This window comes from Malus sylvestris, chromosome 11 (assembly GCF_916048215.2).
Source record: "Malus sylvestris chromosome 11, drMalSylv7.2, whole genome shotgun sequence".
NCBI lineage: Eukaryota > Viridiplantae > Streptophyta > Magnoliopsida > Rosales > Rosaceae > Malus > Malus sylvestris.
The window spans coordinates 10,886,100-10,958,188 of record NC_062270.1 but is presented as its reverse complement, the minus strand read 5'-3'; the positions used below and the strand labels follow the sequence as shown (position 1 = coordinate 10,958,188).

Genomic DNA, 72,089 nt, shown 5'->3' with positions numbered 1-72,089 from the left:
TATACCAAAGTGGGATTGGCTGAAGTGTTCACTTTACAGTCATTTTCATACACACAGCTTGCAGATGCAAAGATGCAACACTAAAAGGATGAGTTCGAAAGTGGCAGTTTTGGAGCTGTTTGCAAAAAAATTGTGTTTTGTTACGGTTAAGAGACTAGATAAAGTTGTTTCGAAGGAGCGAGGGAATTCAAGGATGAAATCGGTACAGTTGGAGGAACTCATCACAAAAATTTGGTTTCTGTTTCGAGGGATCCCCAAAGCTTATTGTTTATGTATAAATGAACAATATGCTCACTTGCAGATCTTCTTTTTAAGGTTGCAGCCATTCCTCGACTGAGGGTACTGTACGAATTGGAGCACACTTTTGTTGGAAAATTGGAACATAAAAAATGTTGAATTATAAGTCTATAGCTGATTAGTATTAGTGAAATAAGATGAATTTACTTGTGTATTCACTTGAGCATATTTGCCAAGTGTGAGGTTAAAAGTTGTAAGGCTAAAATAGCCAAATGTAGTGATCCTATAATTTGGTTAAATGTGTGGCTGAGATTAAGTGTGAGATCATGAAATGCACGTGTGTGTGCATTGTTTGACATAGAAAGAAATATATTCCTCTCTGCACCTTTCATTGCAAGAGAGAGAGAACATTCATTCACTCTTCCGTTGTTTTTGCATCCTTCTATTCTCCATCTACTTCCCATATCGAATATCTCAGATAAATTCAAATACTGCTAACATGGTATCAGAGCCCACGGTTGCGGGCCCGTGCAAGCCAACGAGCTTGTCACCACCCGGAAGGAAACAAGTCTGAGCTCTTAATATAGAGACGACCACTGAGTTCCATTGAAAACAAGTGGGCCCAACGTGAGCCGACCTCTGAGTTTCAATTACCGATGTGGATCTCCACGTGTGAACCACTAAATGAGGTTACACGTGAGGGGGAGTGTTAAACTGTTCCACATTGGTGGGGTGAAGAAAACCAAAGGGGTTTAAATAGTATTACCCCACTCTAACTAACACCGAGGCATTTTGTGATAAAACCCCACACCTGATGGATTGGGTAGGTGGTTAAGTTGGGGACAATATCGGTGTCGTTAGAGTGGGGCGGGCCCGACGATCCAAAAATTCCAACAAAAAATACCCTGTCTGTTTAGATCTGATTTGTTCTAAATGTTAGATATAGTGTGTGTAAGGTGGTTAAGTTGGTTAGGATTCTATGAACTAAGATTGTGACAAGTGTCAACATCTTGTGAGCTTTGTATTAGCTTAGTAGTTAAGCAATGTAACTAGATATATACACATTTGTATACGTGTAATTAGGTATTATTCTCAATACAATACAGAAAATACTTTCTCTCTCTACAACTACATTTCCCTGCCTCTGCAAGATAGCTCTTTCTTCTTCTATTTACATGGTATCTTTCGCCTGAAAAGCTTCGGCTTGAAGGTTTCTTGATCTTGGTTCTTCTGCTTCCACTTCCTACTGCGATTCACAGTTGATCTTTCTTTCTTGGGATCGTGATTGCTCTCTATTTCTCTATATTGAGTGCATCTTCTTCTTTGCACACCAAGTATTTGTTCTAATTTCTCAGAAAAAATTTCATATGGGTTTCTTCTCTCGAGCTTTTGCAATGGTGACTTATCCTCAGTTGCAGATTCTTTAATCTCTTATAACGTCTCTCATATCAACATTCTTTTCTTCTGTGACTGTCAAACTTGATGATTCTAATTATTTGACTTGGAATTTTTAGATCGATTTGCTTCTTGAAGGTCATGGTCTTATGGGTTTTGTGGATGGGTCCCATCTCTGCCCTTCTTGATTTATTGTGACTACTTCTGGGGACTCTACTGTTTCTTTGAGTGATGCAATATCTACAATAGAAAGTGATGAGTTCAAGATTTGGAAAATGCACAATCAGACATTGATGCAATTGCTCACAACCACTTTATCCCTTTCTGCTGTTTCTTGTGCCATTGGCATTACTAGTGCTCGTGATATGTGGTTGTGTCTCAAAGAACAATTTTCAATTGTTACTCGAGCTACGATTTTTCAGATGAAATCTGAGTTGCAAAACATCAAGAAAGGTACTGATTCGATTTCCCTATACTTGTAACCAATTAAAGAAGCTCATGACTATCTGTTTGCTGCTGGAGTTCAATTTGATGATGATAATATTGTTATCTTAACCCTGAATGGACTCATATCTAAGTATAATACTATGCGATCCATTATTCGAGGCCGTGAGAATGTTATCTCCATAAAAGATCTCAGATCTCAGTTACTTGCTAAGGAAGCAGTGCTTGAAAATGTTCTTATTACTCCCTTCTTATCTACCATGGTTGCTTGAAATAATGGTAGTCACTCCAAGTCTTATGATGATTCTTCCAAAGCTGAGGATTCTTCAAATTGTAATTCCTATGGGGGGGTTCTTCTCAGTCTCATTTTTACTCTTCTGGGTTCAAGCCAAATTATAGTAAGAAATAAAATAAGGGTAAATTTTAGAACAATTATCACTCTCATTTTGGCAGTTTCAAGTCTAACTTTGGGAACTATACTGTGAATCAAGCTCCTGACATTCTTGGTACTTCTCCACCAAGGCAACAAGGATTTTCCAATACATCATGTCAAATTTGTGGCAAGTTTGGACACTTGGTTACTACCTGCAGATTTAGGAATTCTGATAGTGCAGTCTCTAAGGGTTGTCAAATTTGTGGGAAGAAGAATCATAGTGCCAAATATTGTCACTTAAGGAATTCCAATATGTCTCATAAGTTCTGACAGCTATGCATGTTTCAACATTACAATCTCATGAACCATGTGCTTCTCCTCAACAATTGTGGCTTACCGATTCAGGAGCCTCTTCCCAAATGACTGCTAATTTGTCTAATTTGTAATTGGCTTCCCCATATCCTACTAATGAAACAATTCAGACTGCGAGTGGTGTAGGTTTATCGATATCCCATATTAGTTCCTCCACTCTTCATACTTCATTCAAACATTTGCAACTTAATTCAGTTCTTTATGTTCCTCGTCTATCTCAGAACCTTTTGTCTGTGCATAGACTATGTTTGGACAATAATTATTGGTTGATATAAGATGCTTTCTGTTTTTGGATCTAGGACAAAATCACATGGAGGATTCTCTTTCAAGGCAAATGCAGTAATGAATTGTACCCAATACCACTTTTAGCTAGGACCAATGATGTCACTTCCGAGGCTCCAACTGTATATATTGGACATCATGTATCTTCTAGTCTCTGGCATACTAGATTAGGTCACCCTTCTAATTCTGTGGTGTCTTTCATGTTAAAGAAATGTAATGTGTCTGTGTTACCTAATTCATTGTCTGTGATGTTTCATACATGTCTGGAAGGCAAATTTTGTAAACTGCCATTTGTCAACTCTGTGTCTAAGTCATTACATCCCTTTCAAGTCATTCACAGTGATGTATGAGGTTCATCTCCTTGTAATTCCATAGATGGTTTTAGGTACTATGTGACATTCATTGATGAATGCACAAGACTTTGTTAGCTATTTCCCATTATCAATAAAAGTGATGTTTTCTCTACTTTTGTTGGTTTCTATAATTATGTTTCCAATCATTTTGCTACTTCCATCAAAACATTACAGAGTCATGGTGGAGGTGAATACCTTAGTAAATCATTTCAATAGTTTCTGTTAGATAAAAGGATTAAACACCAATTTTCCTGCCCTTATACACCTGAGCAAAATGGTTTAGCCAAAATGAAGCATAGACATATCATTGAAACAACTATAACTCTTTTTCAAATAGCTTGTTTACACCAACTTTTTGGTCTTTTGTATCCCAAACTGCTGTGTATCTTATTAATCGAATACCTTTATCTACACTTCACAACAAATCTCCCTTTGAACTACTATTTGATGATGTTCCAGATTTACAACATCTATGAGTTTTTGGTTGCTCAGTATTCCCTTTATTAAAACCTTATAACAATACCAAATTACAACCCAAGACAACCAAATGTATTTTCCTAGGCTATGCTTCCAAATACAAGGGTTTCATTTGTTATGACATAATTCATACAAAGTTCTACATTTCCAAACATGTGGTGTTTGATGAGTCTAAATTTCTATATCCCACTCTATCTGTTAAAAGTTTTGTCACCATACATTCTACTCATACTTCTGTTGTACTTCCACCACCTTTATCCATATTAGTTAATGACAACCATATAGTGTCAACCACCTTCTATGCCAACTACACAGTCTGATACTATGTCATCCAATTCTGATCAACAAAGCGGTATTCCCAGTTCATTACAATCCATTACTGCATCAACAAATCAACAATCTTCTTCTGTATTCCTTCTAAGATTCCAATTGGGACATGTTCTAAGACCTTTAGTGAGTCCATCTTTGCCATTCCTAGTGCTATTAATGTTGAACTGCAGAATGAGTTTCAACCTGATAGCTTGCAAGTTATTCTCCCTATTCCTCATATGAATACTCACTCTATGCAAACAAGGGCTAAGAGTGGTATTTCAAAATAAGAAAGCTTTTCTTTCAGTGGTTTAATAGGGTGAACAAGTGGATCTTTCGTAAGTTGAACTTGTTACTTACAAGTCTACTCTCAAGTCTCCTTTATGGTTTTCTGCGATGGAAAAAGAATTGAATGCTCTGAAAACTTAAAACACCTGGTCTCTAGTTCCATTGCCTAGCACCAAGAACTTGGTAGGGTGCAAATGTGTGTTTAAGATTAAGAAGCATGTTGATGGATCAATTTTTAGGTATAAAGCACGACTTATAGCTAAAGGGTTCGATCAAGAAAAGGGTATTGACTATGGAGAAACCTTTAGCCCAGTTGTTAAACCTACAACTGTGAGGTTCGTTTTGGCTTTAATAGCTAATTTTGGATGGTCATTATGTCAACTTGATGTGAGGAATGCCTTTCTACATGGCATTATTCAGAAGGAAGTGTATATGTCACAACCACCTGGATTTAGTGATCCTCACAATCCTACACATGTTTGCAGATTACATAAGTCCTTGTATGGTTAAAAACAAGCTCCAAGGGCATGGAATGACAGATTTACATCTTTTCTTCCTTCTCTGGGGTTTCTTTCAAATATTCTGATCCATCACTATTTGTCAAACATACTGGAAAGTCTGTGGTCATCCTTCTTCTTTATGTGGATGATATTATCATCATAGGGAGTGATCCAGATTCATTACTGCAGTGATTGGAGCTTTGACCAAAGAATTCGATATTAAAGATTTAGGTTCCCTTCATTACTTTCTTGGGATCCAAATCACACAGAATTCCAGTGGAATGTTTCTTTCTCAATCGAAATATGTGACAGATTTGTTGGTTAAGGCATACATAGTTCATTCCAAATAGTGCTCCACCATTTGCTTACCTTATAATAGATTGTTAAACGATGATGAACATCCTTTTAATAATCCATCTCTATATAGAAGTATTATGGGCGTTCTTCAATATCTGACATTTACCAGACTTAATATATCTTTCTTAGTTCATCAGGTTTGTCAGTTTATGCACTGTCTTATGGAATCTCATTATGCTGTTGTAAAAAGGATTCTCAAGTATTTAAAAGGAACTACTGAGTTTGGCATTCAGTTTAGCAAATGTGAGTTAGATCTTCATGCACTTAGTGATGCAGATTGGGCTAGTGATCCTAATGACAGAAGATCTACAACAGGTTTAGTTGTGTATTTAGGGCCAAATCCTATTTCTTGGTCTTCCAAGAAACAAAATACAGTTTCTAGATCATTTATAGAAGCTGAATATTAAGCCCTCTCAAGTATCTCTGCAAAAATTGATTGGATCAAACAACTTCTTCAGTTTATGCAAATAGATGTGCCTTGTCCAACAACACTGTTTTGTGATAATCTAGCTGCCATAGCCCTTGCTTACAATCCAGTAATGCATCAGCGAACAAAACATATTGAGGTTGATGTTCATTTTGTCCGAGAGAGAGTTGCCAAGAAGTTTCTGCAAGTGATTTTTGTTTTTTCAAATGAACAATTTGCTGACATTCTTACAAAGGGACTATCTTCTCCTTTGTTTCGAACACATTGCTACAATCTCAGACTTGGCAGCCTTACTTTGAGATTGAGGGAGGATGTTAGATATAGTGTGTGTAAGGTGGTTAAGTTGGTTAAGTTGGTTAGGATTCTATGAACTAAGATTGTGACAAGTGTCAACATCTTGTGAGCTTTGTATCAGCTTAGTAGTTAAGCAATGTAACTAGATATATACACATTTGTATAAGTGTAAATTATTCTCAATACAATACAGAAAATACTTTCTCTCTCTACAATTACATTTTCCTTCCTCTGCAAGGTAGCTCTTTCTTCTTCTGTTTACACTAAACAAGTGGATCCCAAATTTTTGGACATCAGAAAATAATTCTTTACCAAAAGGTTACCTAACGGAAGAGTTAATAATGGTGTAACAATTCGTAACTTTAATAGTCTTATTTTTCTATTCTTAAAACTACATGAATTAATGCATTTCAAACATCAAACCTTTAAAGTGCAATGTGCAATTTTCCCTATAATTAATTAGAATAGTTGGTACATCTTGAAGCTAAATACATAACCTAAGTGTAAAACATCATTTAGCACTTCTCAAAGTATCACTTTGGTGTTCCACCTCCAAAATCACAATCTAGTCAACAGAAAATCTATTAGGGTGTGAGCCTCTTACAATTTAGTAGTTAGTGGGGAAAGTGAATTGCTCGTATGGCCAATTATCACATTAAAATTTGATAACCCTAAATAATATATAGTATTACCTTTTGTTGTCTACTTATTTTCATCGATTGTGTGTATTACAAATTAATAAATACGACGTGTAGGTATTATCTACTGTGATGATGATGAATGTATGAACACATTCCCCTTCTATTCTCATTAATCCATACATATATAAGAAACCATGCCTACATGTTCTATATATACACAGGATATGAACATTGCACTTGGCCAACGCAGTTAAAAGATAAAAGAGACTGCTTAATACTACAGTTTTAGCAAATTATGGGTCTTTGATTAAATATACAACCAGTGGCGGAGCCAGGAATCTTACCACAAGGGGTCGTAGTGTAAAAGTCCAAAAAAAAATTTAGGATGGAAATGGTAAAGTTAATGCTTTACTTAAATTGATTCTGTGTAAAAAGGTTGACTGTTGCCTTTATCAGTCGACCTATTCTATTTATCAATCGACCCATTCTATTTATCAGTCGACCCAATTACTTCAGTTGGCTTATGTATTGAGCCTTATATATCAGAAATATCTTAATGAAAAGATAAGATCTCTGTTTTAAGAAAAAGCATCAGCCCTCTGTTTCCAAAGCTCTCTGCACTCTGTTTCTTTGATTTTCAATCTTTATCATTTTATTCAAGTTTTATTAATGATGAAAAATTGTCTAAATACCAACAGGAAAAACATGTTGAAAATGAAATCATAGGACTTTCATTTATAATTCATAACGGAAACAATATTACAAGCCATAATTGTCTACGACGAGGTTTCATATTTTGAAAACGAAGCATTATAGCTTCATTTTCAATACAAGCAAAAATATCTCTCTCAATATAAACAAGCAAGCTATCACTCAACCATTGATCTCCCATTTTGTTCCTAAGTGGACCCTTAACAATATTCATGACAGAAAATGCTCTCTCCACTGAAGCAGTTGCAACTGGTAAAACTAAAGACAATGTAATGAGCAAATATACATAATTGAATACTTGATGCATCCTTGTCTCCACCATTTTTTTTGGAAGATCACCAATCCCTTCCAATTGAGAGAAATCACTACTGGAACGCACATAATGAATATAAATCTCAAGTTGATCTTCAAGTGCCAAACGATCCTCATCCGAAAAGTCTTGAGGATAAAATTGAGCAAGATGAAGTAATTTTGGTTTATCAAAAGCTACAAATGAATCTTTCGGACTCAAACATGCCAAACAAATAAGCAACTCGGTATTTACCTCATTAAAGCGATCCTCTAACTCCGTAATTTGCTCATCAATGACATAAATAAAGAGCTCCACATGATAATGATGACGATTTGTCTTTATTGGAGCATTACGCCTTGACCTTCCTGGAAGTATAAATGCCTCTTCCATGTTAGGAACATCAATATAATGTTTTTCACAAAAAGAAGATACTTCATCAATCAATGCATCAAACCCATTATTCCTCATCCAATGTAGCTTTTCCTTGCATGATTTCACTAAAGCCATTGCATTCACAATTTCTTGATCTTTCCTTTGCAATGCTTGTGACAAATCATTTGTGAGTCCTAATATGACTTTCATCAAGAAAAGGTGAAACACAAACTCAAAAGTACGTATATTTCTCATTAACTTATTTGCATCACCCGCACTGTCATTGGGATTATCATCAATAACCATTTGAAGCACATGAACCACGGATGAAAACATGGAAATGATGCTAATCAAGGTACCATAGTGTGAGTTCCATCGTGTGTCACCGGCACGTTTGAGACTTGTTTCTTGATTTAAGCCTCGCCCCGTTATAAGACAATCATTTTCAAAAGCTATCACAAGCTCTTCTTGAAGTTGCTCTCTAAGTAAATCACGCCGCTTACAAGATGCTCCAACATGATTAACCACACTATTAGCCGTTGCAAAAAAAGAGGCAATGTCTATATTCTTCTTTGCTACGGCAACAAGAGCTAGTTGAAGTTGATGAGCAAAGCAATGAACATAATATGCACAAGGTTGTTCTCTCAATATCTTTGTTTTAAGGCCATTCAACTCACCTCTCATATTGCTAGCACCATCATAACCTTGTCCTCGTAGCTTGGAAATGCTCAAATCGTTGCGAGAAAATAATGTGTCAATAGCATCCTTTAGTGAACTTGAAGTAGTGTTGGTAACATGTTGGATACCCACAAATCTTTCAATTACATGCCCGTTGTCATCCACATAACGCAACACTATAGCCATTTGCTCTTTCACTGACACATCATGTGCTTCATCCACCAATATTGAAAAGAATCTATCTTTTAGATCATCCATGATAGCATCAAGTGTTTCAAGGGCACATGAATTCACAATTTCTTTTTGAATGCTAGGAGCTACTAATCTAAGATTCCCCGGAGCATTTTCCATCACAACTTCTCTAACTTTATCATTATTATCTACAAGGAATTGCAATAGCTCCAAGTAATTTCCCCTATTGCTTGAAGTGGCACTTTCATCATGACCATGAAAAGGAAGACCTTGTCGCAATAAAAACTTAGTGCACTTGATTGATGCATTCAAGCATGTGCGATAAGCCTTACGAGCTTGGTCGGAGTGTTTGCTCACTGCCGTTTCAATATGTGTAGCTTGATTCATCAAATTTGTAGTAGCTTCTCTAGCCTTATTATGAACACTCCTAACCGGTCCAACATGCATCTTAAATCTTTCTCTCCCTTTCTTCCAAGTCTTAAATCTATCTCCAGTGAAAGCTTCACTACCCACTTGTGCAAAATTGGTTTTAAAGAGATAGCAATAGAGACAAAATGCCGCATCTTTAGATATACTATACTCCAACCAATCAAACTCATCAAACCATTGGGGAATGAAGCGTCGATTAATTCCCGACATATTAGTTATTGGGAAATTATGACCTCTAGGTTGACAAGGTCCTTTTTGTAGATATGATCTTCGGACCTCATCTCTCATATTAGCATCATAATCTATTATTCGAGTTCTCAATCCAGGATCCGTTTCAAGATTACCCAAAACACTATCTAACTGACTTTGTCTTGAACTTGGAGTTCTTGAACTACCAACAGTATTTGAACTATCAACATTATTCGAACTACCCGAACCCGATGATGACTTTCTCTTAAAAAACCGTTCCATAATAATTCTACATATACAAAATATTCAAAATAAATACTCACAATATAAACAAACCATCAACATAATCAAAATAAATATGAATTGGATTTCAATTAAATTAAATATCTCATCTTGCATTCTACATATACAAAATAATGAAAATAAAAACTCACAATATAAACAAACCATCAATATAATCAAAATAAATATGAATTTAATTTCAATTAAATTAAATATATTCTACATATACAAAATATTCAAAATAAATACTCACAATATAAACAAACCATCAACATAATCAAAATAAGTATGAATTGGATTTCAATTAAATTAAATATCTCATCTTGCATTCTACATATACAAAATAATGAAAATAAAAACTCACAATAATACAATATAAACAAACCATCAATATATTCTACATATACAAAATATTCAAAATAAATACTCACAATATAAACAAACCACCAATATAATCAAAATAAATATGAATTAGGTTTCAATTAAATTAAATATATCATACATAAGGTTTAGAACTTACTTCAATTGTGAAATTTCACAATAACAATGAGCAAATACAAAGAGCAAAGCTGGTGGCACCACCACCACAGTGACGACGACGACAACACAAAGGCACCTTAATGGCGGCAGCAAGGGAGGAGATGGAGTTGAGGGTTTGGGGGGGATTGAGTTTGGAACTTAGGGTTGGAGGAGGAGAAAACAAAAGAAATTTGGGGGTTTTGGAATGAAGGGCTTCGGTTCTGTGAGAAATAGGCTGAAAAGGACACGGTAGGTTTTTTTTTTTTGTTCAGACCTGGCCCAAAACGACGTCGTTTTGGCCATGTCATTTAAAAAAATTTCCTGGGCCAAAACGACGTCGTTTTGCCCAGGTTGTTTTAAAAAAAAAAAAAAAAGGCGCGCCTTCGTCTTCGTCTTCAAGCCCAGCCGAGGATTTCCCTTCCTTCTTTCAGACCTTTCGTCGAACACTTGGTGTGCAGCCAAGGGGGTCGCACCAGCAGTTCCAAGGGGTCGCACCAGCAGCTCCAAGGGGTCTCTAAGGTTGTTTCCATGGCTTCCAAGGGGTCGTGCGACCCCATTGACCCCACTGTGGATCCGCCACTGTATACAACTTCAAGAACCACTCAAAGTTGGTATATTTTTGGCCACTCACTCCATCTCTTCCTTGCCCACGCACATGCTATACATAAGGACACTCAGATTGTAAAACCAAGTGGAAATATCACAAACTAAACATAGAATTATTGAAAAAAAAAAAAAAAGATGAAAAACAAGTTAAGTACTGCCAATCATGTTGAATATTATCAAACAGACTTATAGTCTTATAATAAGTGAGCAAAATTCAAGCTAAGGTATGATAATTAGCCTTGATACACTGTTATAATAACAATGTAGGGTTTGTTTACACAGCTAGTCTTTCAGCAGATGTTCCATCCTTAATCTAAAAAGAAGGTACGAATTTCAGTCCCGTTAATAATCCTTTCGCTTTTTATTTTTAGCTTTCATTTTGTAACCTTGGACATATATAAAGTGAAGATAAATGAAAGAAATGAGGATAAAATGGGAAGAAAAAGTAAAAACAGTTTCTCATAGGAAAAAAATAATATTAACTAACAGAGAAACAAGCACAACCAAGTCCAATACAATCATAATTATAGGTACACCTGTAAACCGGTCGGGTTTATTGGGTTTGGGTTGGGTTCAACCCGACCCGTTAAGCTAACGGGTCACCCGTTAACAATTATTATTATTTTTTTTGCATAAAGTTTATTTTTTGTTATTAAAACTTTACTAAAATTACTAAAATATCCTCAACTAACGGGTGATAACGAGTGTTAACGGGTTCTAACGAGTTTAACGGGTTGATCCAAAGTGACCCGTTATTTAATGGGTTCACCTGTTAATGACCCGACCCGTTAAGCATCCACCCAAATACAAATATTAATAGGTTGGGTTGAGTCAGGTTAACGGGTTGGGTCCAAAATGTCAGGCCTAATTATAGGGCACTCCTAGCACAACATGGAAGTTGATTAGTGGATTATTACTTAAACGTTGATGAACGTGCTCATTTCCTATTGATGACACATCATTTAGTTTGCAAATTTAATCTTCCTAGCATTAGTCTTTCCCCGTACATTCGCATTTGCTTCTCCCTCTTCTCCTTTAACAAAAATAACATGAAAACTAACGCAAAAACTTAACAAGTTCACCAAACAGGTCTGAAATTTCAAAATTTCATTTTTTTTTTCTGTATAATTCATTGCCTCCTGAAATTAGATGAATTAAAGATAAAAGCATATGGATTAATGTCCAATTAAACTGGAGTCGGAGTAACTCACCTTCCTGAAACCTAATTATTCTCCTTGGGCTTTTTCACCTGAGGAGGGATAGTCGCATCAGAACGCTCACGATCTTTTTCCACGGAAGCCATTTCCGCTTTATACCTTTCAAATAAAAGTTTCTTTAGCGAAATTCCGCATTTGTACCCGACCGCAGGCTGGCTCACTACTGGCTCACTAATCTCTGGTGAACGATCGCGAACTCGACTTTCCCTCCCTCTTTTATCAGTCTTTACCCACCTGAACGAGAAAGTTTCTGCATTAATTGTACCTGATGGCTTCAGTCTCATCGTGTCTTTGGCCAAACCAACACCATTATCATCATCATTCGTACATTCAAATGAAGACGAAGGAGGAGGAGGAAGAGGTTGTGGTGGTGGTGGTGGACAAGTACGCTGCATGATTTCGTTCACGGAACAGTACTTATTAGGATGCTTAAACTTGTACCTTTTTCTGTTGTTGCTGATGGGAAGAAGAGGTTGGCGAGAGTGATCATTTTCTTCTGAAGGTACGCCATTGTTATCGTCCCCGCTGCTGGAGTCATGAACGCGTTCATTCAATTGGAGGGACTTGTTTCTCGCATGGCAGTTCTTCATGAGGAAAATGAAAATCCACCGGTGAAGGAGAGAGAGAAAGAATTCCGTTTTCTGCTGTGGTTGGGAATTTGGGGGAATTAGGATTTCATTTGATTTTGTTGGGGTGTCTGATGACGTGGCAAAGTGGTTATGCACTGTGTCTTGTTTTTTATAATTAATACGTTGGAACTTTACCATTAATGATGGGTTATTTAGAAATTTTCTTATTAGAAAAGTAATAATCATGCACCATTTGACCAAAAACGCATAATTTTTCTCCTTACACTCTTTTATGTTATTAACCATAAGATTAAATAAATTAAATGAAAACAATGATCAGGATTAAATAAAGAAAAATTAATGAAATGATTGACTTTTAATGTAAAAATATGGTTTTTCGTTAAAGTGAACCATACTGGAAGTTTTTCGTTAAAGTAAATAGTACTGGGAGCTTTTCGTTAAAGTTCCCATTAAATAACTGTGTATGTGAGGAAAATAATGTTATGTGTTTAACATTGGTGTTTTTATTATTGGTTTTTTTTTTATTAACACTCCACTTAATGTTGAATACTTCTACACTAAAATTTAATGATAAATAACTTATATACCTTAATATGTAATGATGCTTTCAATCTCATAAGGTTTCAAAAAAAAAAAAAATTGAATACACATAAGTCACTTTTAATATGTATATTCTGAGATTCTTTATCTTTCTCAACTCTGCAAACCACTCTCACATTTCATTGTAGAACAAAAACGTAACTATGAAACAACAAACACGTTGATTGAAAAAAAATATTTTTGACGATAAGCAAGCAAGAGCACCTACTACTTTCTCAGCGCCATTACTATGAGCTAGCAGAAGTAATACTTCTTTACGAAAATGCACCCTGCATAACAAAACATGGGGCAACCCCTACAGAAAAAAGAACATCTGTTAATAGGATTATTTGTTCAATAGCTTGCAGACTTGCAGTATAAATGCAGAGAGTGCAGAAACACATGCAAAGAGGATCAAACAATTGTTGGCATCACATTGTCTAGATAATATTAAGTTGATGTATGACGATAGTGTGTTTAGGACAATATGAAGCGATAGAGAAATAGAAGAGATCTGGACTCACTCCGGGCTTTGACATCAGACCAAATGTGCATTGGAATCACTTTGAATGTATAAAAAAAATGTAAGGTGTATGTTGAGAGTTTGGAGTGTGATTGTGTTATGAGAAAATATGTGGGGTGTATTAAAATAAATTTTAATTGAAAAAGCAAATGTGAAATGTATTCAGACCAAATGGCACGCTCACTGTACCTGAACAACTGGCCTATCCATATTTGCGTTTATTTTGATGTTTATGGTGAGGGCTTGAGGAGCAATACAGTTGTAGTACATGGTCATATAAATTGGAGCGGATTAGGATCCTCTCCTCAGCCCAAGGAGATGATCATTCTGATCAAGAAATGTGAACCGTTAGATTTTATCTAATGATTATAATTATTATAACTTTAAAAAGATTTTCTTTTTTGTAGTCATTAAATAAAAATTCAATGGCCCACACACATTTTTCATCTAACAACCCACACATTTTGATTAGGAGGATCCTCACCTTGGCTCAGGATTCAAATCCAGTTGGAGTAATCTTGTGGTAGTACAAAGTCATGTATATGCGCAGCATCACGTCACATCCCATCAATCGCATTCATAGTGCTATGCCGTTTTGGAGAAACCAAAAATGGCATATGGCAACCTAAAGATTTAATTTAGAAAAACGAACCTGATTCCTCAGATCCCAATAATCTGATATTAAGGATCAAATGATTCGAACCATTGAAATTTGATTCAATGATTACAAACAGGAAACTCCTCTAAAAATTATAATAATTGTAGCCAGTGGATCAAATTTTAACGGTCCGAATCATTTAATCCTTGATATCAGATTCTTGGGATTCAAATATGATCTGGGTTCTAGAAAAACAACGTAACTAGCTCTCGTTTACTGGTACTTGTTTTCTTTTGGGAACTTTAACAAAAAAACTCTCGGTACTGTTTACTTTAACGAAAAATCATATTTTTACACTAAAAAGTCAATCCTGGTATTATTTATTTTACATTTTATATTATTTTTATTGTTAAAAATTAAAATTTTCAAACTCTTTTAATTTGTTTCTCTTTTTTTTTGTTTTTTTTTGTTTTTGGAAGAACAAACCAAGGCCGAAGCCGAAAACACCAGGAGAGCCAACGAATGGCGAACACCAAACAGGCACAAAGAGAGAGAAAAACAATGGAAGGGGATACAAAGTAACAAACACTGCAACCAGGTTGAGTGTCACCCCAACCATCGCCACAACAAATCAAGGCGGACAAGGAAGGCCATCTTTATTCAGAACATGCACCAATGAAGATGGGGTCTGTCAACCCAAACCCGATCACTCATCTCCGGACAGCCAACCTTTTTCTTTTCTGTTTGAAATGGCAAGCCCGAGCCCCAACAAAAAGGAAAAAAACTGGTACTTTCTTTTTCAATGTCAAAAGGATGTGAAGTTTGAATCTCCGCAGAGCATAGTGAAACTTGGGAGGGTAATGTTCCAGTACCATAGCAAGTACCCTATCAGCCTTTTGTCACATTACGCGAACGGTGGCGCCTTTTAAGCTGAATTTCCATCGAGTACCGGATGCCAGTAGATGAATGGGTGCTTGGGAGGGTTATCCGAAATGGTAAAGGTTGTTTAACTTTAAACTCAAGGCTGCTATTTATGGCCATTTTACATGGGAATCTTTCAGGTCAAGGCACAGAGCTAGTTGATTGCTTTAACTGTATGGTTTTGTAACTTGTTGTCATGAAGCATTATCTCTATTTTTTTTTCTCATTTAAATCCCAAATTATACGGATATTGATATGAAAGACTCATCTCCCAATAAAATTACGGTCTGATAATATTCATCTCTACTTGTAATTTATAGGTATAAGGTCACAAGTTTGACTCTCATAAATATCAAGTTCAGTACCTAATTATGGTTGATTAATTGAAGTGTTCAGCCCCAGATCCCCTTTGTCATTATCCTTATATCAAAAGACAAAAAAGAATAACATCTTGTAAATAAAAAAGGTTTTTTTTTTGAAACAAAAATAAAAAAAAGTATTTTAATTGTAGAAAATATAATTTCTACATAATAGAAGGATAAATGTAGTATAAACTTAAGGTTAATTGTATTGCACGTACACAACCAAAACATTGAACATATTGCTCAAAACGGAGTTGGTGCCGGTTGAGTTTGTATAAATACAGGTACTGGAGCAAAAAATAATCACAAGGCGATACGTGGATTTTGGATAAAAGAGGACAAAAATATCCTTGAGGCATATCGGAATTCCTACACGCAAGCAACATGCAATCATCCTTCAACCAAGTCAAAAATGCCCAAAGAGGGTAACAATTCAAAATTCATCTCATCAAATCCCTTTTACAAGGTAATTCTCAAAACCTATCTCATTCCATATATTTTTACCTCTTTTTCCCTCTAGCTAATCAATTAAGCTATAAATTACATAACCTCTCAAAAACATTCCTTTTATTATGTTAATTAGCCAATTAATATATTTATTCCTAATCAATATATTAATTGCTAATTAACCACAATTTACACCCAAAAAATACCTAAATGGCCAGTACCTATTCTCCTAATAGGGCCGACCACATCCCTATATATAGCTCACCGTTCTCTCCCAAAAGGGACCTCTGACACTCTTGCAAAACTCCAAAAACTCTCTAAACACTCTTTCTCTCTAAATTCATCGTGGGCGCGTGAGGCTTTTGGCCTTGACCCTAAGGTGTTAATTGTTTTATAGGTGCAATTTTGTCCAAGAAGAAGAAAGTAGAAATTTGCATCCACAAATTGGTGCTGTCATTGAGAGAATAAATCCACACTCGTAGAAGACTCTCGCATAAAAAAGGTTTTTCTCTATTTTCTAGTCTACTTGTATTTTTTCGTACGTTCTTATTATTAGAATTTTTTATTTGCAAAGATTCTTTGTTAAAACGTAAAAGAAGAATACAATGGCTAGAAATTTAGAAAATTCCACGAGTGAAAATTCCAATATCCAAGGAATGGGACCACGGTGATCCACGAGGCTAAATGCGATAATAAGTGGAGCGGCACCACCACCATAAGTTTCCACCATGGGAACCACCGCGATGGCTACTGAGGTAGCCACCCATGGCGAGGTCCATGGTGCCTTCATCACGGCCTAAGCCGTGCCATCCAAGGCTCACGGCACCAAGGCCACGGCCCAAGCTTCGCACCCATGTGCATCACACTCCGAGCAGCCTGCTCCCGCCAAGCAGCCCACTCTCATGGCCCAGCCTGCTCCAGTTGAGTAGCCCACTCTCGTGGCCCAGCATGCTCCTGCCGAGCAGTCCACTCTCGTGACACAGCCTGCTCTAGTCGAGCAGCCCACTCCCGTGACCCATCTTGCTCCCTTGGCCTTCCAAGCAGCCCAAATCGATCCAAGATTAGTTTAACCATCCCGGTTTCAAATTTTCGAACCGAAGATCAAACTGGGAGCATTTTCACCACATTTTTCTTCAAATTTGACATTTCGCAACTCAAATCTCGCGCCCGAAGTCTACCACACTTCCACTGCTCAAAAAGACGCATTCCTTCCAAGCTATTCCAACCTAAATGGAGAACAACACTTGTCTCAACAAGTCATAAAGTTGACAAGCGCCCTCGCACAGCAGACGACCTTGGTGAACCAGCTCTTGCAACGCACCGAGATGCAACGTGCCCTAGACGAGGTGTTTCGAAGTAGGACAATGGCAAACAAAGAACCTCTCCAGTAATGTCCTGGTAAACAGCCACGAACCGAGCGTTCAAGCAGTGTACACTCTCGATTGGGCCTTCGAGATAGTGTATACTCCCGTCTTAGAGTGCAGAGGAGTGTGCACTCTCGACTAGGCCTACAGACGAGCATACATTCACGATTGGGGTCATACTCCGATAGTCAACATGAGCAACCTTCCAGGCGAAATGTCCATTCATAGCTAATCCCGCAAGGATTATCCTCCACCTTACATCGAAGTAGGCAACATATCGAACGGAGAGAAGCAGTCACTCAATTCGACTCAAGTTCAACCAACAGCCTGCGAAGAACTCACTCACCTGCTGGGAACGCGCTACATGCACCGCATCCGCACCATAGACGAGCCAAACACATGGAAGAACAGCCTAGACCAGCACGGTTAGGGGTAACCGAGAGCTCCATTACCTCAACAAAGGCAAATTCGGGAAGAAGTAGAGAGACTCTTGACCAAGCGATTTCGTAATTTCCAACGTAACGAGGCCACCGACGAGGCATTACTACGGAACATGACCAACATAAGCAGGTCACCCTTCACGAACGAGATCGAGCAGGTAGAGCCTTCACGCGAGTTCAGTATGCTACATTTCACATATTTCAAAAGGGATGAGGACCCAGAGAAACACTTAAAGCACTACCGAAGCACAATGATCCTCTGTCAAAACAATGACAGTCTCATGTGCAAGATATTCGCCACCACTTTACAAGGCGAGGTGCAAAATTGATTTTACACCCTGCTGCTACAATCCATCCGGAGTTTTGATGAACTTTCCTTGATTTTCACCAAAGAATATTCATCATATTGCTCGATCAAGAAGAAGTTCGACCATTTGTTCAATGTCAAGAAGAACCCAAAGGAGTCGCTTCACAACTATGTGAAGAGGTTCAAAGCAGATAAGGCAAGGATAGTCGGATGCAAATAGCTAGAGTAGCCTTCCAAAAAGGGCTTCCAGCAAACCATCCGCTATTCTAAATTTTGATCATGAAAGAAGATCTAACTCTGGCAGACTCTTTCGCTCTAGCAGAAAAACATGCACTTTGGGACGAGACTCGCTGATGCACATTCAAAGACTTGAAGAAGTACCGGACATCACCTCCTTACTATCTAAACTTGAAGCAGCGGAAGACTCATTTGCATGTTTGACAATATCTGAAGTAGCAATAAGCTCTACCATCATACGAGAAAAGCTAGGAGCCCAACTACCCTGTATTCCACAGTTCAAAAGCTCTTATCGATGCTACCAGAAATTCAAAAGCTAACTTTGGCGATAATTGTTGCAATCTGGAAGCTTAAGTTTTACCTCTAAACACACACAGTCATCCTCAATGACGCACTATTTCGCCCAATCCAGATGTGCGACGATAAAGGTGTAAACCCTGGCAGATGCAAAGTTTTCTGACGAACGCAACAACTCGGCCCAAAAGACGACGCATACATAGACGTACTAGCCGGCCTAGGCTCTGCCCTAGATCACCAACTTAAAACGCTCTATTTTGGTGGAATATATTGACAATCCAAGCATAGAGACGGAGCCAACTGCCGAAGTGTCACATGTTAGTGTAACTCCCAATTGGCAAAGTTCTATTATGGACTACCTGGTCAACAACACATTCCCCACGAAAAGATTGGAGTCTAGAAAGCTCCAAATAAAGGCAACACGCTACTACATGTGGAACAACATTCTCATCCGAAGATCCCACACCGGACCACATCTCCATTGCCTAGTGCCTTCCGACGACTTAAAGGTTCTAAGCTCAATCCACGAATGCGTTCGTGGAAATCACTCCGGAGGTCAAACCTTAGCACAAAAGGCTCTTAATGCAGGTTACTGCTGGCCTACCATGCACTGACATGCTAAGGACTTAGTACAAAAGTACGACCGTTGCCAACGCTACAAGCCGGTACCATCACCGCCTGCCAGTAAGCTACACTTGCAGACGAATCCTTGGCTGTTCATGCAATGGGCAATCGACCTGGTATGACCTATGCCGTCTGCTACTAGAGGCAAAGGCATGATGATCGTGGCAAACAATTACTTCACCAAATGGATATAAGTAGAGCCCAAGACGACCACAACTCAGACAGACATAGAGCACTTCATATGGAGGAACATCATTTTCCGATTTGGCATACCTCAGTCCATCATCAATGACAATGACCTGCAATTTGTGGGCCAAGATGTGGCGAAGTTCTTCCAAAAATATGGCATCAAACAACACATGTCCATGCCAAGGTATCCTCAGGGCAATAAGCAGGATGAAGCATCCAACAAGATGATTCTCGACTACCTCAAGAAATCCATCACCAACAAGAAGGGAAAATGGCCAAACGAACTCCCCGGATGTCTGTGGGCATATCGCACCACCAAAAGACGAGCAACTGATTAGACTTCTTTCTCTTTGTTATTTGGCTCAAAAGCAATCATTCATCCCAATGTCATCAAGCCAAGTATCACCACTCTACTTCCAAGCATTGAGTAGAACAGTAAGGAGATGGCCACAAGCTTAGATCTGGCAGAGGAGAAGCGCGAGCAGACCATCACCCGCATTGCAGCCTACTAGTAGCAGCTCCTCTCCAGCTACAACAAATGGGCCAAGATCCTGCAATTCTAGCCCGAAGATCTAGTCCTAAAAAAAGCCTTCATCGCTGCCCCCAAAGAAGGCTAAAAAAAAATGGATCCTATATGGGAAGGTTCACACAAGATCAGTAGAGTAGGCGGAAAGAGTAATTACACCCTCGCCACCATGAAACGACAAAAAGATCGAAAAGCAGTGGAATGCCTACAATCTGAGGAAGTACCATGTGTGACATCCCGCTACATTAAAGCCCGAAGACTCAAGCAGCTTGACGGGTACCACATCATAAGCTGAGGATTATCCAGTTGTTATGCAGTTCATACCTTACAGCTAAGTTCTCATTCGTTTCACTCATTTTTCAATGAGGAATGCAGAAGTAATCACAACTTGGCTCGGCTGCATGCTTACAAAAACTGATCACTCCTGCACTTCAAAAGAATATCGCGCCCTTCTTAGAGACTCATCGCAGGAATTGCGCCCCTCGAGGGACCTACCATATTCTCCAGTGCGAGAGGGTAAACCAATTCCCTGACACCCATATGGGTCAGCTCTTCAAGATGGGAAGATAAACTCTACACTTCGAATATCTAGACGTGCATGAGCTTAGCTGCCCTAGTATAACTAAATGCACGATGGCTTGTGTCAGGATTCCTAGAAGTAGCCATAATTGGTCTTTTTCAACGCTTAGCTAATTGAAGGATTTTGGGTTTCTTGGCCTAATCTATAGGGAACCAGGCCCTAGAGACGAATGGGGCACATTACGCAGTACGCCCTACAGACGGCTGCCCAGGAACCCTAAAGCTACTACTGAGTGCACTAAGGTAGCCTACGGTTTCCGGAAGACTGCCTACGGCTTGCCCTTCGAGCAGTAAAGCCGCGCTAGACTTATACAACCGCACATTCTTGTGAAAGGTTAAACAAGCTAGCGCGCATATACAAAGTTTTATCCACTGCTAACATGCTACGTAGTCGATAAGCTTCACCTCTGCCAAGCACGGAACAACCTACACCAAGTCCTAAAGTGTTGTGATACTTGCTACGCAACCTACGAAATTCGAGAAAGCCAAGGTTAACAGCCTAGTGGTTACGCGGACTTGTCTACTTCTGTAAGTAAGGCATCCGACTGTTAACCCTATGGCTAACAACTTTGCAAAGTTCTACACCAACACCTACGACTGAATAGGCAACGCGAGCTTGTCTGCTTATAAAAAAGTAGCATGCCTGCCACTGGTCTATCAAGTCTAAAGGTTAGGGCATGAACAAAAGAAGCGAAGATGAAAAAAAGCGAAAGAAGCATGTTTATAAACAATTAGTAAAGGCCGAAGGAGTTCAAGCAAAACAAGAGCTACGAGGAAAAATAAATAAAATACTAAAGGCTACCTAGAAGATTACAGCAGCTTGGACATCCCACGACTACTCGATCGCCACACCTTCAGCAGTCATGATGCTTTTAGCAGCTGCATCATCCGACTCTTTTCCCCCGGCTGCCCCAGCCTGGGCACTAACTTCTCCAACTACTTCACCAATGGAAGCTTCAAAAGTAAAAGCAAGCAAGTCTTCCGAAGAAATAGATAAGGTCTCGAAACCTTAAGCCCATCATTCTCACCCTTCAGCTGCTTATTCTTCTTAAGCAGACCAACACGGACGCGCTGCAGCTCATCCACTTCCTTCTTCAAACTTTCATTGATCTTCAATACACCTTGAAGTTCCAACACTTAGGGTTCAAGCCTATCAACGATTCTCTTAAAGTGGATCACTTGATTATAAGCAGTAATCAACTTTTCATCCTTTGCATAAGTAGCGAAATGAAGCTCAGAAAATGCAAACTTAAAATATTGAATCTGAGGTATGTAACATCAAATCTCCTTTTCTGCACTTTCATACTTAACTTGGATCGCATCAAGCCTAGTCTTCAAGTCAACGATCTTGTGCCGTGAGGTCTCAAGTTGCAGAGAAGTGGGGGCAGAAATATTAGACCACTTCAAAGCAATAAACTCAGAATCCAGCCTCTTAATCTCTTTGGCTGAGGAATAAGCTTCAGCTGCCATAGTCTTCGCCACCTCCTTGGCAGCCTTGATATATATGCATCATAGCAAGCAGAGCATTCCTTATATATTGGGTCGTATGCTTTGCAAAGGAACTTGGGCAAACAACCTTTCTACAGCCATTAACAAACTTGGCATAAGCGTCGATGTCTTCAAACAGATCTAGTTTCAAAAGCACACAGATCTCACCAGAAGCAGGCTTAATAGATTTCTCACAGCTGCCTACGCAGTCTCTTCCTTCCTAACAGGCGAATTAGTCTTAGTAGCAAAGAGAAAGGGCCTTGGCGCCACTTTAGTAGCAGAGTCCACCTTATCGCTATTCATAGTAGCAAGCCTATCCAAAGGTGAACCGGACTTAGCTCCTAATAGACATCTTGGTACAGGCTTCGGCACTGAGAGTATGACAAGACTTTTACGCTGAGCAATCCTATCAACAATTGTACTAGTCATTTTCGACATGGCAGACGCCACAGGCTCAGATCTAGCAGCCTCATTTTTTCTTCCCATTGGAAAAAGTTATGTCAATCACAAGCATCTCGGTAGCAGGCAGACCCTCATGAGCGGCGGAAGAAGTCTTCAGTTTTTCTCAACTGGCATCTCTTGAGCAGGCAGGGAAGATCTCTTCTTTTCACCGTCATTCATAGTAGGTTCCACGACAGCGATCAGACGAGCCAATGCATCCGCCTTGATCCTCTTTACCTCATCTTTCAAGAGCAATCCACATTTCTCCCAACGAAAAGAACTAAGCCAGTAACGCCATTCACGGTACTCAGCAGGGGAGCTCAACCTAGCATTCCAACAGGCAGGAGGCCTGTATGCCCAACATTCTAGTAGCCCATGAAGCCCGCAACTTTTTCATTTCTCTCAAATCACCATCTTGGCCCGCGTCAAGACCAAGAGCCCAAAGGACATAAACCATGCGACTCGTTTAGCATTGCGCCTTAGTGCCTCAATCCGCAACCCCAGCCGCGCAAGTTGCTCTTGGCTCTAGCCAAGCCAAGCAACCCAAGCAGTGGTCCCTTCCACAACACCTCATTAGCCCATGCTAAGCCGACTCCTGGCCCTTGCCAGCTGATGTGCCGCACCACCTCGACGGCTACCCCGTAACAGCACTATTCAAGAAGAAGGTAAGGAAAATTAAATTTTTCTTACCTCGGTGCGGCGTGGAGAAGACGAAGAAAACAACGAAAGACGATCCTTTGCACGGGCAAGATGAAAAAGATTGCTAGATGAGGGGGAACAAATATCCTCTAAGCTTTCTCTCTCTTGTAGGGTAGAATAATTCACTCTCCAAAGTTGATTTAATAACCCACTTAAGGTGGACTTAAATAGGCTTTGAGAGAAATTTATTTCCCTTTCCTAGAAGGACCTAATTTCCTATTAAAGATGGAATCTACATCAAAATAGGAAGCAGTCCTACGTTTCCTAAAGCAAGATGATCTCTACACCTGCTGCCCTTTCCTACAAGCAGCCCAGCAGGTGTGGGGGCATTTGTGAAGCCAAAAATAATCACAAGGTGACACGTGGATTTTGGATAAAAGAGGACACAAATACCCTTGAGGCATATCGGGATTCCTATGTGCGAGCAGCAGACAATCATCCCTCAACCAAATCAAAAATACCTAAAAAATGTGACAATTCAAAATCCATCTCATCAAATCCCTTTTACAAGGTAATTCCCAAAACCTATCTCATTCCATATATTTTTACCTCTTTTTCCCTCTTTTAGCTAATCAATTAAGCTATAAATTACATAACCTCTCAAAAACATTTCTTTTATTATGTTAATTAGCCAATTAATATATTTATTCCTAATCAATATATTAATTGCTAATTAACCACAATTTACACCCAAAAAATATCTAAATGGCTGGTCCCTATTCTCCTAATAGGGCCGGCCATATCCCTATATATAGCTCACCATTCTCTCCCAAAAGGGACCTCTGATACTCTTGCAAAACTCCAAAAACTCTTTAAGCACTTTTTCTTTCTAAATTCTAATTTTGGCATCTGAGGTTCTTCGGCCAAAACCCCCCTCCCATTCATCGTAGACGCTAGAGGCTTTTGGCCTTAACCCTAAGGTGTTAATTGTTTTGTAGGTGCAATTTTGTCAAAGAAGAAGAAAGTGGAAATTTGCATCCACATGTACAAACTATTGTATTTAGCAGTTCATGAAGTTTGTTGTTCCATCTCCAAATTCACAATCACATAGTTTAAAAAAAAAAAAAAAGTAAAAACGGAATACTGAAAACGCAAAGGTTAGCAAACAGATGCTAAAAAAATCTCAACCCAGTGTCCGGTTTGCTTTCAAAAGTTAGTAGGAATTTATCTGGTTAAACTTGTCAGTTTTGTTCTTTTTGGGTCAGGTAATATTCCAATGTCCTATCGCACATATAGATATATTCAGAGGCCGAGGTAGCATCAAAGTGTCTTATTTACTAAAAGTAAATGAGGTTGGAAGCAAGATATATAAAATATAACCAAATGATTATTTATTAAGAATGTGATAGTAAAGTACTTAATAATAATATGATTAAAATAGTATGATTTTATTTCTATATATATGAATAGTAATGGATACAACCAAATGTTTTATTATATTTCCTTTTAGGATTCCTTTTAGAAAAAAATTAGGATTTGGTCCTTATCCACAAATGTTTTTTTACTGAAACATTATTAGTTCTAAATTTTCGGTTAAAGTCTTTTGACTTTTGTGTACATCAAATTTTTAAGATTAATCAATTTCTAGGTCAGATTTTCTTTCTTTAACTCAAGAAACACATTTATTCATTTCCTTTTCTGTTCTTGATTCTGTTTAGGATAGTTAATTTATATGTAAGGGATTTTATTGTTGTTCCATATCCCTAATATCCTCCTGTTTTTTTTAAGAAGAAGAAATGGTAGCGGATTTATTCAAAGACTTAGAAAAGCATACAATCATCAAGGAGTGTTTCGAACATTAAATCCGGGTGCTCCTCATACCAATAATTAGGAAAATTCGACATTATAGCCAACTTGGCTAATCTATGCGCCACACAATTGGCGGATTTACGAACATGGCAAACTTTCGACTCCACAAATCCCTTTAATTTGATATTTGAGTACAAAATTTTATAGGTTTGAAGAATTGAGTTATTCTTCTCTAGCTCTTTCGTTGTGTCTGCCTAGATACTCATGGCTAGGCAAATTTTGGAAGATGTCATCCGCTACTTGTATAGGCAAAGAATAGAAAAGGTGCATCTGGTATTTTTCTTCTTGACATATACCATCTTAATTGGATTGAGTACGTGTTGTGTTGTATGTTTGTTGTGGAGCAAAAAATATTCACTAGGCGACACGTAGACTTTTGGACAAAAGAGGACAAAAATACCATCGAGGCATACCAGAATTCCTACGCGCGAGTAGTGGGCAATCATCTTTCAATTAAGTCAAAAGTGCCCAAAAAATGTAACAATTAAAAACCTCTTTAATCAAATCCTTTCTGTAAGGTATTTCCCAAGACCTAGTATTTTCTATTTCATTATTTAGCTAATCAATTAGCTAAATAATATATACCTACTATATCTCCTAAAATCATCCTTAATAGTCAATAAAATCACCCAAATTAATAGCCAAAACCGGTCACCACTATTCACATCCTCACCTTTCCCATTTTCCTTATTAAAATAGTCATTCATTTTTATAGCCACCCATTTATTCTTTTCATATTTAATTAGCCAATAAATTGGCTAATTAAACATGAAATTGAACCCCACAAAAACCTTATGGCCGGTTACCATTATTCAAAATGGGGCAAGGCCTAACTCTATGAATAGGCACCTATTCTCACCAAAAATTCATTCCAATTCTCTTACAAAAAATCACAAATACTCTAAACACTATTTCTCTCTAAAATTCTAACTTTGGCATCGGAGGTTCTTCGGCCAAAGCCCCCCATTCATCGTGGGCACGTGGGCGCGTGAGGCTTTTGGCCTTAACCTAAGGTGCTAGTTGTTTTGTAGGTGCAAAATCGTCCAAGATCGAGGAGGAGAAAATTTGCATCCATAAATTGGTGCTTTCATTGAGAGCTGTTATCCATACTCATAAAAGACTCTCGCGCAAAAAGGTTTTTTCTTTGTTTTCTAGTCCATTTGAATATTTTTCATACGTTCTTATTTATAGAATTTTTTACTTGCAAAGGTTCTTTGATAAAACGTATAAGAAAAATATAATGGCTAGACATTTAGAAAATTCCGCAAGTGAAAATTCTAATATTCAAGAAATGGGATTGCGGAGATCCGTGAGGCAAAATGCGATAATAAGGGGAGCGGCATCATCACCAAGAGTTTCCACCATGGGAACCACCGTGGTGGCTACCTCGGTAGCCACCCGTGGCGAGGTCCATGGTGCCTACACCACGGCCACCATGGGAACCACCGCGGTGGCTACTTTGGTAGCCACTCGTGGCGAGGTCCATGGTGCCTACACCACGGCCACCATGGGAACCACCGCGGTGGCTACTTTGGTAGCCACTCGTGGCGAGGTCCATGGAGCCTTCACCATGGCCCGAGCCGTGCCATCCAAGGCTCACGGTACCAAGACCACGATCCAAGCCGTGCCATCCAAGTTTACGTGGACCCAAGCCCAAGCCTCCCATTCACATGCACCGCGTATTAAGCAGCCTGCTCCCGTGATCCAGCCTGCTCTTGTAGCCCAGCCTGCTCCAACGATCCAGCCTGCCCCCGCAGCCCAGCCTGCTCTCATGGTTTCCCAAGCTGCCCAAGTCGGCCCGAAACTATCTCAACCATTCGGACCAATCATCGAGGCTAAGGCGTTTTCACCATATTTCTCCGCAGATTTGACATTCCCCAACTCAAATCTCGCACTTGGAGTCAACCACCCTTTTATTGTTCAAGGAGGTGCATTCCATCCAAGTTCTTCCAATCCGAATGGCGAACAAAACTTGTCCTGGCAAGTCATAGAATTGACGAGAGCTCTTGCACAACAAACTACCTTGGTGAATCAACTTTTACAACTCACTGAGATGCAACGCGCCCACGATGAAGTTTCCCGAAGTAGAAAAAAGGTAGACAATGAGCATTTTAAGCAGCGTCCTGGAAAGCAGCCGTTCAACCCATCATAAGTCGAGTATTCAGACAGTGCACACTCTCGATTGGGCCCTCGAAATAGCGTATACTCCCATCTTAGCGTGCGGAGGAGCGTGCACTCTCGATTAGGCCCACGGGCAAGTATACATTCACGGTTGAGGCCACGCTTTGATAATCAACATGGGCAGCCTTCCAGGCAAAGCATTCATTCGCGATTAGGCTCACAAAGAGTATCCTCCACATCACATCTGAGCAGGCAGCCTGACAAACAGAAGGAAACAATTGTTCAATCCGGCTCTAGTTCAACCGGTAGCCTGCAAAGAAATCCCTCGCCTGCTAGAAATTTATCTCATACATTGCAGCCACGGCGTAGACGAGCTGAGCGAGAAGAAGAGCAGCCTAGACCGGTAGATAAAGACCAAGGGCAGTCGAAGGCTCCGCTACCCCAACAAAAGCAAATCCAAGAAGAGGTAGAAAGGTTTTTCAATGAACGGATGCGTGATTTTCGACGCAACGAAATGGTTGATGAAGCACTAAGGCGAGATATGACCAACATAAGCAGGTCACCTTTCACGGATGAGATCGAGCAGGCAGAGCCTCCGCGCAAGTTTAGCATGCCGCACTGCACATCTTTCAAAGGAGACGGGGATCCCGAAAGACACTTGAAGCATTACCGAAGTGCGATGGTCCTTTATCGGAATAATGATGCCCTTATGTGTAAAATATTCGCCACTACTTTACAAGGCGAGGCACAAGATTGGTTTCATACCTTGCCAGCACGATCCATCCAGAATTTTGATGATCTTTCCATGGTTTTCACCAAAGAATACTCATCTTATCGTTCGATCAAGAAAAAGTCCGATCACCTGTTCAACGTAAAGAAAAACCCAAAAGAGTCACTTCGCGATTACGTGAAGAGATTCAAAGCAGAGAAGGCAAAGATCGTCGGATGCGACAACTCGATAGCAAGTGCAGCTTTCCAAAAAGGACTACCAGCAGACCACCCACTGTTTGGAGAAATGATCATGAAAGAAGACCTAACTCTAGCAGATTCCTTTGCTTTGGCAGAGAAGCATGCACTTTGGGACGAGGCTCAACAAGCAGAAAAGGCTCCCGAACAGCCTCGAAAAGAGTTGGCAGCTGCTCAAAAGAAGGATGAAAAACAACCCAACAAGAGCAGGCAGGAGGTCAAGCGCAGAGACCGACCCACGACCAAAGAAGGTCCGATGACCAATAACTATTCTAAGTTCTCAATTCCAATTCATCAAATCCTTCGTGACATCAAGAATGAACCATGGTTCAAGTTGCCGAAACAGTCAAAAGGAGATACTTCCAAGTTGGACCACACCAAGTATTGCGCATTCCACCGAGGTCCTGGTCACACAACCAACGACTGCTACACTTGGAAGAACTACCTAGGGAAACTCGTGAAAGAAGGCAAAGTCGATAGATATTTGGACAAGCCAGCTGAGTAGCCAAAAAAGAATGCAGACGGAGATGAGGAGCCACCAACTAAGATGATTCGAATCAATGGCATTTTTGCTGAATCCGAGCACTTGGGGGCCACTAATAACTCCAAAAAAAGGAAGATCCAGCAGGCTTTACTAATCTCACAAGTTCAAGCAGTCGATACCCAACCTGGACCTATCATTGGCTTCACGGAGCAGGATGCGGAATGAGTCGACTTCCCACACGACGATGCATTAGTAGTACCTGTCCAACTAGCCCATGCTATAGTTGATAGCATGATGGTTGACAATGGAAGTGTGGTCAACCTACTTCACCTTTCGGTCATTCAGAAGATGGGCCTGGAAAATACAATCATACGCCGGGCAGAGGTACTTACTGGATTTAACGGACACACCTCAACTGCCATCGGCTATATCACACTTGACGTGAAAACACATCCAGTCGTCTCAAAACAAACATTCATGATTGTAAGTGACCTATCTCCTTACAATGGGATTCTTGGGAGACCTTGGTTGATCATGCTGGATGCCGTCACTTCCGTCAGGTATCAAAAAATCTGATTCCGCATCCTGGGAGGAGGAGTCGGAGAGATCAAGTCTGACCAGGTTTCATCCCGACGATGCACTGTGCAATGTTGAAAGAATCAAAGAAGAAGACCTTTACCCCCGTAGAGGTTACCGAAGTCCAAGAGGGCAAAGAAATTACCAAATAGCAATTACAGCAGGTGGATCGAGAAGATGGCGCCCAAGCAGACAAGATAGGATGGAAACCCGAAGAGGACGCCGAAAACATCATTCTTGATCCCCAGCAGCCGAAAAATATGGCTAAAATTGGTTCACGACTAAGCCCAGACGAGAAGGAAGAACTCACAATTTTCCTTAGAAAAAACCGAGATATCTTCGCATGGTCACCATCCAACTTGCCCGGTATTGATCCCAAAGTGGCCTGCCACAAGCTGCACGTCGATCCAACTGCCAAACCGGTAATTCAAAAAAGAAGACATTTCGCACCCGAACGAGTAGTGATCAACGAGGCAGAAATCGACAAACTATTGGAGGCCGATTTCATAGAAGAGGTAGCACACTCGGCATGGCTTGCTAATGTCATACTAGTCATGAAGAAAGAGAAGGGCAAATGGAGGGTTTGCGTAGACTACACCGACCTCAACAAAGTATGCCCAAAAGACCATTATCCTGTCTCCCGGATTGATCTATTAGTAGATTCAACTTCTGGAAACCAGTTGCTTAGTTTCTTAGACGCATACTCCGGCTACAACTAGATAGCCATGCATGAGCCCGACAAAGAGAAAACTGCGTTCGTGATAGAGCGAGGCACTTACTGCTACAAGGTCATGCCCTTTGGCCTCAAGAACGCGGGAGCCATTTACCAAAGGCTAGTAAATATGATGTTCAAAAAGCAAATTGGGGTAACCATGGAGGTTTATGTCGACGATATCATGGTAAAGGGCAAGCAGCGATCAGATCACATTCGCAATTTAGCAGAAACTTTCAATATCCTTAGAAGGTACAAGATGAAGCTCAACCCCACCAAGTGCACGTTTGGAGTATCTTCAGGCCGATTATTAGGGTACTTAGTAACCCAACGAGGAATTGAAACACATCCCAAGCAAATCCAAGCAATCATAGAGATGAAATCTCCAACTACCTTGAAGAAGATCCAAAGCTTGACCGGACGAGCAGCCGCCCTCAATCGCTTCCTCTCACGATCCACCGATTGATGCAAGCCCTTTTTCAAAGCTATCAAGAGGGCACAAAGAGACAAATGGGATGAAGAATGCGAAAAAGCTTTCCAAGACTTGAAGAATTATCTCACATCACCTCCCTTACTATCCAAGCCGGAAGCAACGGAGGATTTATACATTTATTTGGCAGTTTCCGAGGTAGCAGTAAGCTCTGCTCTCATACGAGAAGAGTTGGGGGCCCAACTGCCGGTATTCTACACTTCTAAAGCTCTTCTCGATGCGGAAACAAGATATCCGAAGATCGAAAAATTAATTTTGACGTTAGTTGTTGCGGCTCGGAAGCTTAGACCGTACTTTCAAGCTCATACAGTCATTGTTATGACTCAATATCCCTTACGATCAATATCACATGGTCCAGACGCTTCTCAACGAGTGATGAAATGGGCATTAGAACTTGGCCAATATGGTTTAGTTTTTCGACCTCGCACAGTGATAAAGGCCCAAGCCTTGGCAGACTTCGTAGCGGAATTCACGCCTAGCCTAGGCAACGCAACAGTGCGGCCCAACGACGCCCCAGAAGCAGTCGAGAGTACCTTAGCCACACTTACTCCATCCAATAAAGATTTCTGGAACTTGCATGTCGATGGAGCATCCAACTATAAAAGCTCGGGAGCAGGTGTAGTTCTTGTTACTCCAGATGGCTCAATGCTCGAGCAGGCGATCACTCTAGGTTTCAAAGCATCCAATAACGAAGCAAAGTACAAGGCTCTACTAGCAGGCCTCCGAATGGCAAAAGACTTGGCGGTGAAGAAACTCGCAATTCATTCTGATTCCCAGCTAATCACCAGCCAGGCTACTGGGGAATACACGGCAAAACACCCAAGGATGGCACAATACCTAAAGAAAGTACGCCAGCAGCTTGAAGCATTTCAGACTTACACTCTCACTCAATTTCCGCAGGCAGACAATGCACATGCAGATGCACTAGCTGGTTTAGGCTTCGCCCTTGACCACCAATTTAAACGCTCCATTACGGTGGAATATCTAGACAAGCCAAGCATAGAGATGGAGCCGATAGCCGAAGTGTCACAGGTTAGTGTAACTCCCACCTGGCAAAGTTCAATTATAGACTACTTGGTCAACGACACATTACCCACAGAAAGATTGGAGTCAAGGAAGCTCCAAATTAAGTCGGCACGCTACTATATGTGGAATGGCATTCTCGTCCAAAGATCCTACACCGGACCACATCTCCGCTGCCTAGCACCTCCCGATGACTTGAAGGTTCTAAGCTCAATCCACGAAGGCGTTTATGGGAATCACTCTGGAGGCCGATCATTAGCCCAAAAAGCTCTTAACGCAGGCTATTACTGGCCTACCATGCACCAAGATGCTAAGGAGTTAGTACAAAAGTGCGACCGCTGCCAACGCTACAAACCAGTACCAGCACTACCCGCCAGTGAGCTACACCCGCAAACGAGTCCTTGGCCATTCATGCAATGGGCAATCGACTTGGTAGGGCCTATGCCACCTGCTACGGGGGGCAGATGCATGATGATCGTGGCAACCGATTATTTCACCAAATGGGTAGAAGCAGAACCCATGACGACCACGACTCAGACGGACATAGAGCGCTTTATATGGAGGAACATCATTTGCCGATTTGGCATCCCTCAGTCCATCGTCACTTACAACGGCCCTCAATTTGTGGGAAAAGATTTGGCAAAGTTCTTCCAAAAATACGGCATCAAACAACACATGTCCACACCAAGATATCCTCAAGGCAATGGGCAGGCCGAAGCATCCAACAAGACGATCATCGATTGCCTCAAGAAATCCCTCACCGACAAAAAGGGAAAATGGCCAGATGAGCTCCCGGGATGTTTATGGGCATATCGCACCACCAAAAGACGAGCAACCGGTGAAACTCCTTTCTCTTTGGCTTTTGGTTCGGAAGCAATCATTCCTCCCAACATCATCGTGCCAAGCATCAACACTCTATTGCCAAGCGTTGAGCAGAACAGTAAAGAGATGGCCAGAAGAGAGGCGCGAACAAACCATCACCCGCATCGCAGCCTTCTAGCAGCAACTCATTTCCAGCTACAATAAAAGGGCCAAGATCTGGCAATTCCAACCCGGAGACCGAGTCCTAAGAAAGGCCTTCATCACTGCCCGCAGAGAAGGCTCGAAAAAAATGGACCCTATCTAGGAAGGTCATTACAAGATCAGCAGAGTAGGCGGCAAGGGTAGTTATACTCTTGCTACCATGAATGATAAAGAGATCGAGAAACAATGGAACGCCTACAATTTGAGGAAATACCATGTGTGACTTCACACTATATCAAGACCCGAAGACTCGAGCAGCTCAACGGGCACCACCTCGTAAACCGAGGACTATCCAATCATCATGCAGTTTTTGCAACCAAGTTATTTGCTCGTTTTATTCATTTTTCAATAAAGAATTCAGAAGTAATTTGTAACTTGGCTTTATTATATGTCTACAACAACTTATCTTTTTCTGCACTTCAAAAGAAGATTGCACCCCCCGAGGGACCAACTGTGCTCTCTAAGGCGGGAGGATAAACTCAACACTTTGAATATCCAGACGTGGATGAGCTTGGCTGCCCTAGTATAACTAGGTGCATGATGGCTTGCGCCGGGATTCCTAGAAGTAGCCACAATGGTCTGTTTCAAGGCTTAGCTAGTTGAAGGATTATGGGTCTATTAGCTTAATCCGCAGGGAACCGGGCCCTAGAGGTGGAGGGGGCACATTATGCAGCACACCCAATGGGCGGTTGCCCTGGAAACCTAAAGCTGCTACCGAGTGCACTAAGGCAGCCTACGGATTTCCAGAAGACTGCCTACGGCTTGCCCTTCGAGCAGTAGAACCACGCTAGACGTATGTAACCGCACATTCTTGTGAAAGGTTAAACAAGTTAGCGTGCACACGCGAAGATTTTATCCACTGCCGACATGATACGTAGTCGATAAGCTTCACCTCTGCCAAACGCAGAATAACCTACACCAAGTCCTAAAGTGTTGTGATACTTGCTACACAGCCTACGAAATTGGAAAGAGCCAAGGTTGAATAGCCAAGTGGTTACGCGAATTCGTCTGCTTCTGTAAGTAAGGCATCCGGCTGCCAACCCTATGGTTAACAGCTTTGCAAAAGTTCTACATCAACACCTACGGCTGCATAGGCTATGAGGCCTTGTCTGCTTATAGAAAAGTAGCACGTCTGCCACTGGCCTATAAGGTCTAAAGGTTAAAAAAAAAAAAAAAAACAAGGATGGAAAAAAGCAAAAGAAGCAAGTTTATTAAATTTTATAGCAAAATTGATAAACAACAAGAAAATACCGAAGGAGTTAAAGCAAAAGCAACAAAGGAAATAAAAGGAAATCCTAAAAACTACCTAAAAGACTACTCTTCAGTAGCTTGGACATCTCCCAACTGCTAGGTCGTTACACCTTCAGCAGCCTTGGTGTTTTCAGCAGCGGCATCCTCCGAATCTTTACCCTCGACTGCTCCAGCCTGGGTATCAACTCCTTCAACTATTTCACCGATAGAAGACTTAAAGGTAAAAACGAGCAAGTCTTCTTGAGAAATAGAGAAGGTCTCGAAGTCTTTACCGAAAAACTCAAAGTCAGACGGCCGCCCATAAAGATGATCTACATAGCCCAACTTGTAGAAATCGGCTTGATTCTGAATAAGCGAAGCCTTGAAACCATCATTCTCACTCTTCAACTGCTCATTCTCCTCAAGCAGGCAAGCACGAACCCGCTGCAACTCCTCAATTTCCTTCTTCAGATTGTCGTTGGTCTTCAAAACACCTTGAAGTTCCGACACTTGAGGCTCAAGCCTGTCAACAACATTTTTGAAGTGGATCGCTTGGTTGTAAGTAGCAATCAATTCTTCATCCTTTGCATAAGCAGCAGAGCAAAATTCAGATATGGAACGCTCAAGATCTTGAATCTGAGGTATGTAACGCTCGATTTCCTTCTCTGCATTTTCATACTTTATTTGGATCGCATCAAGCCTAGTCTTCAAATCCATGATCTCCTGGCGAGCGGCCTCAAGCTGCAGAGAAGTGGGAGCAGAAGTATTAGATTCCTTCAAATCAGCAAGCTCAGATTCCAATTTCTTGATTTTTTCGACCGAGGAGTAAGCTTCGGCAGCCATAGTTCTTGCCATCTCTTTAGCAGCCTTGGTGTCCTCTTGGTCAAGGAACATAGACTCGGCTGCCAGAACTGTTGTTTTCTGCATCATGGCTAGCAGAGCAGTCTTCCTATACTCGGGTATGTGCTTTGTAAAAAGACTCGGACCAACAATCTCTTTGACGCCATCAACAAACTTGGCACATACATCCATGTTTCAAGAAGATCTGGTTTCAAAAACGCACAAATCTTAGCAGCTTCCCGAGAAACGGCCTTGGCGGATTCTTCAAGCCTGCCTGAACGAGCAGCTTCATTCTTATCAGCAGACGAGTTGGTTGCAGCTGCGGAAGAATCAGTTTTTGGCGCCACTTTAGCAGACAGGGGCACCTTATCACTCTTCATAATAGCAAGCTTTTTCAAGGGTAAGCCAGGTTTAGTCTCAGACGGACGCTTCGGCACAAACTTCGGTACCAGAGGCACGGAGGAACTTTTACGCTGAGCAATTTTTTCAGCAATCGAGCTAGCAGCCTTCGAAGCAATAGGCGTTGCCGGCACAAATGTAGCAGTTCGTTCTTTCTCGCCCTTAGAGGAAGTCAGGTCAATCACAATCTTGGGAGCAGCCGGAAAATCCCCACGAGCAGTCTTCGTTTTCTTCTCAGCAGGCATCTCTTGAGCAGGCGGGGAATGTTTCTTTTTCCCACATTCATTGATAGTAGGCTCCATCACAGTGATAGGACGAGCCATCGCGTCTACCTTGATCCGTTTTATTTCTTCTTTTGGGGGCAGCCCATCTTTTTCCCTACGAAGAGGACTAAGCAGCCAACACCACTCACGATACTCAGAAGGGATACCCAGAGCGACATGTACTTTTTTCATGTCTGGAGAAACCCTAGGAGTTGAGCCAAATTCCGAATCTAAAAAAAAAAAACGGAAGACAATCAGAAAATTGAAGAATAATTTGGCACTAAAGCAAAGCAGCCGAAAAGACTAAGCAGTCTGCTTACCAGATATGAAGACTGTGGGTACACGCAGCTCGGGAGAAGAATCAGATTCCCATTCTCCACTTATCTCCAAAGTCTCTTTGGCCCAATCATGATCTCCTTTGCTCGAATTATCAAAAAGCTTATGACGAGTTTGCAGTTGTCCAACTCCATCAATACGACCTATGTCAAAGAAATACCAAAATTCGTTGGTAGTTAGTCCCAAGTCAAAGAATTGGTTCAAATTGTGGAACCCCACCATCACTCGGACCGCATTCAGGGAACATTGGGCAGGCGCACATTTCATGGAACAGAGCACTTCTTTGAAGAAACGCGGCATACAAAAAGTAAACCTTAACACAAAATAGTAAGGATGGAACTTGATAGCTCTCCGAGTTCCACTGCATGGTTCCTGACTGCTACCATCCTTAACTCGCCTCACACGCACTCCCGACGGAATGGCATGCCAATACGCTTCAAGAAAATCTCTAAACAAATCGTCGGAGCTAATCTTGAGGTAAACAGCTTTGAAGTAGCCAATCTTGCTCAAAGACCCGCCTTGACGATACAACGGGGGCACACTATCATTATTCTTGTGGCTCGAGGAAGACATGTTTGAAAATTCTGCAAAAGTACAAGGAAGATTGTTAGAGATTTGTTTTCAAAAAAAAAAAAAAAAAAAAAAAAAAAACAGCTCACGGGTTCAAAATAAATAAAATTTTAAAGGCTTAAAGCCGTAGGACCCAGCAAACCTGCCATCTTCCTTCTCGGCCTGAGAGGCCCATGGCCCTGTGTAGCTGACAGGGGGCAGTTGCCCCCACAGTTTTCTCTCTTCCTCACAGTCTAAACACGAAGGCCCAGACTGCAATACCAACCCGCAGCACCCCTTGGTCTACTTTCAAGTCTCCTTGATTTTTTATCAAGCCAATTTCAAGTCCCGAAACTTCCAAGAAAATCAAGAAGACAAGAAAATTAATTTTTTCTTACCTAGAAGCAGCGAGAAGACAAAGCACGCAACGAAAGACGATCTTTACGCGGGCAAGACGTAGAAGATTGCTAGAGGAAGGGGAATAAATATCCTCTAAGCTCTTTTTCTCTCTTGTAAGGTTGAATAAGTTTCTCTCTAAAAAAGTTGATTTAATAATCCACTTAAGGTGGACTTAAATAAGCTTTGAGGAAATTTATTTCCTTTTCCTAGAAGGATTAAATTTCCTATTAAAAAGAGAGAATCAACAACAAAATAGGAAGCAGTTCAAAGTTTCCTAAAGCGAGAAAATCTCTACACCCGTTGCCCTTTTCTGCAAGCAGCCCAACAGGTGTAGGGGCATTTGTGGAGTCAAAAATATTCACTATGCGACACGTGGACTTTTGGACAAAAGATGACAAAAATACCCTCGAGGCATACCAGGATTCCTACGCGCGAGGAGTGGGCAATCATCTTTCAATCAAGTCAAAAGTGCCCAAAAAAGGTAACAATTAAAAACCTCTTTCATCAAATCCTTTCTATAAGGTATTTCCCAAGACCTAGTATTTTCTATTTCATTATTTAGCTAATCAATTAGCTAAATAATATATACCTACCATATCTCCTAAAATCATCCTTAATAGTCAATAAAATCACCCAAATTAATAGCCAAAACCGGCCACCACTATTCACATCCTCACCTTTCCCATTTTCCTTATTAAAATAGTCATTCATTTTTATAGCCACCCATTTATTCTTTTCATATTTAATTAGCCAATAAATTGGCTAATTAAACATGAAATTGAACCCCACAAAAACCTTATGGCCGGTTACCATTATTCAAAATGGGGCAAGGCCTAACTCTATAAATAGGCACCTATTCTCACCAAAAATTCATTCCAATTCTCTTACAAAAAATCACAAATACTCTAAACACTATTTCTCTCTAAAATTCTAACTTTGGCATTGGAGGTTCTTCGGCCAAAGCCCCCCTATTCATCGTGGGCGCGTGAGGCTTTTGACCTTAACCTAAGGTGCTAGTTGTTTTGTAGGTGCAAAATCGTCCAAGATCGAGGAGGAGAAAATTTGCATCCACATTTGTAACCCTCATTGGGACAAGATATAAGATTTCATCTACTTTTGAATATTTATTTTCTTCTCATTTTTCTTTTGGTTGATTTCAATTCATCTTTTATCAAGATTGTGGTCACTTTCATGCCTCTTTTGTTTGAGCCTTAATTTGGGATTGTCTTAAACGTAATTATGTTCAGTTTGCAACAAATGACAACCATTAATCATGCTAATCTTGCATAAATGGCGTCATATATGTACGTAAGTCCTTTTTGGGAATTTTGCTTAAATTATTTGGCGAAAAAGATAAATTGTTAAAGAAAAACAAGGGAGACTTTGGATGCGGTCTTTAACTATTAATTTTCTTTGATTGAAACCTTGTTGGTTTTTAATTTTTGATTGAGGTCCTTGAAATTAATGTGATAATTTATTTTTATGTACGTTACTATATTTTTTAAATTAAAAATTAGAAATTTTAGTTGTTTATATAAATGAAATTTTAAATAAAAAATCATAATTTGTGGGATTAAAAATATTAAAATATAAATATACTATAGTGTGTGTGTGTGTGCGTGCGCGCGCGTGTGTGTATAAACATGGGTACATTCATCAAAATTAACCAAAAAAAATTATTGTATCAAAACATGGGTACATTCTTCAAAATCACAAAAAAAAAAAATATTAGGCTTAATAACATTAGTAAATTTCTTCGATTAAACTTGACATGGATACATTTTAAAATCAAAGAAAAAAGAATGTACCCATATAAGTTTAAAAATGGATTAGAAAAAAATTGAATGGATTTTATATAAAAAAAATGGTACATTTTACATATAACAAATTGGTATATTTAAGAATGAGTACATTTTAAAATTAAAAAGTTTTACATGAATGGGTACATATAATTAGCATGGGTACCTTTAGCAAAATAAAAAGTACAAATAAAAAAACATATATGGGTACAAATACAAATAAATTTTAAAAAATATGGGCACAAAAAGAAATTAATAAATGGGTACAAATTAAAATTGAAAAGAAAATTGGTACAAATTAAAAAAGAATTACATTTAAAAACTAAAACTAAAAATATATGATAAAAAATTTAGTCATAAATATAAATATACTAATTGTAACATTTTTAACATTAAATGAATATATTTAGAAATATAAAAAAATATTTTATTATTGAAATAATTAATCATGTTATTAATATCCAAGGACCTTGATCAAAAATTGAAAAGGAATAGGATTTTAATCAGTGGAGTAGCAATGAAGGATGAAAACTTAATTTCTCCGAAAATCAAATGCATTGATTGTGTTTGGCATAAAGATTGGCTTAAATGCATCAGGAAGTTAAAACTCACATATACTTTGAGTCAAGTTGAAAAATATTTTGGCTTCAATATAACATTTGAATGTAAAAGTGAAGCTCGCTCCCACAACAAGAATATATTGTATTCCAACAAGAATATTAACATTTTAGGTTTGATCCTGATGTTTTTTTTCCTTCAAAACACTCATATACTCAAACGTTAACCATATATCACTTTTGGACTCAAATATAAGAACATATACTAAATCATTATAGGTCTTTCCTTACGAGTCGTTATAGATAGATCCAACGATCGAGACAAATCTTAGAGGAGATAAGTTTTTTACTAACCATATAATTTTCGTTATCGACTCAAAACAGCTTAACCTCTAAGTTTCTAACACTGATCAATATGCATCTGAACAAACTTGTATGCAGATAATATAGTTAAGTGAAAAGTTGAATAATCAATGATGGTGATATAATGAAAATTTCTACCATGTTAGACATTTCTCACGACCGTTGAATGGGCTTAACTAAAATTTTGAATGGCAGGGACTAAACAGTCATTTCCGAAGTAAAATTTCAGTGTGCTTAGTGGATGCTATTTGGTATATAATATATGCTGCTATCGTTTGTTACTTAAAGTGCAAGCAACCGAAAAGTAAATTTCCTACAGATTATGGAATCAATGGGACGTAACACTTTTGCACATTTTTGTATCGAATGAGTGGCTACCATAGTGCCATATCATGTGAATTGATAACCAAGTGCGATTCTATATTGTTTTGGGAGACGTGCTACCAACCTTCACTTTGCCCCTTTGTTGTTACATTATTAATGGGTTTTGACTATCTTAGCACCACTTAAAATAGGTTGACGTTAGAGAGGAGATCAAATTTTCTGTATCCAAAATGACTCTGTGTGTGTATTAAATTAATGATAATAAAGTTAAGAAAAGTTAATTTTATTAAACACATGTTAGTCAATGGTCACAGAAAGGCTATAACATTTGGGGTGCAGAAGATTCAATCTTATTAGAGAGACCAAATAGGTGGCCTCTCCGTGGTCTAACCATTGATTGACACGTTTTTATAAACTTAACTTTTCTTAACTTTATTATCATAAATATATCATTCATGATTAAGACCACATTCATTTTGAATACAGAAATTTGATTTTTGGACTCCTTTATATCAATTAAAAAAAAGTTTGACTATCAACTGTCATATCATGTGATTTACCGTCTAATAATATAAGTATTCATTTGGCAACACAATATAGTAAAAGAACATTGTTCATTAACAAAATGAGATGCTTTGCCAATACTATCTTATGGGCGAGATTTTGATACGAATTTAATCATTATTTTCTAAAAAGGAAAAATCATCTATGATATTTTAATCAGACATTGAAATTCAAACGAGAGGATTACTTTATTTATGTAACAAAAAAATAACGAACCATGTGCGAAAAACAGAAGAGTATTTGTTGGTGATACAGTCTAAAATGAATGAAAAAGGTCCCAATAATAATTTAATGATTTGTTTTTTTTTTGTGACAATAATTATTTGTTTCTTACTCCTAAGTATTATGATTTTGTTAATACAACAATATAATTAAAACAAAATTGAAATATTTGGCTATATCAATAATGGCTCAACCATAATATTTGCTATCACTCGCATTTACGAGAGACAAACTTAAAATAGTAACACATGTTTGGATGAAGAAAATAAAATTGAAATTTTGACAAAATTCAGAATTTATACATTGTCATGCACCAATTAGATTGTTTGAATTCATAAACATAGAAATTTAAAGTTTTGCGGAAAAAAAACTTGAAATTTGGAACCTAATTTTGAAGTTTAATTAAATTTCATGTAAATAGGTGTTATTTCCAAATTTTTATAGGTGAGAGTTTAAAAATAACAAATTTCGTATTCAAATTTATTGTTTTTTTTAAGTTAACCAAACAAGAAAATTCACAAATCTTAGAAAATAAATCCCATCATTTTAAAATTTCGTAGTAATCTTAAATTTTCTCACTTAAACCGCGTGTAACTTGCAAATGGAGAAATCAGGGTGCAATATAAAATGGTTAACCCCTAATTATTTGATTACCCTAGAAAATAACGACCCTACTAATTAAAAAATTAAAGCAAGAAAAAACAAAAAATGTCAACTTTTCAAAGTTGAATAAATAACAGGAAATATCACCAACATTTCTCGGGCTTTCCTTCAAAAATTTAAAAAATAAAAAATAAAAATCTCAGGCATCTTTTACAAAACACCAAATAAATGTCACATAAAAAATTAAAAATTGGGCAGGAAATCTCGTTCTTGTCCGAAAAGGAGCTCAAAATCCAATCCAGGGGCAAATCCGTCGAATCAAACAAAAATCCAAGGGCAATTCAGGTATTCCATTTCCACCTACACCTCCCGGTACTCGACGCGTAACCGCGGCCTCTAAAACAAAAGTCCGCGAGTTCACTGGAAAAGCAGTATAAAACCCCCCAGCTCACGAAACTGTCAAAATTCAAAATATCCACCGCAAAAGCTCTCAGGAAACCATGACTTTGCGGAGCGGGTTTCCGCTGCTGCACCAGCAATTCAAGGCGCTGTTCAGGAAGAACCTCCTCCTCTCATGGCGGAACAAGAGGGCCACATTTCTCCAGCTCTTCTCCTCCTTCTTCTTCATCTTCCTCATCTTCTGCATCCAGAAGGCGATCGACGCGCGCAACGCCTCCTCCACGGCGTTCGAGAGCGTCGCCAATCCTCCCGCCCTGGCCGCCCCGCCGATCCCGCCGTGCGAGGACAAATACTACATTAAGACGCCGTGCTTTGACTTCGTGTGGAGCGGAAGCGACAGCGCGAGAATTCAGAGAATCGTCGGCGCTATTAGGGATAATAATCCCGGTAGGCCAATTCCGTCGGGTAAGGTAAGGAGGAGTCTGAATTTTCGTTGCCTTGTCTTGTGTTTGGCTAGCGAGAAAATTGTTGCAGCTATTTTTGCTTTTCTTTTTTTAGTTTCTAATTTTGATTGTGGAAATGATAAAAAGTTGATATTTTTGAGCCACGTCAGCTGTGTCAGAGATTAATTGTGTCTTGGTTGAGATTTTGACTAAAGGCATATCAATTTGTTTAATTTAATGGAGTCGCCAAATTTGTTTGAAAGAAATGAGATTCAAAATCATCCATGTTTGACAAATGATTCTGAAGAAAATATGTTGCATCTAACCTATGTTCTGTAATGTAGCGCCAACACAACTGATAACGTTAGCGAGAAACACTTCAATGATCAAACTTTTGACAAATAACAATTATAGTAGCGTTATTGTTTTTGCTTATTCGTGCGCATTTTATATTATTTTCATTGAATGTGAAAATTGTATGAAATTATGTGATGATGCTGAAGTATTCATTTCTGAAATGTATGAGTTCAGTGGAACCTTTTTTTTTCCTTGGGTTATATGTACTGCAAAGAAACTTTTCAAAATTATAATATGAATTTTTTTTTTATAATTTTTATAATTTTTAATTTTTTAGGTTTGGTGGTTGATAAATTGAGGCTAAATGGAGGGGAAAAAAAATTGGAATCTTAATCCTTTTTGCTTTGTGCTTATCTTTGTAGGCGGGTTCAGAGAGTTTGTGTTATGTTTTGTTCATTTGCATTGTTTGTTGTCTAAACAGAGTGATGATTGGTATGGTGTTAGTACGTTGTTTTCGTTGCAGGATCCTTGAAAATCCAAATTTAGCATAAGAAAGTCTGAATATCAAAATATCAGATAGTAAATCTTGTCGTGCCGTTTATTTGTGAAGGTCAAATCGTTTAGGACAACAGCTGAAGTGGATGCATGGCTGTATGGTAATCCTATGCACTGCCCAGGAGCTTTGCATTTTGTGGAAAGAAACGCCACTGTTATCAGCTACGGCATACAGACTAATTCTACTCCTGTTGCAAAACGAGGGCAATATGAAGATCCCACTTTCAAATTTCAAATTCCGCTCCAGATTGCTGCTGAGCGTGAAATTGCTCGTTCTCTGATTGGAGGTAGTGGGTTTTGTTTCTCATAGTTCTTTATTGTTTGCAGAAAGCCTTACTTGCATGATTTTAAGCTTGACCTTGGCTCTCACATAATGACTTGTCAGATCCAAATTTTAGCTGGTTTGTTGCGTTCAAGGAATTTGCACACCCTGCAATGGAGCTTTTCTCTGCATTCGACACAGTAGGACCGACCTTTTTTCTTGCAACTGCCATGTTTGGATTTGTGTTTCAAATGACTTCTTTGATCACAGAGAAAGAACTAAAGCTTAGACAGGTGATGGATCTAAAGCAGCTTTATGTTAATGCGTGTGATTCTGTCCAGTTAAATGGGTTTAAGTATTACTGCAGTGTTGTTCTTTTGCATTATCAATTAGTTATAATGTCTTATTTTGTTTTGGCCAACAGGCAATGACAATGATGGGTCTCTATGATTCTGCATACTGGTTCTCATGGCTCACATGGGAGGGAATTATTACACTTCTTTCATCACTTTTCATCGTTCTCTTTGGAATGATGTTTCAGTTTGATTTTTTCCTTAACAACAGTTTTCTGGTCTTGTTCCTTGTCTTCTTTCTTTTCCAACTCAATATGGTAAGACTGTTTCTTGTAAATACTTGTTTTGATTCATTATTGTACTTGCTGAAATGTTTTTAAGAAGCCATCCTTATAATAACCTCTAATCCATCCATTCTAACATTTCATGCCAGCTTGGTTTCGCCTTTATGTTGTCAGCCTTCATAAGCAAATCATCATCATCAACAACTGTGGGGTTCTCTATATTTATTGTTGGTTTTATGACCCAGGTAAGATTTGTCAGTTCAACATTTTGTATAACGGGTTGTTAGTTTAATGGTACTGATAGCCATTTTTTCCTTGCAGCTTGTTACAGCGTTCGGATTTCCGTATTCTAATAGTATCTCCAAGACCTACCGAATCATCTGGTCATTTTTTCCACCTAATCTCCTTGCCAAAGCTCTACAGTTACTAGCTGGTGCAACATCCACTCCTCAAGATATTGGGATTAGCTGGAGTAGAAGAACAAAGTGTGCACCAAATGATGATGAATGTGTTATAACAATTGTATATAAACACATTGATTCTCAAACTCCAACATATACAATAGTTTATAAATCTTTTGATTGTTTCTAATAATTAATACTTGCATTTAAACTTTGATAGAATGACATATACGTATGGCTGGTGGTCACGTTCTTCCTCTGGTTTGTACTGGCTATCTACTTCGATAATATCATCCCCAACATATCTGGTGTGAGAAAATCGGTGTTTTACTTTTTAAATCCTTGGTACTGGTTTGGGAAAGGTGGAAACAAAGTGAAAGGTAAATAACACTGGAAATTCAGGTTGTGCTCGAGTTTGTGTTGTTAGATGATATTTATGACGATGTTTTTCCTCTCTTTTCATAGAGGGCGGCATTTGCAGTTGCATAGGTTCAGTTTCATCACAGGAGCAACTTACTGCAGATGATGAAGATGTCCTTGAAGAGGAGAACATTGTAAAACAGCAAACTAGGGAGGGCATAGTAGATCCAAACGTTGCTGTTCAGATACGTGGCCTTGTCAAGACATATCCAGGAACCACCAAAATTGGTTGTTGTAGTTGCAAGAGGACTTCATCTTACCATGCCCTCAAGGTAAAGAACCTCTTCTGACATTTTGTATTTAGAAGAAAGTTGAGAGACTGAAAGGACATCTTGCATCACTTAGCTGCGTATAGGAATGGCCTTCTGAGCTAAACTTATGGATATTTCATGATTTTCATCAGCCATCATTCATATTGTAATGCTTGAGACAAACAATATAATGCAGACACAGCGTATCTGACCAGTTTTTTTCAATTAAATAATGTAGTAACAATGGATATCTTTTGAATAACCTTCAGGGTTTATGGGTGAACTTTTCCAAGGATCAGTTATTTTGTTTACTTGGACCAAATGGAGCTGGAAAAACCACGGCAATTAATTGTCTAACTGGAATCACACCAGTGACAGGCGGAGATGGTAATACTATTCCTTCTTTTTTTTAGTTTATTGATAAAGCAATGATGGGACGAAATAATTGATAAAATTATAAACTATCTTGTTAACAGCATTGATTTATGGATATTCTGCTCGAAGCTTGGTCGGCATGGCAAAAATTAGAAAAATGATAGGAGTTTGTCCGCAGGTGAACTGCTCTCCCTCCTTACACAAATGCGCACTCACAATTATTAAAAAAAATATGCAAATTACATAGTTTTCGTCATGTTGCAGCAACTCAATGAAATATTTAGACTTAAAATCCATCAGCGAAATATTTAGACTTAAAATCCTTATGTTGTCTTTGGTCGTAGTTTGATATTCTATGGGATGCATTATCTGGCAAAGAGCACCTCCACCTGTTTGCTAGTATCAAGGGCTTACCCCCGTCTTCAATCAAATCGGTATGTGCTATGCTAATTAAAGGAGTAATTCTTCCCGGTATTTCACATGCCTTCTTCGATAATGTTTGAACTCTTGGTATACTAAAGATGAGTGCTCTTCTGATATGTAGGTTGCTAAGAAGTCATTGGCAGAGGTGAGGCTCACTGAGTCAGCCAAAATGAGAGCTGGGAGTTACAGTGGAGGAATGAAACGTCGCCTGAGCTTTGCGATAGCCCTCATTGGTGATCCGAAGTTAGTCATTTTAGATGAACCGGTATGGAAATTAGAATTTTTTCCCCATTATATTTGAAAATAAATTTCAGAGATTACATAGGACACGAGGACATAAATCTGCTCCGAAGATTAGCCCTGAATTAAGCTAATTAGATAATAAGCCTCATATTAAACTGATATAATAATCAGACCTTTATTTAAGCTGCATGCCTAGAATCAACCCTTGTACTAAATGACAACTATCAGCCTATACCAACGAGAAAAAGTTTATCTAGACACTCGACATTTATATGATTTAGTTTATGATCTGCAGACAACTGGTATGGATCCCATAACAAGAAGGCATGTGTGGGACATCATAGAGGATGCAAAAAAAGGGCGTGCAATTGTCCTTACCACTCACTCGATGGAAGAAGCTGACATTTTAAGTGATCGTATAGGAATAATGGCAAAGGGTAGGCTCCGTTGCATTGGAACTTCAATCAGGCTTAAGTCTCGGTTTGGGACTGGTTTTATTGCTAATGTGAGCTTCACTGGAAGCACCAATGGACAAAGTTCTCCAAACTGGGATGCAGTTACTACACCTCACCATGAGGCTGTGAAGCAGTTCTTTAAAGATGTATGTTAATTTGTGAAAATGATTTAAAACTTTTATTACACATAGAAAGGTTAATTTCTAACAAGGGAAAAGTTTCGACAGCATTTGGATGTTTTACCGAAAGAAGAGAACAAGGCCTTTCTGACTTTTGTTATTCCTCACGACAAAGAGGGGCTTTTGAAGGTAATCATTTCACTTTCTACTTTCTTGTATATACTCGATTAAATGAAACTACTATGAATGACTTGTTCTTAACAGAAGAGTCTAAGTTACGGAGTCCGCAGTTTTGCCACTGTTCTTATTCCTTTGGATTTTATAATCTTCTGCAGAAGTTTTTTGCGGAGCTACAAGACAGAGAAAGTGAATTCGGTATATCAGACATCCAGCTTGGTCTTACAACTCTCGAAGAAGTTTTCTTGAATATTGCGAGGCAGGCAGAGCTAGAAACTGCCACAGCTGAGGGGAGGTTGGTCCCTCTCAATTTAACATCCGGAGCCTATGTTGAGGTAAGCACAATTTCTCTCCCTTTGTAGTATTCTTTAGCAAGACACACTGGCAATGACAACAAAATCCGGCATAAGTTCATGTCTTCCTGTTTTATGCTTATCGTATTTCAATGATTTGGCAGATACCTGTAGGAGCTAGGTTTGTGGGGATTCCAGGGACAGCTTCTGCAGAAAATCCGAGAGGGACTATGGTAGAAGTTTACTGGGAGCAAGATGATTCCGGTGCCCTCTGCATATCTGGCTACTCAGCCGAAGCTCCAATACCACCTCATGTTGAATCAATGTCTTCCTCGGCTCCAACTTCACGCAGAAGCAGCCGGTCACGACAAGTTCATGGAATTGTGATTCACCCGGACCAAATCAGTAATACTAGTCCTACTGTTAGTTAACAAGTTACCAGTGGTACATTTTCTTCTGTACATTTACAAAGTACCATCACTGGAAGCACATAGACATTTTACAGTTATTTTTAAATAAATGGTTGAGAAATTACACGTAAATTACAATTTGTTTACAATCTTGTTATATACTACTGTCTTTCAATATTCGAAGTTTAGAAACAGCCGTTAATTTTGATTCGGTTAGGTGAAAGGTTGGCCATCGTTTTCTTTTTCTTAGAAAACAGAAGAGAAACTTGTAGGATGTTGCCTTTTTGAAGTCAAGCGAGTAAAAGCCAGAGCACGTTATTTAACTTATGACGATGAATTCAAACTTAGAATTTGTCTATTATTTAGAGACCCTTGACCTTTTGGTTGCTTGCTGATTAAACAATGCCCGTTCATTCACGTTTTTCGTAAAAAATACAAATGTTTTATTTTTTCGAAATATTTTTCGTGATCATTAAGAAAATCTTTATAATGTATTTAGAAACGGATTTACGGTTTATCAAGCAACAAGTGTATATTTAGTAGAATATTTAAATTGGAAAAAAAAAAAAGTGAACAGTATAGAGATGTTAAAATGTATATTTAGTGTATATATATATATATATTGTAAAAATTAGAGATGTTAAAATCACCTATAGGTGAGGTTGAAACAAAAAATAGCAAAATTTTGTTTTGTTGAATAGTCTTTCACCCTCTTTTGGTTGACAATGAGAGTTCTACTAATAATCTTTCACCATTTTTGTTAATTTTTATTACCACTACAACAAACCATCATATTCATGTTCTCCAAAATATATTTTTCTGTGCATGGAGCCCGACTCGTTTTCTAAGCATATGGGAGTTCACTTCGTTCTGCGAGCCCGTAGCCCATCTTGTCATGTGTGCATGTGTTGGCCTTGTTCTGCATGTGAGGTGTTCGCATCGTTTTGCATGCCAAAAGCCCTCCCCATTTTGCATCCACATAGCCCATGTCGTTTTAGCATACATATGATAGTTTGTTGTATTGGTAAGAAAAATTTAAAAAAATGCACAAAATGATTCAAATTCTTGAGGGTGGCAAACAAAAAGTCACCACATCACTTTTAGGCACCCCTAAGAATTTGAATCATTTTTGTTAATTTTTATTTCATTTCTCTTACCACTATCATATTCATATTCTTCAAAATATATTTTTCTGTTCGTGGAGCCCGACTCGTCTTCTGAGCACTAGGGAGTTCACCTCGTTCTGCATGTGAGGTGTTCGCCTCGTTTTGCGTCCAAGGAGCCTACATCATTTTGGAGTGAATGGAGACAGCCTTGTTTTCCATGCGCAAGGCTGGCCTCACTTTGTGCGACTTATCCCGCCTCGTTTTCCGTGTGCGAGCTCATCTCGTTTTGTGTACCAAAAGTCCACCCCGTTTTCTATGAGCAGAGCCCCTTGTTTTGCATATCATGGTTCGTCTCGTTCTGTATGAGCTGAGTCCACCTCGTTTTGCGTGTGTTAAGCCCACGTAACACCCATATCTTTTGACAAAAATGAGAATTTTTTATTTTTGCAAAATATTTTTCGTGAGTATTAAGTTAAACTTTTTAAAGAATTTGAAAGCAGTTTTACAGTTCATGGAGCAACAAATGTATATTTAGTAAAATATTTGAGCCGAAAACATAAAAAAATAAGTGAAAAACGTAGTAGTGAGACCCATAAAATTGTCAAATCAGGTTCGACACTCAAGAATCTCAACGGAAAGTCTCATCTTAGTTTTCAGAACTTCACAATGAGGCGAAGTTGAAAATAAACCAATTGAACAGTGATTTATGTCTGAATTTGCAAAATTGACTAAAAATCGTAAGTTTTAATCCATGTTCTTTTGTAAAAAATGCAAATTTTTTATTTGCTAGAAATATATCTTTTTTAATTTTTTTTTTGTAAAATTTAGAGATGTTAAAATCACATGTAGGTGAGACTTAAATAAAAAATAGCAAAATTTTGTTTTGTTAAATAGTTTTTCACCTTCTTTTGGTTGACAAAGAGAGTTTTATTAATATACTTTTCCGTTCAAATATCTTTAAATTTAGGTTTTAAATTGTTGATTACAAGTGTTTAAATACGTATTGTAATTTGCAGGGACAAATATATTTTGAAAAGCATGAATATGATAGTTTATTGTGGTAACAAAAATAACAAAAATGTACAAAATGATTTAAATTCTTGGGGTGGCAGGCACCCCAAAGAATTTGAAACCTCTACAAAACTAGTTGTGAGTAGTAAGGATAATCTCCCATGAATCTAGTAGATATTCATGGCATCTGGTTTGGAGCGCCCGAACGGAGTGATTGGCTTTCAGATACTTTCGAGGTTATCCGCGAAGTCTTTAAAGCGCTCCAAATGTGTATGCAAGTCTTGGTCATTTGTCACCCGCAACCCTTCCTTTGTCAATGGCCATCGAAAATTCTACCGCGACAAGCAGAATCACCTCCTCCTCACCACCTGGGACGAACCTACAAGACAACAACACTTCTTCTCCATAAAAATCAACCAAGAAGGAAGTCCAACTCTTGTCACCGACCTTCTTAAACTTCCAACACCGCCAAGCAAGAATGTTGAACGTCTCTACGGAGCGCTGAGCATCAATGGCTTCGTCTGTCTTTACCTTTCTGACACCTTGATCACCATTCAAACCGATCACAACCATCCTGTTCGAATATTCAAACCTTGCACTCGAGAGTGTATAGTTTTTCCTCATGTTCACCTGCGTACCGCACCATCCATGTTACGCACCACTTTGGGTTCACTCCCCTCACGAACGAGTATAAGGTCCTTCAAATAAAAAAGTTCCAGCCTCTAAAATCGACAGGGGAATGAGTTTTATGTTTTTAAAACTAGGTACAAGTTCATGGAGGTGAATAGAGGTAGATTAATGATCTCCGATTTGATCCGCTGAAGTGCCAGTTTGGCAGGAGAACTGTATTCATCCATGGAGCCATACATTGGATGCATGACTCAACACAAAATATTATCGTGGTTTTCAACCCTGAAGACGAGAGATTCAGAGTCATCCCATTCCCAAAAGATTATGATTACGGAATTCATGGTATTAACGATAAGCAAGGAAATATATTTGAAATGGAAGGTCTTAATATTTGGATCCAATATATATTTTTGAATGAATCTTCTGCTGCAATTGCAGCAGAGTTTATATACATCTTTGTTACACACGCATGCAATAAACAAAAGGACTGGAAGTGGCATCCATGCTGTCCTTGTTACAGCAATCAGAAACCACATGCAGTGGCCTTGCTGTCCATGATGCATGTGTCCTTGCTGTCCAGATAATGGTACATCTACACATGCTAACCTAGCTGTCAAGGAATGATAATATTCCTGCTGTCCAGTTTGTGATGTAGTGGAGCACCTTTAACACCTTTAACACTCCCCCTCAAGTTGGAGTGTGGATATCAATAACACCCAACTTGCCAAGATGTGAATGGAAGGTAGGTGCTCTCAGTGGCTTTGTAAACATGTCTGCTATTTGACGTCCCGTCTGCACATGAGAGGTCTTGATCTCTCCCCTCTGAATCCTTTCACGAACAGTATGACAATCCAGCTCTATGTGTTTGGTTCGTTCATGATACACAGGGTTCGCTGCAATATGTAGAGCAGCTTGATTGTCGCAAAACAACCTTGCTGGCTCAGGATGGTTTACACGCAAATCATTCAACAAATTCCTCAGCCAAGTAAGCTCACAAGTGGTTGCAGCCATGGAGCGATACTCGGCTTCTGCTGAAGATCTTGCCACCGTGACTTGCTTTTTACTTTTCCACGATACAAGTGATTTACCAAGGAAGATACAAAAACCTGTCACTGATCGACGTGTGATCGGACATCTAGCCCAATCCGCATCACAGTAGCCAATCAAATTAAGTTGGTTCTCCGTAGGAAATAGTAACCCTTGTCCTGGTGCTTCTTTCAGATATTGGAGGAGACGATGTGCTGCTTTAAGGTGATGGAGTGTTGGTTCTTGCATGAACTGACTGAGATTATTCACTGCATACGTAATATCTGGCCTTATAATGGTAAGGTATATTAATTTTCCAACCAAACGTCGATATCGAGTCGGGTCCTTGAGGGCATCACCACCTGTTGTTGTCAACACTAAATCTGGTTCCATAGGTACCTTGGCAGGTCTTACGCCAAGCAAGCCAGCTTCCTCCAATATGTCCAGAGTATACTTTCGTTGGCAAATGGAGATCCCAGCTTTGGACCGTGCAACTTCGACACCCAGAAAATATTTTAATGGTCCGAGGTCTTTAATTCGAAAACATCCACTAAGAAATTGCTTGAGTTGACTAATGGCTTCCTCATTATTTCCTGCAATGATCATGTCATCGACGTAGAGCAATACTACAGTAATGGAGTGTCCACAAACCTTAGTGAATAATGAGTAGTCCGCATGAGACTGTTGAAAGCCAATTTCTTGAATGGTTGATGAAAAACGTTGGAACCAGCTGCGAGATGCCTGCTTGAGTCCGTATAATGACTTGTGAAGTCGATAAACCATAGTCTCCCCCTGTCGACGATAACCAGGAGGTGGTAACATATAGACTTCCTCATGGAGTGCACCGTGAAGGAAAGCGTTTTGGACATCCATTTGGTGAAGAGACCAGCTGCGAACAACAACAATGGTCAAGAGACAGCGGACAGTAATGAGCTTAGCAACGGGGGCGAACGTCTCTTTGTAATCAATACCTTCGCACTGCGTGAACCCTTTGGCGACAAGGCGAGCCTTGTAGCGTTCGATGGTACCGTCGGAATGATACTTGATTTTGAAGACCCATTTACATCCAATGGGGCGTTGGTGGAGGGGTAAAGGAACCAAAGTCCAGGTGTGATTGGCTTCAAGGGCTTCAAGCTCAGAATTCATAGCTGCAAGCCAGTGAGGGTCATGGCGTGCCTGCTCATAAGAGGCTGGTTCAACTAAGTGAGAGACATTGTGAACAAAAGAGCGATGAGCAGGAAAGAGACGAGCATAAGAAACATACCGGTGAAGAGGATATCGTGTGTCGGACATGGTGGAAGAGATGGCGCTGGGCTGAAGCAAAGCAGCATGATGGGTCTGATAGTCACGAAGGTGGGCAGGTGGTTGTTTAATGCGTTCGGAGCGACGAAGGGGAATGAGGGGCAGCGAATGAGACGATGGTGCAGGAGTTGGCGAGGTAGTAGTGTCTGGGGTTGGATGAGATATGTCAGGAGGAAGGGAGAGAGTGAATGAGGCAGGTAGATCAATAGTGGGAAGGAGGTCTGAAGGTGCAGGAGTGGGGTCGTCATGGGGAACAGGTAAAACTAGGGTATTGTGGTCAGGTTCTGGTGGTAAGTTAGCAAGAGGGAAAAAATGTTCATGGAAGGTGACATCGCGAGAGGTAAAAATGCGCTTGCTATCAAGGTCATAAACGCGATAGCCCTTCTGACCAAGAGGATATCCCAGGAAAAGGCAGCGACGAGCACGAGCATCAAATTTGTGTGAGGGAGTAAGGTTGGTAGCATAGCATAAACACCCAAAAACTCGAAGATGAGTGTAGACAAGTAGTGTCCCATGCAAGAGTTTATAGGGAGATTGAAGGGAAAGCAGGGGTGTTGGAAGGCGATTGATAAGGTAACAGGCAGTTTGTACACTCTCCCCCCAGAACTTTAAGGGTAGGTTAGCTTGAAAGCGTAAGGCTCGGGCAACATTTAAAAGGTGACGGTGTTTGCGTTCAACGACTCCGTTCTGTTGAGGGGTGTGGGCACAAGTGTGTTGAAAAAAGGTGCCATGAATGTCTAAGAAGGATCGCAGAGATATGAATTCCCCCACATTGTCTGCACGAAGGGTTTTAATGTCACGATTAAACTGTGTTTTCACCCAAGAAAAGAACGAGTGGATTATGGTAATGTTGTGTAAAGTTGCAGTTAGGCGTATAGATACCTGTTGCATGTACAAGTGGCAGATTGGTACCATTCTTATTGCGAAAAAAGGTGCCATGAGTGTCTAAGAAGGATCGCAGAGATATGAATTCCCCCTCATTGTCTGCACGAAGGGTTTTAATGTCACGATTAAACTGTGTTTTCACCCAAGAAAAGAACGAGTGGATTATGGTTTGTGTGTCAGATTTAAATCGCATGAGATGAACCCATGTGAATCGAGTGAAGTCGTCTACAATGGTGAGGAAGTAACGTGCCCCAGAGGGTGTATGTGTTTGGTGCGGCCCCCAAATATCACAGTGGATCAAATCAAAAGGTGCAATAGATTTTATTGAACTGGAAACAAAAGATGAATGAGTTTGCTTTGCTAAAGGACAAATATCACAAACATGTGTAGAATCAAAAATGATTTCTGGAATGGTCTGGGATAAAGAGTGAAGAGGAGCCGAGGATTGGTGCCCAAGACGTTGGTGCCACAGTGTCGAGGTGTGGTTGACATGGTTGGCGAGATGAGGGTTTTGTGTTGGAGTGAGGTAGTAGAGTCCATTAAACTGCTTGCCCAGGCCAATCATCTTCTTCGTAGCCATGTCCTGCACAACACAAAAACCGAGGTAGAAAATCACAACACACTTCAATGCCCAAGTTAACTTACTCACAGACAATAGGTTCACACGAAATTGTGGTACATGCAAAACTCTATCAAGGGTTATCTTAGGTGACAGTTTAATAGACCCAATGGATTCAATCGCAGTCTGTCCACCATTTGGTAACCCAACAAAATCATGTTGGGGTCTAGTGTGATTATGGATGGGTGATGAGTGAGAAATATGATCTGTGGCCCCGCTATCCACGATCCAATACAATGTTGAATGCGGAGAATGTTGTGTAAAGTTGCAGTTGGGCGTATAGATACCTGTTGCATGTACAAGTGGCAGATTGGTACCATTCTTATTGCGAAGAAGGGCCATGAGTTGATGATATTCCTCGGTTGTGAACGTTGGTTGATTGCTGGAGATGGGTGCTTTGGTTGTGTCAATCTGAGCAGTTGTCAATGGTAGTGTCTCAACATTGTTGGAGGCTGGAGGTGTACGCCTATTTCTGGGCTGCACATTCTTTCCGTGCCATTTGTGTCCTTCAGGGAAGCCAATAAGAAAAAAACAACGTTCAACTGGATGTCCTCCGTCACAGTAGCTGCATTTGAAAGTCTTTCGTGAACTAGGGTTGTGGGCGCCATAGCCTCCTTTTGGTGCTGTTGAACGACTGGCTTGCATTGCATGGGCAGTGGGTTCACGACGATTCACCACATCCAATTGGCGTTCGTGTTGGAGGACCAATCCATGGACTCGTCGTGTATCCGGGAGTGGGCTCATCATCAATATAGAGCCTCGTATGGTGGAGTAGTTCTCGTTTAGTCCCATTAAGAACTGCATGACTCTCTCTTTCTCTTCCCTGTCTGCATGTGCCTTGGATCATTCGCATTCACAAGCAATGGGCTCATGGTATGATGCTAATTCATCCCAAAGAGCTTTTAATTTTGTGTAATAATCTGAAACAGATAGTTGTCCTTGTCGGTGTTCGACAATCTCTTGTCGAATTTGATAGATCCTGGAATCGTTGCCTTGCGAGAATCGATCCTCAAGGTCCCTCCATGCTGCTGTCGCAGTTTTGCAGTAAAGTATACTGTGAGCAATGTTGCCTTGCACAGATTGCCAAATCCAAGATAAGACCATGTCGTTGCATCTCTGCCAAATTGAATATTTAGCATCAGTGGTTGCAGGGTTCTTGATTGATCCATCAACGAACCCTAGTTTGTTTTTGGCGCTGAGAGCAATTCGCATAGAGCGGCTCCATTGTCCATAGTTGTGTCCATCGAGAAGTTGTGAGACTAAAACAAGACTTGGTGAGTCTGAATGATGCAGAATGAGAGGATCAGATACATGAGGTATCATCTCGTCGCCCATGGTGGCTGGGTTTGATGAAGAGGAACTGGTTGTGTTTGTGGCGGAAGCAAAGATGAGCCTTCTAAAGTCACCAAGATCGGTGCTCTGATACCATCTTAATATTTGGATCCAATATATATTTTTGAATGAATCTTCTGCTGCAATTGCAGCAGAGTTTATATACATCTTTGTTACACACGCATGCAATAAACAAAAGGACTGGAAGTGGCATCCATGCTGTCCTTGTTGCAGCAGTCAGAAACCACATGCAGTGGCCTTGCTGTCCAGATAATGGTACATCTACACATGCTAACCTAGCTGTCAAGGAATAATAATATTCCTGCTGTCCAGTTTGTGATGTAGTGGAGCACCTTTAACACCTTTAACAGAAGGGTGTTTGGCTCTAATAGGTGACAGGCAGTTGATACAGATGAATACAATGGAATTATGGATTTTGAAATGACTACCAAAATCAGGTGTGGGTTAAGAAAACCATCACCTTTCCCTTTAGTTGGAAGGAGTTAGGATACCCTATTCCTTTCTATACTATTCACACTGGCGAGCTCCACCTCCTCCAATCTTCGAGATTATGACTAGGAGTCTCAGAAGTGAAAGTTTTTTTTGCTGAATCGATACTTCCGAATGATATTCGGTTGAAGTTTCTTGCTAATTATAATGACAACATCGCCCCATTAAGGTGAGATGACTTATTTCATCTTCAAGCTTCAATTCAATGTTTTTTTTGTTGAATGTTGCAATTTGGTTCATTTGCTAAATGTTTTTTTTTTTTTTTTAACATTTATTCAACACTTGTCAGTCTATGAAATGTGAACATAGAACTTCCTGACCAAGTGGAGGCTTTTGGTGTCCAATTATATTCGTCCACAAAGGCAATTAGACCAAAAGCCGAAAATTGAGAGTAAACAAGTCCAAAGTAAAATCAAAGAACATTATGGACTCGGTCCCTGACAAGTGAAATGTTGAAAAAAAATAGTGTTTGAGGCCCTGAGGGTTCTGGCTAGAAGGAATTTTGTTTCAAATTACGTAATAATTTCGCTTTCCTTAAGACTTTATTTGCTATCACTTTATATTATATTGGGAAATTTTATTTAAACCCATGTAACCTATTTTTACATCCAACTTAAAATTTTGAATGTTAATTGTCTATTTTACCCTATTGCATAATTACTATTAAGTACAAAATGAAATTAATAATAAAACTCAAATTTATCAATAAACCCTCTCTCTCTCCTCTCTCTCTCTCTCTCTAGGATCACGATTCACAATCTCACTCTGTTCTTCAGCAGTCTTATTAAACCCTGCAATTATTTTCCTGTTCTGGTTTCCATTTAGCTGAAATCTCAATAGGGTTTTCTCAGACCGGGATTTGGATCAACTTTTGACTCTTGTAAAATTCGGGTTTCTTTTCCTCCTCCTTGCAGATAAATCTAAAAGCTGAGAGAGAAGCTTTTATTTTACAGGCTGGGGTTCGTAAATGATTGTGTTTACTTTTTACTGTAACTGACCGTCCATATTATTTCTTCTGATTCGGCTCAGGTTGATTTTCGCATTCTGAGGGCTATTGCTATTGAACATCCCTTCGATGCCGATGCAGCTATCCTTGATGTTCTTAGTGAGTTCCCTAACTTGGCTACAATCATTTTTGGCTGTCAGTCATGTGCAGGTTCAGAGTCCTGGGACTCCACCGGTACAAGCAGGTACTCATTTTTTTTTTTTACCAATAATATGTATTATCTTGGGATAATAAATCTTGTTTTGATATTAGAAAGCGTATTCTTAATGTTTTGTTTGTGTTATTTTGCTGACCCACTTGTCATGGAGTTAGTTTTTGGCGGCACCATTTTTTCTCTCCTCCCCGAGGATAGAGTTCCTAATCGTTTAACAATGTTGCAAAAAACCCTATTTTCAGCCATGGAATCGGTCATCAACATGATGAGAGAAGTGGAGGTCCAGGAGAAAGCAGTGGATATTGGTCAAGAGGAAGCTTCTAGGGGAGGTTTGGATATCATGGTCAAAGTGGAGGAGCTTAAACGGATGTTGGCACATGCAAAAGACGCAAATGACATGGTTGTATTTTGTGAAATGTGATTAAAGTTTGAAGTTATTGGATTCTGAGTTCTGCTAATTTTAATTAAGGGTGCATCATAACTGACGTTATATTCTTTCTGTGCAACATGCTGGAGAAGTCTTTGGGGAGAAAGCAATTTAGCAACTGAAGCGAAGGAGCTTCAGTCTCGATTGCTCAACTTATCAGATGAGAGAGATAAATCACTTGCGATTCTTAATGAGGTTGACTCCACTTCATTGAGTTGCTTATTGCACTACATTACTGTTGGTGCATGCTCTATTTCACTAATTTATCCATTTATCTTTAGATTGCCTCATTTTTATGCTGTCTTTTTCATATCGTATTCTTCAAAAACAACAATTGCATGATCTGTTTCATTATATTTATTTATCAAACAATATCATCACAAAAGATGTTAAGTATTTGCACAGTAAAAAAAAACTTACTGTGCAATTAATTGTCTATTAAGTATTTGCACAGTAAGTATTTTTATGCTGTCTTCTCCTCCTCTGCTTAATTATGAGCTTCTATGAGAAAATAAAGTGGCCGAGGAGGAGTTCCCAAGTCTATTTAGCTTCTAAAAATCAAATGGTTGTAAAACTAAATCCACATATTGAATTGGATTTATGGGGGTATATTAGGTATTAAATTTGGGTTTAAAGAGATATTAATAGTTTAGTTAAAAATCAAATTGGTGAAAAGAGTAAGTTGGGTGTGGAAATAGGCTAGATGGGTTTAAATAAAATTTCCCTATTATATTTTGAAAATTCTTCTACATGAAAAACTTGGATCAATACTTTGGATACATATACAATTTTATGAATAACTGTCTGTTTTTGGCTCTTGTTTTGGTTTCATTTGTATCCATCAACTTATTTTTCCGATGTTGAAGAAAATAATGTCCTTGATTTCTCATGCTAACTGATTAAATTATGGGTCAAACTTAATATAGATGGTGAATTCATCGAAATTTTGTGGTAGGTACCTTTGTCTACGTGTTTTCATCACAATAACAAAAATTAAAATGATGAACTTGCACTTGGATTGTTTGATGCAATGTTGTGGTGGGTACATTTTTTTTTTGTGTGTCAATCAATGAGTACATTTTACTGCCTTTGGGTTACAAATTTTGTTCTTATGTTTTCACTCATAACGTCCACGAAATTCTTTGGTGGGTACATTTGGCTGCTTTTGGGGTTTCAAATTTTGTTCTTGTTTTCACTCACAATGAGTATTGGGGAGTAAATGGCTTCTGGTACCCTAACTAGTCACAAGAAATAACGAGAATATCCTAAACATCATCTCTATTCTTTTTTTCAAATGCATCTCCGGCAAGATTTTTACCGAGACCTATGAACTATGAAGGCTCCATATCTTAGTGAGTACTTCATTTACTACGTTAACGAACATTGTACTCTTTCTTTTTAAAACAAAAACAAAATGGAAAAATAATAATAATATATTGACAAACTGACATCAAATATTAAATCAGTAGTAGTTTTATCTGTCCTTGTTTTACTTTCCAAAGGTTTTAAACAATTCAACAAAAAATGAAAACATAGCTGAAGTTACGTCCTGTTGTCTTTTTTAAAGATTATTCAAGCGGACGATCCAAAGCAGCATGCTGTATGGCCTGCATTCCCAACTAGACCTTGTCATTTCTTTATATATCACCTCTTACTCTTATTCTGATACAAACCAGGAGCTCCATCGACCAGCCGATAACTTGCATCCTAAGAAAGTAGTACAGAATATAGATCAATACACATGGAATCATCAACTGGTCCAGAGCTCCCCAGCCAAATTACATGCTTCGAGATACTCCCAAGGCTACCGTCTAAGTCTTTGATGCGCTTCAAATGCGTATGCAAGTCTTGGTCCTCTCTCACCCAAAACCCTTCCTTTGTTGAGGCCCATCACCACTTTGGACGCAACAAGTACGCACACCTCCTTCTCACCACTTGGGACCAAGCCACAAGCCAGCAACACTTCTTCTCCTCACAAATCGACCAACAAGGAAGTCTTACACCCGCCACACATGTTCTAACCCTTCCAATGCTGCGAACCAATGGATGTCTCTATACTGCACAAAGTATCAATGGCTTGGTATGTCTGTACCTTCAAGTAAACCCTGTTCAAATCAATCAAGTAAGCTCCGTTCACAATGCCTCAATTTCCAATCAAATTGATCATGGAAACCCCGTTCACATATTTAACCCTTGCACACGAGAGTCTATTGCCCTTCCCCACACTTCATCCGCATCTAGCACAACCTACGTTACACATAATTTTGGGTTTGTAAGAGGAGAGTCTATTGCTCTTCCCCACACTTCATCCGCATCTAGCACAACCTATGTTACACATCATTTTGGGTTTAGTCCTCTTACAAACAAGTACAAGGTTCTCCAAGTGCAAAAGTTTGCCCGAGCTGGGAGTATACATTTTATGTTCAATATATTCACATTGGGGATAAATTTGTGGAAACGCATAGAGGCGGACCTTAATAATCTCCCTTTTGATCCTCATAGCTGCCTGTTTTATGAAGCAAGCGTGTGCGTCAATGGGGCCATACATTGGATGAATGGGTCACAAAATATGATTGTGGGTTTCGACATTGAAGATGAAAAATTTAGTAGAGTGATCCAACTTCCTAAAGATTATAATCTTTTTAGGGTTGATCAGGTTATGGTTGAAGTGGGTGGACGTTTGGCTCTAGGCGACAGGGTGCAGTTGATGAGGCAAAATATAATGAGGTTATGGATTTTGAACGACTATGAAAATCAAGTGTGGGTTAAGGAGTCTTTCAAATTTCCCATTCATTGGAGGGAGTTGGGATACCCCTTACGTTTCTATACCATTCACACTGGTGAGCTCCTCGTCCAATTTCCCAGATTAAATACGGACCAGGTCGACCTTGCGTGTATGAGGGTGCATCTGTACGACATGAAGAGTGAAAGTTTTAGGAGTTATGAGATTGTTTTGCCCGCAGAATGGACATTTCGGAACAATACTCGGTTGAAGGTACTTACTAGTTATGAGGATAGCATTGTTCCATTAAGATGAGATACGGCCTACTTCATCATGGAAAATGATTTTTACACAACACGTTTCTCTTTCTTCACACCCATGTTTAAATTGGTCCATTGATTTTCTTTTGCTTTATTCAAACCAAAGTCCAAAAATAAAACGGATGTGCACGAGTAAAAATATAGTGCGTGGAAATCAATTTCCCTATCATCATCAAAGATTTTAGAAGATTTTAGTCAATGGCTGCGTATTGTTGCAAGATGAGGCTCTCTCAAAAGTTGATATTTCTCCCGTAGAACAAAGGGAGAAGACATTGGGATGTCATATTTGGGAAGCAACGATCAGCTGCTACAACAATTCCGTCATCCAAGACAGTTTTTCTTGTTTCTTTTTTATTTTTTATTTTATTTTTTAGAGTACTGAAACTGTCATGAGGATGATAATGTTTTGATGTATTTGTGTGAAGGGCCTGAATATCAACCTACTATTAGAATGAGTGCTACTTTTACATTATGTTTACCCTTCATATCTTTTGCAGTATATAATGCAAGCTATATAGGGTGTTATAGGGTGTTCTATAATGATTTTATAAAAGTAGGTTTGAATGAATTCCGTTACCGTTCTGTTGAGATTCTTCTGATCACAAAAGATTTCAATTTTTATCCAAAATAATTGCAAAAGAAAAAACACATAAAATGTTGAAGGAAACCAAATTTTCCTGTCAAAACACACTGAGTTGTTGTTTGGACCTAGTTTTAGCAATGTCCAAGTAGAATATTATTAATGTTGGAAAATATTAGTATTTTATGATTATTTGAATTTGCTTGTTAGTTTAGTATGTGAGCTTTAGCCCATTCGAATTGGGATTTCTAGGTTTTTCTCTTTATAAATATAGCTTATAGTTTAGTAGGAAGATAAGTTAGTCACAATATAGTCTCTTGGGATTTTATAGTCATTTCGGCATTCTCGTTTGTTTAATAATATTCTTTATTATTTTGTACTCTTGATTGTCGCATACTCTGATATTCAACTTGGTATAAGAGCAGGTTGATCATTCGGGATTTAATTTGTTCTTGATTCGTATCAGTATGTCTGTTTGTGTTGTACATTGTTTATTTCTAGTTCAAATTGTCGTTGGTGTAGTTTGAAAAACCAACAAGTATGTGAAAAGAAAAACTGTTGAGCCTGTTAACTACATTGGAGAAGAATCAAAGATGAACAATTGTAAAACCAAGAAATGAAGTTTTACAGAGAGAAGAGAAATGTAAGAAGGAATGAATGAAGGTTTTGTATTGAACTCAATGAACTCACTTTACTATCTGTTTACAATAGCTATATATATAGCTGACTAGAGAACTAACTCTTTCAACTAACTATTACATCATCAAATCCTTTACAATTGTTTTGATGAGCTGGCAGTGATATATTCAACATCCCCCCTCAATCTCAACTGGGATTTTCAGTTTGAGATTGTATGAGTGCTTGAGAAATGGGCAATCTCTTAATCAAGACTATTTAGATGTCCAAATTAACCAAGGGGCACCGCCTAATTCTGTCTTGTCATCATCCATCGGGGAAGCACAAGTTCTCGAGTCAATTGATAGTAGAGGTTATTATGCCCAGAAGAGAGACTTATGTCCACCTGAGCGCGTAGCTGCGAGATCTTTTATTAATGGAGATGATAAGAGTGTCCACCGCCTTGTTCACTCAGAAGCACAGTCAGGGATTGCACCTAAAAAATAAAAATCATGGCAGCAGTTGTTTAGTCGTTCATCGTCGGTGCCTTCATCATCAAGTGTAAATGTAATAAGTAGACCAAATGCAAAGTCTCAGACAAAAGTTCAAAGTCCTCAGTTATCTGGCCAGTCATCGTCAATCCAATCATTTGATAATCCAATCAACTTTGGGCTGCCATCACCATTCGCTTTATCTATTACCTATCCAAAAGGATCTACTAGCAGCAGTTTAGGTTTTTCACGTGCAATTGATCCCATATTTCCTCGCATTGGAGAAGGACATCATGAACTTATACCCGAGGTTCCAGAGCTTTTTGAAGACCCAAGTTACGTCCCTGATCAAAGCTTGCAACAAATTTCCTCCCAATTCCACAACGCTTTAAGATTGGATTCTCTTGAGAAATGCAGAACAATGAAATCCTTCTTGTTGATGTACTCCTAGCCCTGCTCCTATCAGCAATGAATCCTATGTTCTTAGTGTTCAAAGGTGTCATTTCATACTTATCAATCAACTTCCCAATGAATTTCAGCCCCTCAAACTGATTTCTACACCGTTGTAGCTACTGTTTTCTTTACGATAAGGTTTCCAATATTTCATAGTCAACAAGCTTTACAATCACAAAAATCAAGAAACACAACCTTCTTCGGCAATCGGCCTTCAATGAAGAAAAGGAACAAGAACTACACTCCGGCAATCAGCCTTAATGGAGTTGCACACAATAACAACAAACAAAACTTTTCAAGAACGTTACTCCGGCTATCGGCCTTTAAGGAGTAACACACAATATCTGAGACAGAACTTTTCACTCCGGTTATCGGCCTTATGGAGGAAACAAATTGCAATCAACACACTCTTTGGCAATCGGCCTTGTTCGAGTGCACAAACCACAATCAAGAACTACTCAAACAGTAGAAAAGAATGGCCATCGGCCTTTGTATTCCTTCAACAATCTCACAAAGAATGGCTATCGGCTTTAACAGATACACTGACATACAAGAAACCCTATCTAAGAAACAAATTTTTTTCACTGCGGCAGTTAAGCAAATAGATAGAGTGCAAAATTGAGTAACAAAACCTTAGAGGACTGCAGCCATGTCTAATCTCACCTTCCTCTCATTTCTCACGCTGGAATTGTGGAATCTCACTGTAATTGCAATTTGTCGTTGAAAAGAAACCTTCAAACTTCTCAGTCTTAGCTTAGATCACCATGCCTCCGAAGATGATTCCGGATCCGGGTCGGAGATCGAGTCCTATAACCACTCGCTGTCAGCTTCCGACTTCACCGTCAAGTTGATCGTCTCCAAGCCATTTCTTCAAACAGTTGGAGTGCACATAATCAGAACCTGAAGAGCTCTCAAGATTTGCAATCTTGAACAAACAACCACCAAATCTCACGTCTCCTTCATCCTCCGTCATCTGCTACAGTATCTGGTTCAAAAAAGGAAGTCGTTGGTTCTGGAACTTCTGCCTGTATACCCTAATCGCAAAGGCTTCACCGCCCTGAGACCGACGATCCTAACAAAACCCGTTTCTCAATTTTCACCAAAAACCGAGTTTTTCCCGATTTCAACCAATGACAGTCTGCGAATGGCATCGCTGTCTACGAATGACAATCCGTACATCGACCCAAGTCCAAAGCTCACAGGTGATGTGACTAAACAACTCGATTCCAAATCCTCCGAATCGCAGTCAACCCAGATGTAATAGAACAATCGCGGGAGCACCGAAAAACTTATCTGAACATCTAATGAAAATTTGGAAAGAAAACTAAGCTAAAAATAGACGAAAAATAATGAGAAGTGGAACCACCAAAATCATGGCGTGAGCCTAGTGGCTCTGATACCATGTTAACTACATTGGAGAAGAATCAAAGATGAACAATTGTAAAACCAAGAAATGAAGTTTTACAGAGAAGAGAAATGTGAGAATGAATGAATGAAAGTTTTGTATTGAACTTAATGAACTCACTTTACTATCTGTTTACAATAGCTATATATATAGTTAACTAGAGAACTAACTCTTTCAACTAACTATTACATCATCCAATCCTTTACAACTGTTTTGATGAGCTGGCAGTGATATATTCAACAGAGCCACCGGAGCCGCACCGCACCAGAGCCAATCTGAAACGTAAGGTCTGTAACCGAAGCCACCACGTGTAGCATCCATGACCACCCCACCATCGCCTACATGACTTACCGTCGTCGCACCTAGATCCATCCTGCATCAATTAGCACTACGTTGCGCACCACCTGTTGCCAGACCCAGCTGATCAACCCGCATCCGACCCATTCATGGTTCGCCACTACGGTACTCGCTGCCTGAGAGCCACTAAATTGAATCAGGTTGTCGGTCCAAGGAACTGCTGTTGTTCGAGGCTGCTCTGTTGGCCCCCATCTTCAATTCTGATGAACCGGATTATTGTATGATTATGGCATTTTATTTTGATCAGATGGACCTTTACTTTTATCAAAAGTGTTAAAGAAAAGACAAAAAATTGTTTGGTTTTTTTAAGGTCTAAACGGGCAATGAGAAATAATTGGTTGGGAAAAGATTGGCATTTTTTATTTGTCACTCGAGTGCTTAGACTTGTGACCACTCGAGTGATAATGGTATCTTGGTTCTTTTAGTTTGTTGCTGTAATTGGAATATGGAAATCTCCTCCGTTTAATGACAAGGAGTACTAGTATGCTTTCTTTCCATACTCTTAACACTAGCCAGTCGGAATTAATTCGCCAGTCAAGTTTACATGTTTGCCAGTCCACCTAACGAAGCCAGTCCACATTTGCTTGTTTGCAAACCCATGTCGTATACCGTCATGAGTTTGACGGGTATGTTGGAAAATATTAGTATTTTATGATTATTTGGGTTTGTTTGTTAGTTTAGTATATGGGCTTAGCCCATCCAAATTAGGGTTTCTAGGTTTTTTTTCTCTATAAATATAACTTATAGTTTAGTATGAAGATAAGTTAGACACGAGGTAGTCTATTGAGATTTTATAGCCGTTTCAACATTTTCGTTTGTTTAATAATATTTTTATTATTTTGTAGTTTTACTTATCGAACACTCTGATATTCAACTTATTAAGTGATGCGAATTGCGGCCCTTCTAAGTTGAATTGTGGCCCTTCTAAGTTTTGACATTGATCCTATATGTAGTGTGTGCTACTTAAATAGTTATCCACAACCACCATACAGTACATCCATGTCGGACCACTAATAAGTATATCCGTGGAAGATTTGATCCAAACTCACAATCGTGAAATCATGTACATGCATAATGTGTTCAATTTGCAAGAATTTTATAGATGGTTTGAGCCGTATGTACTATTTATGTTGGTGGTTTTCGAGTTTAAGTGTTGATTATCACGCTATAAACATAAGAATTGATTTTGTATTTTAAAATCTTAAGCCATATATACAGTTAGTCTGTTAATCGATTAGATGCAGTGAAAATTACCTCAACCCAATATTGATGATGAAACTTAGAGAGAAGTCATAGTGCTATGGTGGTCTCTACTACACACGTGCTTCATTTCGACACAGCCGGGTGTGTATGGACAACAAAATTGTTGATGAATACTATGAGACTTGCAACACACACCTACTAAAATTCATCCCTAAATCTGATCTTAAAATCTTAATTACATTTTCAATATAACCTTTGAAGTGAACATAAATAATACACTCTAGATTTAGCCCTCATAGAAGCGACTTTACTTTGTAATTCATCCACAAACTACACTTTAAATCGAAAACCACCAACATAACTGACAAGGTCCCCAAACTTTAAAAAAAAAATGAATCAATTCTAGACTATCAAATACAGTAGAATCACTAGAACTGAAGAGTAGCTTATGACTTCTACCTATTACACATTTTGAAAAGAAGAAATCATGAGAGCTTTTACTTGAGTAAAGTTTAATCTGACAGCAATTTCCTGAAAGAGAATAGGAGGATGTCCTAACCGAAATTGGAGAGCCTTGTAAAGGGGAAAATATTCTCTCCGGATCTATACATCTAAAGTCCAGGGATCAAATAATTCTGACTTTTAAAATTTGATCATACGGCCAAAAGCAGAGAAGTAAATGAAAACTTTTGATAGTTACAATAGTTTTTTACCGTAGTATCAATTTTTAAAGGTCAGGATCCTTTCATCCCTGGACGTTGGATGTATAGATCCGAAAAGGATCACTTCCCTTGTAAAGGATAGAATCCTTGCTTAACCGGCACCCAAAAAAGAATTTTTCCTATACATCTGTCCTTACTCATTGACGAGAAATTTTTCATTGTGACCGGAACACGAGTGGTACACCACAAGTTTTTATATAAGTTGTGGAAGATTTTAATATTTAAGTTATTAACTTTTTAACACACATATCTCATCATTTGTATAGTGACACGTGATGTACCACTCCGTGTTCCAATCACACTTAAAAATCTCTCCTCACCCATACAAATCAAGTGTTAATGGTTGTCTTTTAATTATTCATGGTTGTCTTTTAATTATTCATACACATATAACAAGTTAAACTCCGAGTCACATGTAGAATATCAGAAAGTTTAATTAAAGCACGAGAAGTAGATCATAGAAAAGAATATTAATTGGGAGAAGAACACAATGTGTTTGTCTCATACCTTGATAATATTAATCTCCAATTGGTGGTGTAGTCAAGGGTTAATCGCCAACTGGAACGTTGTCTTTTCCTAGGTTTCCTGTCAGGAAAAATACTATGAACTTTTGATTTCCCATTCACCATCTGCAGCTAGAAAACTAGCTCTCACTTGTAATAATTTGTGGTTAGTAAGTAAAATATCACATGGAATCATCAGCTGGTCCAGAGCTCCCTAGCCAAGTTACATGCTTTGAGATCCTCCCAAGGTTACCATCCAAGTCTCTGATGCGCTTCAAATGTGTATGCAAGTCTTGGTCCTCTCTCACTTGCAACCCTTCATTTGTCAATATGCCCATCAAAACTTGGGTTGCAACAAGCACACTCACCTCCTTCTCACGGCCTCGTACAAAACCACAAAGCAGCAACACTTCTTCTCCTTACAAATAACCAACAAGGAAATCTAACACCGGCTGCCCATCTTCTAACCCTTCAAACGCCGCCAACCGAAAGTGAACGTCTCTACACTGCACAGTGTATGAACGGCTTGGCCTGTTTTTATCTTTCTAATACCTCAGCTCCCAAACAAACAGATCCAAACCACCCCGTACGCATATTCACCCCCAGCACCCGATAGTCTATATCTCTTCCCCACACTTCACCTGCGTCCTGCACAGCACATGTTACACACCATTTCGGGTACAGTCCTCTTACAAATGAGTATAAAGTTCTACTAATGCAAAAGCATATCCCTGCTGTGGGAGATGTGCATTTTATGTTCAAGGTATTTAAAATGGGGACAAGTTTATGGAGGCCCATAGAGGTAGACCTTAATGATATCTCTTTTGATCCTCTTAAATTCCCCTTTCACAGGCGAAGTGTGTGCGTAAATGGGACCATACATTGGATGCATGGGACACACAACCCCATTGTGGTTTTCGACATTGGAGACGAGAAATTCAGAGTGATTCCACTTCCTGAAGATTATACTTGTTTCACGCATCTTGTTAGGTATCCCGTGGGAAATATAGTTGGTGTGGGTGGATATTTGGGTCTAATAGGTGACAGGAGTATGATGAAAAATGAAATTATGGGGTTATGGATTTTAAAGGACTACGAAAAACAGAACTGGGTTAAGTAGATCATCGTTGTTCCTCGTTGGGCAGAGTCAGGGTACGCTGTTCCTTTTTGTATCATTCACACAGATGAGCTCCTCCTCCAATCTGCAGGGTTGAGCAGACAAAACCCTGCCTACATGAAGGTGATTCTATACAACATGAATAATGAAAGTTTGAGGAGAAGTGATATTGTTTTCCCCGACAAATGGGCTTATTTGACTGGGACTCGATTCAAGTTGCTTACTAGTTACGAGGAAAGCATGGAACCCTTGATAAGATGAGTCACGAGACCATGCCTATTTCATCATCAAGTTTTAATTTTATGATTATTCACGTCTCATGCATTTGTGCACGCATATTTTAGCAATTTGGCTGGAGAACGTAGGCTTTTCTGGTATTTTTAGGACTTGTCAAGCATGTTAACCAAAGCAGCTTAATTAGCTGCATAATTGGCATACAGAGATGAATGTAAACTTAGAGCTTGTCAATTCTTTTGACAAAAATTATTAATTATGATGCTCGATTGAAGTTTTTTTTTCCCCCGATATAAGGTATAGTGAGAATTTACGTTTCAAGAAACGAGTGTGTGAAGGGCATGATCAGCAGCTACAACAACAATGACCTCACACAATTATTATTATTAATTTTTATTTTGCTCAAAAAACAACAAAAAAATATAAAGCTTTTCACCCAAAATGAAATAGAGAAAATGTGATAAGGATGATGGTGTTGGTATAGGGTATTTGTATGAGTGTGTGAAGGGCATGATAATTATCATGTTATTTGAATGAATACTGCTTGTTCAAATCTCACTGAATTCGTCTATATATGATATAAATAATAACTACATAAGTATTTTGCACAAATGATTTCATAAATTTCAACGACGTTAATTTTATCGCAAAGTAATTGTTAAAAAGCCAAAAAGATATTGAAGGAAATAAGTCTACTGGGTACAATAAAATGAGTTGCGATTCAAAAGCAATATTATTGAGTTCAAATGGTCTAAAGATGACGTATACATCGCGTCAAGCAATGGTTATTTTTCTGATCATTCCATATTCGATAGGCAAACCATTCAAGGTAGTAATAATAAATAATAATATTACATATTTGCAACTCAAGATTGCGTAAGCACTTAACAAATGGTATTTATACGTGATCTTTTATATATGTTTCAATTACATTTTTTATGTGATTAATTCAATCAAAGCTAGTAATTTATTACCTATGTATTCTTGAGAGGAAGATAGGTTTTCTCCTGAATTTTTTTTTGTAAAATCAGCAATTGTTTAAAATTAACAATAAAAAGCTCTGTCCAGCTTGAAATTAAATTTGTTTTGGCTTTGTCCAAAAAAGCTTAATACTACAGATAAATTATGACATCATTCTTGTCCCATTTGTAATCAAGATTAAAAAAAATAATCACTTAGTTATTTTTTAATACACAACAATATATTTGCACCAAAAGGTGGGTTATTTGATCTAAAGTCAAACAAGGGTCAACCATAATAATTTAGTGACAAATTGGAAATTGGAATATATTACTATTTGTGGGAAAATTTTGCACTCAAACGAAACTAATTTGTGTTTCAGCAAATGATATTTCAAAACTAATTCAAATAATCAAAGTTCAGCTTCAATCTCCATGGAGAAATGCCTCAATTCTAACATGTATGGTTTAAAGATAAAGATGCCAAGTCATAACAGTTCATATGATTTTAGTTAGAAAATCATTCTTGTTATAATTGTATTATTACATCTGTATAGTTTAGTTAGGTAGTTATGTTTACAGGCTGTCTTAGATATTTTGGTACATAGCCTTAACTATATATAGATATCGAAATGTAAGTGTAAAAGTTAAGTTGTGAAAAGTAAATGAGAAGAGGAATATTAAGATAGAAATCATCTCTCTGTTCTTTAAGATTCTTTATGGTATCCATCGCCGCCGCCTTACGGCTCTCTTCGATCCTCCCTTCCGTCGTGCTCTCGTCTCCGTTTACTCATCTCATCTTCGATCTGTGAGATATTATCAGTGTTGTTCTTCGATCTCGCATCTTGGATCTTGCATCTTGTTATCTGATGGCGTCGCCCACCGGTTCCTCTTCTCCGACTCCGAATCCCAATTTCTCTTCTTCAAACCCTAATTTGTCTAATTCGTACGCTTCTCTCACGATTCAGAACATCGGCAGCATGGTGCCGATCAAGCTTAAGCGTTCGAATTACCTACCCTGGTGTGCTCTCTTTGCCCCTATTCTTCGCCGGTACAAGCTTCTCGGACTCTTTGATGGCACTGAGCCCTGTCCGGCGCCATTTCTACCAGATCGATCGATCAATCCTGCTTTCGAGAGTTGGTATGAGAAAGATCAGAATCTTCTCATCTGGTTCAATTCAACACTATCTGAAGAAGTCATTCCCTTCACTGTCGGCGTTTCGTCTTCCCGAGATCTGTGGCTTAAACTTGAGCAGCGCTTCGGTGGTGTTTCTGATGCGCACATTCATCAGCTTCGTTCTCGCCTTCAGTGCATTCAGAAGAACTCTCAATCCATGGCGGATTATCTGCAGCAGATCAAAGAAATTTCCGATTCCCTCACTGCAGCAGGCGCTTCGATTTCCGATCGAGATCTAATTGCTGATACACTGGCTGGTCTTCCTGATGAGTTCGAATCATTCATCGACTCCATCATGCTTCGTCTCTCTTCCACATCTCTTGATGAGTTGCATGGATTATTACTCACCAAGGAGCTTTCCATGAATCGACGGAAGCAACTCGCCTTTTCTGCACCTACTGAACCGTTTCATGCTCTCTCGGTTCACACTTTACCACCTCTTCTTCCTACACCACCTCAGGCTTTTGCTGCTCAACAGCCTCCTCTCCATAACTCTTCTCGATATAACTCCTATCGTGGCCAGAATAATCGATTTTCTAATAATTGAGGACACAGAGGCAATCATCGGGGCAACTACACTCATGGCTTCACTTTTGGATCCAATCGTGGTCATCATTTCTTCTCTCGTGGTTCATCTTCATCGGGTGCTCGTAATTCCTGCCAGATCTGTGGGAATCCAAGTCATGAGGCAATCGATTGCTTTGATCGCATGAATCCAGATATTTCTGGTAAAATCCCTCCAGCAAAGCTTGCTGCAATGTGTGCGCGCTATCAATCCAAGTCCTTTTCTCCTTCCTGGCTCATTGATTCTGGAGCAACTTCTCACATAACCAATGACATCTCCAACATCTCGTCTCCATCTCCTTATACTGGTGAAGATAAAGTTTACATTGGTGATGGTAAAGGTCTTCCTATCACTCATATTGGTTCCTCTTTGTTACATGCTCCTCATCATTCCTTTAAATTGAACAATGTACTTCATGTTCCTCAAATGAAGCACAACTTATTGTCTGCTTTTCAATTTGTTAATGACAATTCATGTTCATTAACCCTCGATTCTGATGGATCCTCTGTAAAGGATCGTTCTACGGGGAAGATGCTTTTGCGGGGACCAGTTAGAGATGGCTCATATCCTTTGCAAAGCTTTCCATCCAGCGGTATCTCTTCTGTTTCTTCATCAGCATTCGTCAGTATTAAAGCTCCAGTGAAGATTTGGCACAGTCGATTGGGCCATCCCTCCTCTACCATTTTTCGGAAAGTAATCTCTAGTAATTGTCTTGCACTGCATGGTAAATCCTCAGTTGACTTCTTCTGCTCAGATTGTGCCATTGCTAAGAATCATAAACTGTCATTTTCTCCTACTAAGTCATCCACTCCTCATAGTTTAGCTTTAATTCATTGTGATGTATGGGGACCTGCCCCTGTGACTTCTGTGAGTGGTTTTCAGTATTATCTGTTGTTAGTAGATGATTACACCAGATATAGCTGGTGTTTTCTACCTTTGTAACTTTCAAGAACTATGTGGAAAAATCTGTTGGCAATCAAATAAAGACTATACGTTCTGATTCAGGGGGTGAGTTCACTAGTGCTTCTTTTCAGTCTTATCTTCATTTGCATGGCATTTCTCATCAGTACAGCTGCCCACATACACCTGAACAGAATGGATGTGTAGAACGCAAGCATCGACATCTTGTAGAAACAGCACGAACACTGTTAGTCGCTTCTCAAGTCCCTTCAGTTTATTGGGTTGAAGCCTTCTCCACTGCCATTTACTTGATCAACAGGTTACCCATTTCTGGTCTTCTCAAATCTCCATGGGAGTTACTATTTCACACACTCCCTGACTACACTCGCCTACGGATCTTTGGGTGTAGTTGCTTCCCATGGTTAAAACCGTATGTTCATTCTAAACTTGATGGCAAAAGCAAGCAGTGTGTTTTTCTTGGGTACAGCTTACAACATAAAGGTTATAGGTGCTTAGACACAGCCACTGACCGAGTTTACATCTTTCGGCATGTTCAATT

At 39.2% G+C, this 72,089-nt stretch overlaps 3 protein-coding genes, 1 long non-coding RNA gene and 2 pseudogenes across 4 annotated transcripts; 4 read left to right on the top strand and 2 right to left on the bottom strand.

The window, feature by feature from the left end:
• Window positions 1–41,339: 41,339 nt before the first annotated feature.
• LOC126590703 (ABC transporter A family member 2-like) lies at window positions 41,340–47,331 on the top strand. Its single transcript, XM_050256197.1, has 16 exons — window positions 41,340–41,968; window positions 42,849–43,080; window positions 43,179–43,348; window positions 43,480–43,665; window positions 43,782–43,877; window positions 43,954–44,154; window positions 44,254–44,413; window positions 44,499–44,725; window positions 44,974–45,091; window positions 45,181–45,257; window positions 45,424–45,513; window positions 45,624–45,767; window positions 46,041–46,346; window positions 46,428–46,508; window positions 46,655–46,831; window positions 46,954–47,331. Exons 1-16 carry the CDS (start codon window positions 41,600–41,602, stop codon window positions 47,218–47,220), a joined length of 2,901 nt encoding a protein of 966 aa, XP_050112154.1. The 5' UTR covers window positions 41,340–41,599; the 3' UTR covers window positions 47,221–47,331.
• A 2,030-nt stretch (window positions 47,332–49,361) lies between these two features.
• LOC126590224 (F-box protein At1g30790-like) lies at window positions 49,362–50,530 on the top strand (annotated as a pseudogene).
• Window positions 50,531–53,238: 2,708 nt separating this feature from the next.
• Window positions 53,239–54,634, bottom strand: LOC126588762 (uncharacterized). Its single transcript, XM_050253861.1, has 2 exons — window positions 54,066–54,634; window positions 53,239–53,742 (listed from the first exon to the last, which is right to left on the bottom strand). Exons 1-2 carry the CDS (start codon window positions 54,580–54,582, stop codon window positions 53,699–53,701), a joined length of 561 nt encoding a protein of 186 aa, XP_050109818.1. The 5' UTR covers window positions 54,583–54,634; the 3' UTR covers window positions 53,239–53,698.
• Window positions 54,635–58,894: 4,260 nt separating this feature from the next.
• On the top strand, window positions 58,895–60,244 carry LOC126591553 (putative F-box protein At5g62660). The gene is made up of 2 exons (XM_050257275.1): window positions 58,895–59,465; window positions 59,544–60,244. Exons 1-2 carry the CDS (start codon window positions 58,949–58,951, stop codon window positions 60,242–60,244), a joined length of 1,218 nt encoding a protein of 405 aa, XP_050113232.1. The 5' UTR covers window positions 58,895–58,948.
• Window positions 60,245–61,476: 1,232 nt separating this feature from the next.
• On the bottom strand, window positions 61,477–63,893 carry LOC126588475 (uncharacterized). The gene is made up of 2 exons (XR_007611480.1): window positions 63,052–63,893; window positions 61,477–61,940 (listed from the first exon to the last, which is right to left on the bottom strand). It is a non-coding gene; the product is annotated as an uncharacterized LOC126588475 (long non-coding RNA).
• A 2,871-nt stretch (window positions 63,894–66,764) lies between these two features.
• LOC126590223 (putative F-box protein At1g19160) lies at window positions 66,765–67,956 on the top strand (annotated as a pseudogene).
• The last annotated feature ends 4,133 nt before the right edge of the window (window positions 67,957–72,089 follow it).

What these genes read in the sequence shown, in the direction of transcription:
- LOC126590703 (XM_050256197.1), top strand. Translation starts at nt 41,600, where the DNA reads ATGACTTTGCGGAGCGGGTTTCCGCTGCTGCACCAGCAATTCAAGGCG. An exon ending in ACCAGTGACAGGCGGAGATG is followed by an intron (nt 45,092 to 45,180) that starts GTAATACTATTC and finishes TCTTGTTAACAG; the next exon opens with CATTGATTTATGGATATTCT. An exon ending in CCCCGTCTTCAATCAAATCG is followed by an intron (nt 45,514 to 45,623) that starts GTATGTGCTATG and finishes TCTGATATGTAG; the next exon opens with GTTGCTAAGAAGTCATTGGC.
- LOC126588762 (XM_050253861.1), bottom strand. Translation starts at nt 54,582, where the DNA reads ATGCAGTTCTTAATGGGACTAAACGAGAACTACTCCACCATACGAGGC. An exon ending in GCCACTTGTACATGCAACAG is followed by an intron (nt 53,743 to 54,065) that starts GTATCTATACGC and finishes TGTGTTGTGCAG; the next exon opens with GACATGGCTACGAAGAAGAT.
- LOC126591553 (XM_050257275.1), top strand. Translation starts at nt 58,949, where the DNA reads ATGGAATCATCAACTGGTCCAGAGCTCCCCAGCCAAATTACATGCTTC. An exon ending in TAGCACAACCTACGTTACAC is followed by an intron (nt 59,466 to 59,543) that starts ATAATTTTGGGT and finishes CCTATGTTACAC; the next exon opens with ATCATTTTGGGTTTAGTCCT.